Source organism: Coregonus lavaretus, assembly GCF_964263955.1.
Source record: "Coregonus lavaretus genome assembly, chromosome: 3".
Classification (NCBI taxonomy): domain Eukaryota; kingdom Metazoa; phylum Chordata; class Actinopteri; order Salmoniformes; family Salmonidae; genus Coregonus; species Coregonus lavaretus.
Genome location: NC_139990.1, coordinates 60,862,137 through 60,934,225, shown reverse-complemented (window position 1 = coordinate 60,934,225; position 72,089 = coordinate 60,862,137). Strand labels below are relative to the sequence as shown.

Sequence of the window (72,089 nt, the reverse complement as noted above, 5' to 3'; positions counted from 1 at the left end):
CACCAATTGTGCAAGTTCTCCCACTTAAAAAGATGAGAGAGGCCTGTAATTTTCATCATAGGTACACGTCAACTATGACAGACAAAATGAGGAAAAAAAATCCAGAAAATCACATTGTAGGATTTTTAATGAATTTATTTGCAAATTATGGTGGAAAATAAGTATTTGGTCACCTACAAACAAGCAAGATTTCTGGCTCTCACAGACCTGTAACTTCTTCTTTAAGAGGCTCCTCTGTCCTCCACTCGTTACCTGTATTAATGGCACCTGTTTGAACTTGTTATCAGTATAAAAGACACCTGTCCACAACCTCAAACAGTCACACTCCAAACTCCACTATGGCCAAGACCAAAGAGCTGTCAAAGGACACCAGAAACAAAATTGTAGACCTGCACCAGGCTGGGAAGACTGAATCTGCAATAGGTAAGCAGCTTGGTTTGAAGAAATCAACTGTGGGAGCAATTATTAGGAAATGGAAAACATACAAGACCACTGATAATCTCCCTCGATCTGGGGCTCCACGCAAGATCTCACCCTGTGGGGTCAAAATGATCACAAGAACGGTGAGCAAAAATCCCAGAACCACACGGGGGGACCTAGTGAATGACCTGCAGAGAGCTGGGACCAAAGTAACAAAGCCTACCATCAGTAACACACTACGCTGCCAGGGACTCAAATCCTGCAGTACAGATGTGTCCCCCTGCTTAAGCCAGTACATGTCCAGGCCCGTCTGAAGTTTGCTAGAGTGCATTTGGATGATCCAGAAGAGGATTGGGAGAATGTCAGATGAAACCAAAATATAACTTTTTGGTAAAAACTCAACTCGTCGTGTTTGGAGGACAAAGAATGCTGAGTTGCATCCAAAGAACACCATACCTACTGTGAAGCATGGGGGTGGAAACATCATGCTTTGGGGCTGTTTTTCTGCAAAGGGACCAGGACGACTGATCCGTGTAAAGGAAAGAATGAATGGGGCCATGTATCATGAGATTTTGAGTGAAAACCTCCTTCCATCAGCAAGGGCATTGAAGATGAAACGTGGCTGGGTCTTTCAGCATGACAATGATCCCAAACACACCGCCCGGGCAACGAAGGAGTGGCTTCGTAAGAAGCATTTCAAGGTCCTGGAGTGGCCTAGCCAGTCTCCAGATCTCAACCCCATAGAAAATCTTTGGCGGGAGTTGAAAGTCCGTATTGCCCAGCGACAGCCCCAAAACATCACTGCTCTAGAGGAGATCTGCATGGAGGAATGGGCCAAAATACCAGCAACAGTGTGTGAAAACCTTGTGAAGACTTACAGAAAACGTTTGACCTGTGTCATTGCCAACAAAGGGTATATAACAAAGTATTAAGAAACTTTTGTTATTGACCAAATACTTATTTTCCACCATAATTTGCAAATAAATTCATTAAAAATCCTACAATGTGAATTTCTGGATTTTTTTTCCTCATTTTCTCTGTCATAGTTGACGTGTACCTATGATGAAAATTACAGGCCTCTCTCATATTTTTAAGTGGGAGAACTTGCACAATAATGTGGCTGACTAAATACTTTTTTTCCCCACTGTATAAGAGGTCAGACGCAAGTCTTGTTTTCACCGTTTGGGTTTTCCAGACAAAGTCACTTCTCAACAACCCCACAAAGGACAAACACTCCACTATTTCCTGATATCTCTGACTTACCAACTGCCCAATATCATTTCACCACTATCAGCAAAACTGCTGTTGATATAATTACCCTGTTGACATTATCAGGATAATAGAAGACCATGTACAGCAGGGTAAGCTGAAGAGTATGTTTAACAAATAGGTTTTATTGTCATGGGTTTTAATTAAACTAGTCTAACTTTATGAGTACAAAATGTTGTGGACGGTGTAAATTGCAATAAATGTTCACATAGTCAAGTAACAACATTGTAAATGTGTACACGTAGATTGAGCACGTCTTGAATTGTGTCTATCCTGACCTTGCAAGTCTGCCATTTTTTCTGTTCTTGGCACTCACAATTCAGTGTTTATTCCAGACTTCAAGGCTTCCCTGATGTCCTCAATGTGTGTGTGTGCGTGTGTTGTGTATGTGTGTGTCATTCTTGATATCCTGTTTTGACTGAGATTGTATTATTCAAATTCTGTTTGTTTTTTGCAATGTGTTGTAATTTCAGGAGGGGGGATGAGTTAGTTATAAACTTTGTCTCATAAAATGATGTTATAAAAGGAGTATATAGTTGGTGTTAATCACCAGTTGAGTAGCTTTGTATTCTTGAAATCACTATTCCTGCATTGTAGCTTTAGTTTTACTGAACTCAGAATTACGAAATCTGTTTCAGTGCTGTTCACAAATAACACCTACAGTTGAAGTCGGAGGTTTACATACACCTTAGCCAAATACATTTAAACTCAGTTTTTCACAATTCCTGACATTTAATCCTAGTAAAAATTCCCTGTTTTAGATCAGTTAGGATCACCACTTTATTTTAAGAATGTGAAATGTCAGAATAATAGTAGAGAGAATGATTTATTTCAGCTTTTGTTTCATTCTGAGGTAGCTCAGTTGGTAGAGCATGGCGTTTGCAACGCCAGGGTTGTGGGTTCGATTCCCATGGGGTATGAAAAAAAAAAAAAAAAAAAGAATAATGTATGCACTAACTGTAAGTCGCTCTGGATAAGAGCGTCTGCTAAATGACGTAAATGTAAATGTAAATGTTTCTGTCACGGATTCTGCCGAGGCTGCTCCTCCTCCTTGCTCGGGCAGGCTTCGGCGTTCGTCGTCCCCGGAGTACTAGCTACCACCGTTGGATGTTTCGATGTTTGTTTGGTTTGGTCTGTCTGTTGCACCTGTGTCCGTTTGTGTCTAATTATGTGTCCTATAAGTTTTCTGCTTTGTGTATGTGAGTTTGTGTGTTGTTGTCCGCCTGTCCGTTGATGTCAGAGTTTTGTGCTCATTTAGTTAGTGTTTTACGCACTGCTTGCGTAATCGCTCGCCTCCAGTGTTTGAGGCCCGTTTATTTTTGTATTGTATATTTGACTAGTAAAGTCTGTTTGACTGAGCTTCTGTGTCCTGCGCCTGACTCCGACACCGCATCCACATCAGCCCTATTGACACTTTCATCACATTCCCAGTGGGTCAGAAGTTTACATATACTCAATTAGTATTTGGTAGCATTGCCTTTAAATTGTTTAACTTGGGTCAAACGTTTCAGGTAGCCTTCCACAAGCTTCCCACAATAAGTTGGGCCCATTCCTCCTGACAGAGCTGGTGTAACTGAGTCAGGTTTGTAGGCCTTCTTGCTCGCACAAGCTTTTTTAGTTCTGCCCACAAATTTTCTATAGGATTGAGGTCAGGGCTTTGTGATGGCCACTCCAATACCTTGACTTTGTTGTCCTTAAGCGATTTTGCCACAACTTTGGAAGTATGCTTGGGGTCATTGTCCATTTGGAAGACCCATTTGCGACCAAGCTTTAACTTCCTGACTGATGTCTTGAGATGTTGCTTCAATATATCCACATCATTTTCCTTCCTCATGATGTCATCTATTTTGTGAAGTGCACCAGTCCCTCCTGCAGCAAAGCACCCCCACAGCATGATGCTGCCACCCCCGTGCTTCACGGTTGGGATGGTGTTCTTTGGCTTGCAAGCTATCCCCTTTTTCCTCCAAACATAACGATGGTCATTATGGCCAAACAGTTCTATTTTTGTTTCTCCAAAAAGTACGATCTTTGTCCCCATTTGCAGATCCAAACCGTAGTCTGGCTTTTTTATGGCGGTTTTGGAGCAGTGGCTTCTTCCTTGCTGAGCGGCCTTTCAGGTTATGTCGATATAGAACTCGTTTTACTGTGGATATAGATACTTTTGTATCCGTTTCCTCCAGCATCTTCACAAGGTCCTTTGCTGTTGTTCTGGGATTGATTTGCACTTTTCACACCAAAGTACGTTCATCTCTAGGAAACAGAACACGTCTCCTTCCTGAGCGGTATGACGGCTGCGTGGTCCCATGGTGTTTATACTTGCGTACTATTGTTTGTACAGATGAACGTGGTACCTTCAGGCGTTTGGAAATTGCTCCCAAGGATGAACCAGACTTGTGGAGGTCTACAATATTTTTTCTGAGGTCTTGGCTGATTTCTTTAGATTTTCCCATGATGTCAAGCAGAGGCACTGAGTTTGAAGGTAGGCCTTGAAATACATCCACAGGTACACCTCCAATTGACTCAAATGATGTCAATTAGCCTATCAGAAGCTTCTAAAGCCATGACATCATTTTCTGGAATTTTCCAAGCTGTTTAAAAATCACAGTCAACTTAGTGTATGTAAACTTCTGACCCACTGGAATTGTGATGAAGTGAATTAGAAGTTAAATAATCTGTCTGTAAGCAATTGTTGGAAAAATTACTTGTGTCATGCACAAAGTAGATGTCCTAACCGACTTGCCAAAACTATAGTTTGTTAACAAGACATTTGTGGAGTGGTTGAAAAACAAGTTTTAATGACTCCATCCTAAGTGTATGTAAACTTCCGACTTCAACTGTAGGTCATAGCCATTCTGAGGTACCACCCTTATGCATATTACATGTTTTTCCTCTGGTGTTGAATTCAAGCTGAGTAAATCGGGGCTCAGGAAGGACTGGTGGTGCGGGATAGACAGCGACCCCCAACATGGATAGGTAGATAGTCACTTTCAAATGTCACCAGCCCAAGATATTAGTGACTTTAAACAAACAACTACATAAATCAGTCGCTAACTGGATGGCCAAGAGAAACAACCTTCGTAGAACCTTTTGTCATAAATGACTACATGAGGATTATGTCATAGCTGAACATTGTAATGTCTCAATAACCAAATAAATATGTGCTTTGCAATTCAGTAATATATAATTCAGTGACGATTGCATCACTTCATTATAAGTGAGATTGCAAATCTATTATAGTTGACAGTATATTTAATTCATCTACAGTATATAGCTCCATTGATGATGTTGTGACTTGCAATGGTTGTGGTAAGTGGTTGTTTCACTGTCCATTCTGCTAAATTACTCAAATGTCAAATTTTTGTAAGAGAAACCAGGGGCTATGTAATATTTGCTAATGGTACATACCTTTCTTGCTCTTATCAAAAGTAATGCTAAAAAAGCAAGCAGGTACATTATTACAGTAATGTCTGTGAAAATGCATATATATATATATATATATATATATATTGTAATTTGAAACCTACCATAATGCACTGTTGTTTCATCCACCTTCAGTTGAGGGTTGATGAAACAGCAGTGCATTATGGTAGGTTTCAAATTACAATATATATATATATATATATATATATATATATATATATATATCCATTTTCACAATCAATCACAATGTGAGGTCATGAACTCCAGCAGGTCCAGGACCAGCGTTTTATTGGCTTCTGCCCCCAAACTCTGCCCTTTCTGCAACACCCACATGCCAGGGATCAGAAAGAAGCAGACAGAATGAGTCAGCATTCTCTGGAGAGTCTTATTACACCCAGTGAAGCCATGACACCCTCTTCAGATTCCAAAGATGACACGAAGATCACCATAAAGTCTCGATTCAATTATTCTAGAACTGCATCTGTTATATAAATGCTAGATAGATAGCTGGTTATTAAATGCATTGAAGCGTTTTCTCTCACTTTTACATTTTAGTCATTTAGCAGACGCTCTTATCCAGAGCAACTTACAGTTAGTGAGTGCATACATTATTTTATTTTTTTTCATACTGCCCCCCCGTGGGAATCGAACCCAAAACCCTGGCGTTGCAAACGCCATGCTCTACCAACTGAGCTACACCCCTGCCGGCCATTCCCTCCCCTACCCTGGACGACACTGGGCCAATTGTGCACCGCCCCATGGGTCTCCCGGTCGCGGCCGGCTACGACAGAGCCTGGATTCGAACCAGGATCTCTAGTGGCACAGTGCCTTAGACCACTGTGCCACTCGGGAGCTGAGCTCTTTTACCATTATGAAATAAAAATGTATGACATCACCTTTGACCGGGGAAAGCCAATTAAATTGCCCTGAAGTGAGAGAAAGAGAGAGAGAAATGCTAAAATCTCTTCCAAAAAAGCTTAAGGGATTCAAACCAGCCACTTTTCACTTACTGTCCCAACACACTAACTGCTAGGCTATCCACCACCCTATATATTAATGATATATTAATGGGTTGATATTAGATGTACATTTGCTGAATGTTGAAAATAAAATCTAATTAATTGGGAATGAGAAATGCAAAATTAATCTGCTGACTGTTTTATTGCTTTTGTGTATGTTTATTGATAACATGTAGACCTGGCCCCTTATTCACAGTCACAGAGTAGGAGTGATCTAGGATCACGTTCCCCTCTGTCCATATAATCTTGTTTATGATTATGATCTAAAAGGTTAAACTGATCCTAGATCAGTACTCCTACTCTGAGACGCTTTATGAATACGGGCCCTGGTCTTCATCTGGTCTCAGAGTTGAGTGTCAGTGTCAAGATACATTTGTATTTTTATTTTTATCACTTTGGTACTATTCTCACAAGTATTTGGTACATTTTAACAACTCTTAGTACAAAACTCCAAACTGGTCACACTTGTAAAGCAGCCAGTCTCATTCAAAACCTGTCATTGTGCATTCATTTGGATTGTAAACATCTCTCACCACACAACCATTGATTCAAAATAAGTTTATTGTGAAATGAAATGAGAACATTGGTTTAATCACCAAAACACAACATAATGATATATTTTCAATTTAGTCGTTTTAACTACCAGTTAATCCAATAGCAAACAATGCAAGATATGCGTTTCAAATCGCCCTTTGAAGTGCTGAAAGTAATATGCTACAGTACTGTAAATTACACAGTTTTCACATTAGGCAGTACGCTTACATTACCCAACAAAATTAACATAACATCTGTAATATCTATCCAATGTGTAATTAAAGGTGTGATTAATGAAGACATCCTCTACAATCATTCATGCAAAAAATTATAATTGCAACATAGGTGTACTGTCTGTAATTAAATGTAAGAAATTAAACAAATAAAATGAATGAAAATAAAACATTTAGCACGCATTAATTTGCATCAAGCATGTCTTGAGCATTTGGCCATAAATTCTCATCCACATCACAGTGAATGTCCTCATTGTTCATGCACCGCGGGAAAAACCTTTTGGCATGGTGAATCCAAGCTTGACATTGGTCTGCATTTATGTCATCGCATGCCTCATCCATGGCCAGAAGGAGGGTCGCACGCTCATGTGGATGGCGATCGTACACCTTCCATCTCTATGTTGTAAAAAATTCCTCAAAAGGGTTGAGGAAAGGAGAGTTGGGGGCAGATATAGGGTCACGCTTCGGGGATGGGCCCGAAAAAATGCTTGAGTGGCGCAGCGGTCTAAGGCACTGCATCTCAGTGCTAGACACATCACTACAGACCCTGGTTCGATTCCAGGCTGTATCACAACCGGGCCGTGATTGGAAGTCCCATAGGGCGGCGCACAATTGGCCCAGCGTCATCCGGGTTTCACCGGGGTAGTCCTTCATCTTCCATACACAAAAAAAAAATGTATGCACGCATGACTGTAAGTCGCTTTGGATAAAAGCGTCTGCTAAATGGCATATTATTATTATTATTATTATTGTAAATAAGAATTTGTTATTGACTGACCTGCCTAGTTAAATAAAGGTTAAATAATTATATATTTTTTAAACAATGACATACAGTGCCTTGCAAAAGTATTCATCCCCTTGGAGTTTTTCCTATTTTGTTGCATTACAACCTGTAATTTAAATTGGATTTCATGTAATGGACATACACAAAATAGCCCAAAAAATTAGAACAAATAAATAACGGAAAAGTGGTGTGTGCATATGTATTCACCCCCCTTTGCTATGAAGCCCCTAAATAAGATCTGGTGCAACCAATTACCTTCAGAAGTCACATAATTAGTTAAATAAAGTCCACCTGTGTGCAATCTAAGTGTCACATGATCTGTCACATGATCTTAGTATATATACACCTGTTCTGAAAGGCCCCAGAGTCTGCAACACCACTAAGCAAGGGGCACCACCAAGCAAGCGGCACCATGAAGACCAAGGAGCTCTCCAAACAGGTCAGGGACAAAGTTGTGGAGAAGTACAGATCAGGGTTGGGTTATAAAAAAATATCAGAAACTTTGAACATCCCACGGAGCACCATTAAATCCATTATTAAAAAATTGAAAGAATATGGCACCACAACAAACCTGCCAAGAGAGGGCTGCCCACCAAAACTCACAGACCAGGCAAGGAGGGCATTAATCAGAGAGGCAACAAAGAGACCAAAGATAACCCTGAAGGAGCTGCAAAGCTCCACAGCAGAGATCTGTTCATAGGACCACTTTAAGCCATACACTCCACAGAGCTGGGCTTTACGGAAGAGTGGCCAGAAAAAAGCCATTGCTTAAAGAAAAAAATAAGCAAACTTGTTTGGTGTTCGCCAAAAGGCATGGGGGAGACTCCCCAAACATATGGAAGAAGGTACTCTGGTCAGATGAGACAAAAATTTTGCTTTTTGGTCATCAAGGAAAACGCTATGTCTGGCGCAAACCCAACACCTCTCATCACCCCGAGAACACCATCCCCACAGTGAAGCATGGTGGTGGCAGCATCATGCTGTGGGGATGTTTTTCATCGGCAGAGACTGGGAAACTGGTCAGAATTGAAGGAATGAGGGATGGATGGCGCTAAATACAGGGAAATTCTTGAGGAAAACCGGTTTCAGTTTTTCCGAGATTTGAGACTGGGACGGAGGTTCACCTTCCAGCAGGACAATGACCCTAAGCATACTGCTAAAGCAACACTCAAGTGGTTTAAGGGGAAACATTTAAATGCCTTGGAATGGCCTAGTCAAAGTCCAGACCTCAATCCAATTGAGAATCTGTGGTATGACTTAAAGATTGCTGTACACCAGCGGAAGCCATCCAACTTGAAGGAGCTGGAGCAGTTTTGCCTTGAAGAATGGGCATAAATCCCAGTGGGCAGATGTGCCAAGCTTATAGAGACATACCCCAAGAGACTTGCAGCTGTAATTGCTGCAAAAGGTGGGTCTACAAAGTATTGACTTTGGGGGGGGGGGGGGGGGGGGGTGAATAGTTATGCATGCTCAAGTTTTCTGTTTTTTTTTGTCTTATTTTGCATCTTCAATTGCATGTTGTGTAAATCAAATGATACAAACCCCCCAAAAAATCTATTTTAATTCCAGGTTGTAAGGCAACAAAATAGGAAAAATGCCAAGGGGGGTGAATACTTTCGCAAGCCACTGTAGGTGACCCCTTCACCTTGGCAGGCCTGCTCAATTTAATTGAGAAACACAATGAGATGTGCAGCGTTGTAGGATCCAAGTACTGGCCTATGTCCTACCACACCATCTTCAGAGATAACTGCGCACATGGAGATGTTTCCCCCATGTTGTCCAGGCACTTGGACGGTTGCCCATTGGCCGATGAGTTTCTGCCCACGGCACCGAGTTTTGGCAGGGTTGAAGCCCGCTTCATCAACAAAGATATACTTGTTCACAGCAGCATCAAGCACCTTCACCCTCTAAAAATATATTTTGGTTAGTTATTTTTACAGTATAGTTCCAATAAGATATTGTGAAGTAGCATGTGCATCAAATAGTACCAGTAATAGGTGTCATTGTTCTCCTCAATGGCCTGCTTTATTTCAGACAGCCGTATGTAATTCCTGGCCCTCACCATTTCCACCACTGCCCACTCCTTCTGGTCGGTCAGCACACGATGACCACCATGGGGTCTTCTGTCAATTCTGAAGGTAGAACAGAGTATTCTGTCACTAGATCATACTGTAACAACACTCTAACATGTTTTGTGAATTCACATACATTACAATATGTAATTTACTGTAAATAATGGTAAAGCATAGTGCATATCCTGCAGACTTAACGGTTTTCATGATCATTGCAACTCCACGAGGTAAGATCTTGCATGGAGCCCCAGGCCAAGGGAGATTGACAGTTATTTTGTGTTTCTTCCATTTGCGAATAATCGCACCAACTGTTGTCACCTTCTCACCAAGCTGCTTGGCGATGGTCTTGTAGCCCATTCCAGCCTTGTGTAGGTCTACAATCTTGTCCCTGACATCCTTGGAGAGCTCTTTGGTCTTGGCCATGGTGGAGAGAATCTGATTGATTGATTGCTTCTGTGGACAGGTGTCTTTTATACAGGTAACAAACTGAGATTAGGAGCACTCCCTTTAGTGTGCTCCTAATCTCAGCTCGTTACCTAAATAAAAGACACCTGGAAGCCAGAAATCTTTCTGATTGAGAGGGGGTCAAATACTTATTTCCCTCATTAAAATGCAAATCAATTTATAACATTTTTGACAAGCTTTTTTCTGGATTGTTTTGTTGTTATTCTGTCTCTCACTGTTCAAATAAACCTACCATTAAAATTATAGACTGATCATTTCTTTGTTAGTGGGCAAACGTACAAAATCAGCATGGGATCAAATACTTTTTTCCCTCACTGTATAGTAGACAAACCAGTTTAAAATCTATAGGTTTATCAAACGTTTAAGTGATTAACCATTAAGCGCATTGGATTAAGTGATGGTCAAATGTATTTAAACAAATGAGAACAGAATCATATGACAAGTATTGTGAGCATTGCATTGTGAAAGACAATTATATGAAAGGTATTTCTAGATGAAACACTGATTAGGTTTGGTGAAAAAGTTACTGTATGGTTTTGTATGTTGTACTAAGTCAATTGAAAATGTGCTTAAAGTTGAGAAATAACAGCCTTTTTGATGATCTGTTTTGAGTTTTGTACTAAGAGTTGTGAAATGTTACCACATACAGTGCATTCGGAAAGTATTCAGACCCATTGACTTTTTCCACATTTTGTTACGTTACAGCCTTATTCTAAAATTGATTTAATTGTTTTTTCCCCCCTCATCAATCTACACACAATACCCCACAACGTCAAAGCAAAAACAGGTTTTTAGACATTTTTGCAAATGTATTAAAAATAAAAACTGAAACATCACATTTACATAAGTATTCAGACCCTTTACTCTGTGCTTTTTTTATTTTTTTTATTTTTATTTTTTATTTTTTTTATTACTTTTCAACCCCACCATCCTTTCCCTACTTGGAGTAAATTAGTGAACAACAACGCCCAGGCCTCTACTTCCGGTCTATACTTACTATCTACACCTTATGGACAGAGTTAATTTTACAATAATTCTATATCTATATCTATATATATATATATATATATATATATATATATATATATATATATTATTTATTTTTTTGCTCCTGAACTTCTTCTACTCTCAACCTCTCCGATCATTTTCATGATGTCCATCCGGTTTGCTTCTAAATGCCATATCTTTCTAACTGTGCTCTTTCCCAAAAGCTCCCAACATACAACCTATATACTTATTATGGACACAGTATGCTTACATTATTAGCTATCTTTGTTATTATTTGTTGTTATTTGTTATTAGTCCCATCCTTCAACTCTATTCAATACCTCCCATCTATCTCTTAACACCATCCATATAGGATTTCTATTTGCCATATATATTTCAACCATACTGTGATGTTTTACAAAAGTTCTGAACCTTTCTATTCTCATTGCTTCTACAGATTGTGAATTAAAAATAAACATTTTTGCTAAAAGTATTATTATATTATTGATTGATTGACTATGACTTTTCAGATCACCCAGTAATGCTATCTGCAAGGTTAGTTCCAGGTAAATATTGCAATCCTTTAGCCATTCCTGGACCTGTGTCCAAAAACAAGCTACAAATGGACAGAACCAAAACAAATGATCTAATGATTCTATCTCTTCACAGCAAAATCTGCAGAGCTGGGAAGATTGTATCCCCCATATAAATAACATTCTATTGGTAGCAAGAATTTTATATAATAATTTAAATTGAAAGATTCTAATTTTTGAATCCGGTGTCGTTTTGCGTGTCAGTTCATAAACACTATGCCATGGGATCGGTACGTCAAAGATCTCTTCCCAACTATTTTGCAATCTATATGGGACTGCTGTCAATCCTTTGGTCCTTAAGTGAAACTGATATACTTTTTTATTTATCACAGTTTTCCTTAACCAATTATGTTCTTTAATGCAAGGCCGACAGACAAGTTCCTTACTTTCTCCCCCTTCAACTTTCCTCTTCCACTTTTGCGGTAAGGCTGCAATTATTTGGTTGTAATTTTGGGTAGAGCAGACATTTCCATATGTTTTTGTTAGCTGCATGTGCGACATAACTCCACCAGTCCTACCGATGATATCATTTACGAAGATTATACCTTTTTTAAACATTCTGTCAAAAAATAAAGGTTTTTTGTCAATTAGTATATTTGAATTTAACCACAATATTTGTTGCATTATTTGTTCTGTCGTTTCTGGAGGATTAAATTGAAATTGCAACCAACTTTCTATGGCTTGTTTTAGAAATAGTGACATTTGGGAGATTATTTCCTTTTCAAATAACTGAAAGTGAAAGGTTGTAATCTGAATAAAGGGAAAAAGGCCTTTCTTGAACAGTGGGTGAGACAATCTTACTAATTTGCTTGAGAACCAGTTCGGATTTAAGTATAACTTTTGGATGACTGAAGATTTTAGTGATAGGTCTAATGCTTTAATATTTAATAATTTCTGTCCTCCGAATTCATATTCATTATATAAATATGCTCTTTTAATTTTGTCTGGCTTGCCGTTCCAAATAAAATTGAATATTTTTTTCTCATATAATTTAAAAAACTGTTTGCTAGGCGTAGGCAAGACCATAAGCAAATAGGTAAACTGGGATAATACTAAAGAGTTAATCAGGGTGATTTTTCCACAAATTGACAGGTATTTTCCTTTCCATGGTAGTAAGATCTTATCTATTTTTGCTAACTTTCTATTAAAATTTATTGAAGTGAGATCATTTATTTCCTTTGGGATATGTATTCCGAGTATATCCACATCACCATCAGACCATTTTATTGGTAAACTACATGGTAATGTAAAAATTGTATTTTTTAGTGATCCAATACGTAATATAGTACATTTGTCATAATTTGGTTTTAATCCAGAGAGGTTAGAAAATGTATCTAGATCCTCTATGAGGCTGTGGAGGGATTCTAGTTGTGGATCTAAAAGAAAACATGAATCATCTGTGTACAATGACACCTTTGTTTTTAAGCCCTGTATTTCTAATCCTCTGATATTATTATTGGATCTGATTTTAATAGCTAACATCTCGATGGCCACAATAAATAGATATGCCGATAGTGGACAACCTTGTTTCACTCCTCTTGACAGTTTGAAACTTTCTGAGAAATAGCCATTATTTACTATTTTACACCTAGGGTTACTATACATGATTTTGACCCATTTTATAAGAGATTCTCCAAAATTGAAATGCTCCAGGCATTTATATATAAATTCCAGTCGAACTTTATCAAATGCCTTTTCGAAGTCTGCTATGAATAGCAGGCCTGGTTTCCCATATTTTCCATAGTGTTCTATTGTTTCCAATACTTGCCTTATATTATCTCCAATGTATCTTCCATGTAAAAAACCTGTCTGATTAGAATGAATAATATCCGACAATACCTTTTTAATTCTATGCGCTATACATTTTGCTAGGATTTTTGCATCACAACACTGAAGTGTAAGGGGCCTCCAATTTTGTAAATGGACTGGATCTTTATATTTTCCACTTGTATCCTGTTTCAGTAATAATGAGATCAGACCTTCTTCTTGAGTGTCAGATAATCTACCATTTACATAGGAGTGGTTAAAACATGCTAATAACGGTCCTCTTAGTATATCAAAAAAGGTTTGGTATACCTCGATTGGTATGCCATCCAACCCTGGAGTTTTCCTGGACTTAAAGTCTTTAATTGCATCCAGAAGTTCCTCCTCTGTAATTTCACCTTCACATGAGTCTTTCTGTGTGGCTGTTAATTTGACATTATCAATAGGAAAAAAATATCTACAATTAGCTTCAGTTAGAGGAGATGGAGGCGACTGAAAAGAAAACATATGCTTAAAATACTTTGTTTCTTCCTTCAAAATATCATTAGGTGAATTATGGGTGACTCCGTCAATTGTAACCAGTTTCATTAAGTTCTTTTTGGTAGCATTCCTATGTTGAAGATTAAAAAAGAATTTTGTGCATTTTTCCCCATATTCCATCCAGTTTGCTTTATTTTTATAATATATTACACTTGATCTTTCTTGAATAAGTTTTTCCATTTCTTTTTGTTTTTCCTCTAATTTATTCTGAGCCTCTATGTTACAGTTTTTATTGCCATCTATCTGTTCTGTTAGACTTTCTATTTCCTTTCTTAGTATAAACTCTTTTGACCTAAATTGCTTTTGTTTTCGAGATGAGTACTGAATTGCATGGCCTCTAAAGGCACATTTAAAGGTGTCCCATACAATAAGGGGATTCGCTGTACCTATGTTATGTTGGAAAAAGTCAGTTATAAATTCCTTTGTTCTAATTATAAATAAATTATCATCTAATAGGCTTTGATTAAATTTCCAATATCCTCGCCCACGTGGAAATTCAGTCAGAGTAATGTATATGCCTATTATTTACTCTGTGCTTTGTTGAAGCACCTTTGGCAGCGATTACAGCCTCAAGTCTTCTTGGGTATGACCCTACAAACTTGGCACACCTGTATTTGGGGAATTTCTCCCTGCAGATCCTCTCAAGCTCTGTCGGGTTAGATGGGGAGCGTCGCTGCACAGCTATTTTCAGGTCTCTCCAGAGATGTTCGATCGGGTTCAAGTCTGGGCTCTGGCTGGGCCACTCAAGGACATTCAGAGACTTGTCCCAAAGCCACTCCTGCGTTGTCTTGGCTGTGTGCTTAGGGTCGTTGTCCTGTTGAAAGGTGAACCTTCGCCCCAGTCTGAGGTCCTGAGCGCTCTGGAGCAGGTTTTCATCAAGGATCTCTCTGTACTTTGCTCTGTTAATCTTTGCCATGATCCTGACTAGTCTCCCAGTCCCTGCCGCTAAAAAACATCCCCACAGCATGATGCTGCCACCACCATGCTTCACGGTAGGGATGGTGCCAGGTTTCCTCATGATGTGACACTTGGCATTCAGGCCAAAGAGTTCAATCTTGTTTTCATCAGACCAGAGAATCTTGTTTCTCATGGTATGATAGTCCTTTAGGTGCCTTTGGCAAACACCAAGTGGGCTGTCATGTGCCTTTTACTGAGGAGTGGCTTCCATCTGGCCACTCTACCATAAAGGCCTGATTGGTGGAGTGCTGCAGAGATGGTTGTCCTCCTGGAAGGTTCTCCCATCTCCACAGAGGAACTCTGGAGCTCTGTCAGAGTGACCATCGGGTTCTTGGTCACCTCCTTGACCAAGGCCCTTCTCTCCCAATTGCTCAGTTTGGCTGGGCGGCCAGCTCTAGGGAGAGTCTTGGTGTTTCCAAACTTCTTCCAATTAATAATGATGGAGGCCATTGTGTTCCTGGGGACCTTCATGCTGCAGACATTTTTTGGTACCATTCCCCAGATCTGTGCCTCCACAATCCTGTCTCGAAGTTCTACGGACAATTCCTTCGACCTCATGGCTTGGATTTTGCTCTGACATGCACTGTCAACTGTGGGACCTTATATAGACAGGTGTGTGGCTTTCCAAATCATGTCCAAGCAATTGAATTTACCACAGGTGGACTCCAATCAAATTGTAGAAACATCTCAAGGATGATCAATGGAAACAGGATGCACCTGAGCTCAATTTCGAGTCTCATAGCAAAGGGTCTGAATACTTATGTAAATAAGGTATTTCTGTTTTGTTTTTTAAATAAATTTGCAAACATTTCTAAAACCCTTTTTTATTTTTGTCATTATGTGGTATTGTGTGTAGATTGATGAGGAAAATGTTTTATTTAATCAATTTTAGAATAATGCTGTAACGTAACAAAATGTGGAAAAAGTCAAGGGGTCTGAATACTTTCCGAATGCACTGTACTTGTGAAAATAGTACCAAAGCGATTTTTAAAAAACTGTAAAAGCCCTGACCTCTAATACACATGGCATGTCATCATCATCACACACTGAATTAATGTAAGTTAGATGTCCACCAATCATACACTACGTGACTGACACGTATTGGCCGACAGGGTAGTGATGATGGCTCATGATCACAGAAAGGAGATGTCATGGGTGAGTGGGGAGGGCCATTGTACGAACAGAAAGTCAGGTCAAAGCAAAATCAACCCAGCTCTCTCAAAGGGAAGCTGAATGAAATGGTTGGCCTTTGAAAAGTCGTTGCTTTTCTTGAAGTTTAACCTTTGGACGTAGTTGCAGCAGTTAGCCTATATTTAGTTTGTTGACCATCTCTTTCTTTTCTTCATTTCCTTTGCTGCCGGATTTGCTTTCAGGGTAGCTGAAATAGAGGTACGATAGAGTGCATGCACACTGTCCTATATCTGTAACAAGCCAAAACCTTTCAATCATATAGGGCTGATGCTAAGTGTGGAGTGTGAGTGAATAAGTCAAACCCACTTAAAATTCAAGTCAAACCCACTTAAAATAGAAAATGGATGGAAGGTTGTTTATCGGCCATATAGACTGCAACAATACTGAAGGACAATTGATACAAGATATATGTGAGATTAATAGCACACAAATTAAAGCGTTTCAACAAACTGTCTTTCTCAGAGCAACTGATTTTCATTGTGCTGCACAGTACAGCTATGATTGAGCAGTGGTTCAAATGGGCAACATGGACGAGCCGGGAGACCTCAGTCACAATCTCGAGGCAAGTTAGGGCGCTGTTCAAAGCTTAGCTGGTTATATAAACACATATGGTTGAAACACACTGTCCAATGGACCCCAGAGGACTTTTTCACCATGGGACCAAATGTTTAGCATGATATTATTAGACCCCAACTCAGTTTGATCTTCTGTGCTTGTGCTATATATCGAGAGGTGTCAGCTTATAATTTTATCTGTCACGCCCTGGCTCTGGGACTCTTATATGTTGAGCCAGGGTGTGTAGATTCTATGTGTTTGTGTTTCTATGTAGGATCTAGTTCATGTGTATCTATGTTGGCCGGGGTGGTTCTCAATCAGAGGCAACGAGAATCAGCTGTTGCTTGTTGTCTCTGATTGGGAACCATACTTAGGCAGCCTGTTTGCCACAGTGTATTGTGGGATCTTGTTCCGTGTATGGTTTGTGTTTTGTTACCAAGGACTTCACGTATCGTTTTGGTCGTGTGGTGAATAATTAATAAAGTATGTTCGCATTCCACGCTGCGCATTGGTCCAATCCTTTCGACGATCGTGACATTATCACAGTGGGATGTACTCGTTGATGTGAGAAGTGTGTCATTACACTGCAACTCTTACTAACAGTTCTAGGGATATGAAGTGTTGGGTTATTTTTTGGTATTTATGTGTGTCTCGCTGTGTGTAATATAATAGTTTTGATGCATACAGGTTTCCAAAAAATAATGTAGTTCTATGTTTGGTGAAAAGGCGGCTGGTGCCAAATCATGCCTTGAGATTCCTAGTTGGGTAAGGTTTAGGTTGGCATCAGCCATGCTCCAGGAGTAGATGGGGTGTCGTGACAACGACCTACTTGGCAAGATCCTGTGGGATAACATTGAGTTGGTGGGCCCTCAACAGACAGCTGGGAGGGAGAGAGGGAGAGAGAGAGAGAGAGAGAGAGAGAGAGAGAGAGAGACACAGATGCTTTTTTGAGAGGGATTGCTCTTTGCGAACAGCTGTAGAAGTGAGTAAACAACAGCATAGGGTTTCTGGTGGCTTGTTGCCGGCTACCCAACTTGGTGTGGTTGTCATTAACCACCACCCCAGCCCTCTGCTCTTCAGGCTAACGCATGCATAGAGAGTGCTACATGAATGCCACTTTACAATCCTGTATGTAATGGGAGCAGCGAAAGCCTTGATGGGAGGGGGGGAGTGAGCCGGCAACCTACTGCTGATATTCCCTTTAGCAAGGAACTTAACCCCCTAACCTGCTCATTGGGAACTGCACTGCGGCTGTCCTCTGTTCCAGCCTCTCCAACCTGATGTGTGTTTCTGTGTGTCTGTGTGTGTGTGTGTGTATATCGGGGGTGGGGAGGATAAAATCAGAAGACAGATGTCCATCTCGTGTGGACTAATAAACTATATGTTATCTTATGTTAGGCCTACTGAGTATTGTTTCCAGATTACCCATAAGTATCCATATGTTTTCCCTGCTTGTCATAACCCTGGCTTATAGTGTACACAGCCTGTCTGGTTGTCATGTTTGTCCTGCCCAGTTAGGGTGTGTGTCACCTCAATGCCATCCACAACCTAGCTAATCCCTAAGAGTACCACTGGATCTTCTGTGCCACATGAAGTCAACTCACATAGGGTTGGTCCCACATTTTTTCCAGCTAATCAGAAACTGTAAATAAAAACATGTCAGCCATGGCAACAGGTGTGTGTGTGTGTGCGTGAGAGAGAGAGAGAGTGAGAGAGAGAGAGAGAGAGAGAGAGAGAGAGAGAGAGAGAGAGAGAGAGAGAGAGAGACAGATTGATGCACTGGGTTATTTTGGTCAGCCTATCTGTTCATTTCCATCACTCTCCTTTATATACTGTACATATCTGCTGATCAACCTTTCCCCTAGTTCTTCTTGAGATCTTTATTTTCAAACATTATATATACAAAAGTATGTGGACACCCCTTCAAATGAGTGGATTCGGCTATTTCATCCACACCCATTGCTGACAGGTGTATAAAATCAAGCACACTGCCATGCAATCTCCATAGACAAACATTGGCAGTAGAATGGCCTTACTGAAGAGTTCAGTGGCTTTCAATGTGGCACCGTCATAGGATGTCACCTTTCCAATAAGCCAGTTTGTCAAATTTCTGCCCTGCTAGAGCTGCCCTGGTCAACTGTAAGTGCTGTTATTGTGAAGTGGAAACGTCTAGGAGCAACAACGGCTCAGCCGCGAAGTGGTAGGCCACACAAGCTCACAGAACAGGACTGCTGAGTGCTGAAGCGCGTAGCGCGTAAAAATCATTTGTCCTTGGTTGCAACACTCACTTCCAAGTTCCAAACTGCCTCTGGAAGCAAGAACTGTTCATCGGGATCATTATAGCAGCAAATGGGGGATCAACTCCATATTGCATTACCCATGATTTTGGAATGAGATGTTTGACGAGTAGGTGTCCACATACTTTTGGTAATGTAGTGTACTTATACTTCCCTAGGATATTCTGGGTTATTTGAATAAGCCTAATTTATATCCTCTTGCTCTTTGATATTTACAGAAAAACAATATTGTTCCTCAACTGTGTAAACAACTTCATGGCAATAAAAAGTGTTCTATCATTTGAATGTTTTTCTATGTAGCCAATAGTATAAAGGCGTGTTTGTTTTCTATGTGAACAACATCTGAGCAGTTTGAATTTATGACATTTATTTGGTACCTAAGTCTGTAATTTGGTCATGAGTTATAATTCATGGTCAGTGAACAACAACAATAACATCTCTTCAACATTTCATTCTGCTGATGAACTGTGGTTCACCTAACCTAACCTAAAAGGTCATTTACAGCAGGTATGTTTGTTTCATCAGATTCCCTGCTGTCAGCTGGATAATTATATAATTTCCCATGAGTTACTGTTAGTATGGATGAATAAGTGACTTAATTACTAAAGAGTTGCTCTACACTTCCCATTGTTTCAATGACAGTGTCAATATGCAGCCCCTCCGCTGAGAGGTCATTTATGAAGGGCCATTGGTCAAATGCAGTGGCATTGTGGTTAGAGTGTCCACCCTGATATTGGAAGGGTGTGGGTTTGATTCCATATGGAGTCATACCAAAGACGCCAAATATGGGACCTAATGCTTCCCTGATTGGCACTCAGCATTAAGGAGATGGATTTGGGGTAAGGCCCTGCAACAGACTAGTGTCCTGTCCGAGAGATGTACTTGTACATCAAGCTGCCTCATGCTACAGAAACAGGAGATAGGCTCCTGCCATTCTGGCATGGACAAGGCTTACTTACTGGTCAAATGCATTGACGACCTTGCTGGAAGAGAATAGAACCAGAACACATTCCAAACTGTTCATTTACCTAAGGTCAAATCTAGAATCTTTGGAGATGTATATTTTTCAGTCCTTGAAAATAAGCAAATACAAGAGAGGCAAACAAACAATTCAGAATGTCATATTTATTTTTTCTTTGCATAGAAAACCAACCCATAGGGTCTCCTTATATAAAATACTTCTCGCATTTTCACATACCCAAATTCAAAACATAATGTAGATCTCCCATTTAGTCATTCCCATTCGACAAGCTTGGTCTTTACCATGAAATGTCTCTCTCTTCTACCATAAACCATTGAGTTAACATTATTGTAAAATTACCTAGTATGATCTGGGACTACTATGAATACAAAAATATGTAATTTTTCATTATCTAATTACAGAGCCATTTATATTCATATAAAGTGCAATAGAATATACAAATTGAAACACTTCCTATCCCTTCATTACTTTTGCATGGTCACTGCATCGTATCTGTCTGACCTAAAATGATAGCTGTGCACACAATGTATGGATGTGAATTCTAACATTGTTTCATTCCTCTGAGAGAATATGGCAACTGTCAAAATGCTGAAACACATTGAAGTACAGAACTACCATGGAATGACTAGAGGGTTACAGACAGACATAGAACGATCAGTTTCTGAAGACTGCAATTGTGATAGTGAACGTGGACACCAACATCTACAAGCCATACTCATTCAGCCTGAATATTTTCACTTCAACTTGACTCTCAAGTCCACATCTCAGTTCTGTTCCTTGAAAGAGTCTTCAGGGCTAGGGTCCCCCACTCTCTCTGCTTCACAGCTGTGCTGCTCTTTAACCAGTCACCAGTCCGTTCCTTGATCTCACTAGTGCAGGGTTCTTCAATTCCGGTCCTGGAGGGCCGAAACACTTCTGTTTTTTATTTCTACCTGGTAGTTAATTGCACTCACCTGGTGTCCCAGGTCTGAATTAGCCCCTGATTAGAAGGAGAGGATGAAAAACAGAGGTGTTTCGGCCCTCCAGGACCAGAATTGAAGAACCCTGCACTAGTGCTTAGACTACAACAGGGGTTAACTGCAACTCTTACTCGTGGTTCAGCAGACCTGAAGAACATGGCCCTTGCTGTTTGAGATCCTCGTCGACCTGAAAGAAAGTTGGAAAGAAAGAGAGAAACAGTTGGAAATAAAATAATTAGACCACATTTGCAACGGTGCCAATTCAGTGCTATCTACTTAACTTTTCACTAGTAAGTGACTATATCTGTTAAATGTCAATCTTCTATTCTCCATCTCCTTACCTCAGAGTAGGCAGGGGGAGGAGGGTACCAAAGCTCGGGGGCGTGCATGAACAGTCCTTCATCATCTGCGTCGTAGTCGACCAGCAGCGGTGTGAGGGGGGAGTCGATACGGCAGTCGCGGGAGATGTTGCTGTAGCTGGGTGGTTGTGACGGGAGGCGCAGGGATGCAAAACTACTGGAGGGGGTGTTAAGGGACTCTGCCTGGCTGCTCATGCTGTTGGTGCGGCTGCCAAAGCCATTGAAGGGGATGGTCCCGATGACCAGGGGCAACTCTAGGACCACCTTGTCACTGCCGGGAATGTGGACATAGATCTGATAGATAGATAGATAGATAGATAGATAGATAGATAGATAGATAGATAGATAGATAGATAGATAGATGTCATTCCTAGGTCACAAGTCCTTTCAATCATTTTCAATGTGAGGTTTATGGTATTAGCCTATATCAAGCAACAAGTTGTCTCAAGTTTATGACTCACCCTGAGGGCATAGTCCACGTGAATGATGTCGCACCCCAGGAGTGAGGGCTTGAGCCTGGGCACTCGGATGGTCTTTCCCTGCCACATGTCACACATGCCCGAGATGATATGGTTGCCCCTCACGACTGAGAGCTTCTCCCCCAGGACCTTGGTCCTGCCATTGGCCTGGTAGGTGTGCTTGACCATGATGGCTGCCTTGGGCACCACGATGCGTGAGCAGGTGTTTTCAAACTTGGCATTGATGCAGATGTACTCGCCCTCGCAGAAGCCCTTGCGGTCGATCTTGGCGCTAATGGACACATGTCCATCTGGGATGAACATGCAGGTGAGCTTCTTCTCCTTCGTACCTGCAGCTGGAGCCTGGATGAGAAACAATGAGAAACATTAGCATGAGTTAAGCATAAATCACCAAGCATGTTGATTGCAAGTCAACCATCAAGCCTAACACCATCCACCCAGGCCTTAAAATATCTCATGTATAGCTAGTTATGGCAAAGTTATTAACATTATTAAGCCAAGCATCATCATTACATGGCTCATTCAAGAGAACAAGGTGTATAATACAATCAATGTCAAGTAGCAAGGTGTATAATGTAATCACTATCAAGTGGCATATATTCCTTGTGGTGATAATTATGATGATGTGAATGAGCTGTTATGTACCAGGAGGTCAGGGGTGTTAACGTCCAAGGGCTCCTCCACCTCAAAGGGTTTCTCGCACTGCAAGGCAGGCTGGGAAGGCCTCTCCATCACAGCCCTGACATAATACTGGACACAGCCAAACTTCCCTTTGTAGGAAGACACCAGTTGCCTGTGACAAAAGCAGGTGGAATTTTAATTGTGGGATGCTGTCATTATTACATAATGCTTTGCCTTTATAGATAACAAACAACAACAAGGTTTTTACAGTCCTTGATGCTTACCCAGGATGTGGCAGCTCGAAGCCAAACATGTACTCATATCTGTTCCCTGGTCTGAGAGTGACAGAGCCATTGGAGTCTGACGATGAGAGAAAGACATTATGGTCCATTCATTAAACTATGAACTTAGACAATCTCTCTTAGGTAAATATATTTGGGTCTATTTGTGCAATCCACTGCAGACCACAGGACACCCTTGGTCCACTTCTAGTGCTTATGGGCCAATAGAAATTCCCTCTGGCGCATTTGATCATTCATAAATATAGACGTATGAAAATAAAACATATAGCTTGTCTATAAAGCACAATTTCTCATGCTCCATCTTTGCGCAGTGTACTGTACTCGCAGACTGCAGTAGCCAACTAGTGGCAGTGCGTAAACCCTGAATGACCCCGGGTGTAGCCTGCCGACTGCAGTGAATAGCTATATTCACATTCGAGACATAAGTAAATGCCTTTTTCTTTATATTTTAGTTTGTAATATTACCTCTAGGCTGGTGTTCCAGATAAACGGTATCTTCGTATTTCAGATATTCAATGTCTTCACGGCATCTGTGCTTTCCTTTCGCGTACTCTACTTTTGCGCATCCAATTCCAAACACTCTCATAGCCGACACCTTGGTCACCTCCGACACCTCAACCACAATACTCCCGGCTACCTTGTCGCCACTGCAGTAGAAAGCCTTAGTAGGATCATGGAAAACGACCTCAAAGGTCTTCAATTTCTTTGTAATGATGACCATTTTAATATTCGTTCAGTGTCCCAGTGGGTAAGAAAATATAAGTGGAAAATTGCCGACCGCTATATTAGCTAGATAAACCAATTGAATTCCACTGATGAACAAATGTCCAACAGTCTGATTGCAATCCAATCACTATACTGTCACAATGTTAGCTACTTATTGTCATCAACCGTACAATTTGGAGCTGACTGTAAACAGCAAGTCTCCGCATAGGTTTTATATGGATGGCGAGAACACTTCCCAACCCAGTCTCGCCCGCCGCAAACTCACTATCCCGTTACGGGACTGTGCATGCAGTCGGTGAATGCACCGTTTGAACTGCTGCATGTACAGCGCTCTCATTGGTAAAAATATATTGTTTGTGCCCCTCCTTGCCAATCAGCACACAGAAAGACCGCGTGGACACCTCATGGTAAAGTAACGAAGAGGAGTAGATCTTACGCATGTTTAAACGTGGTTCAGGGGTTATATCCATCTATACCTTGTCCCCCAAATTGAGTCAACCAATCATTATACCCAACATACATGTGTTAACAGCAAATGTTCAATCTCTAATAATAAAATGTTGATTAGACGCAAGCATGAACAACTTTGTTACTTCCAACAAACACCTTACATTTGGGTAGGTAGCCTAATTGTATCGCTGATGGTAGGCTATGCTTGCTGACTGTCGACAACACTTAAAAGGGTAGGTAGCCTATAGGGTAGAGAATCAGGTTCAAATCCCAAATCTGGGGGGAAGATCTGGTGAGATTATTCTGTAAATGTATCTAGACACTCCATTTAGTATGATATGTTACATTTCGTATGGTATGTATTCATTTCTGGATGTCCATCATCCATTTCGTATGATATGTTACGAATTACAGTTCGTATGATATGCTACAAATTGCAATTTGTACAATATGTTACATATTTGCAAAACATGTTAGGAATTCAAGTAGTAATTTGTTGTGGCTAACGTTAGCTAGGTAGCCAACGGTAACGCTAGCTAGCTCAGGGGTTAGGAGTTAAGGTTAGGAGTTAGGTTAAAAGGTTAGGGTTAGCTAAAAAAAAAAGGGTTTGGGGTTAGCTAACATGCTAAGCAGTTGCAAAGTAGCTGAAAAGTAGTAAGTAGTTGCAAATTAGCTGAAATTGTCCGTGATGAGACTCCAACAACTAACGTGTAGGTTGCTAGACTTTCTTGTTATACGCCCACCCAGACCAACCACCCCTCCTGTTGTATTTGCCTTAAGTAACTTTCTAGTTTATGTAACCATACCAAACCAAACGTAATATATCATACTAATTTGAGTGTCCCGGATTTACATGTACTATGTTACATCTAGTCTATAAAACCAGTCTGGATAATGAGGGGGTTGTTGTTGGTTTAAATCTTAAACGCATTCATAAAGCTCCTGTGGTGCCCTTTGCATGCATGGTCATAAAGCCTGGTTGCTCCCACTTGAGAGGTATTATAACTGTTAACCAAAGGTGTTATTCCTCAGCCAGATGGAGCTCGTACATTGCATGGCGAATAAAAAGTATTCTATCTGGAACCGTGAAATAACATTTTTCTCGACACAATCTGAGGTTAAACATAGACCTCGTCATAATCATTGTACTGCGCTGGGGTAACAAGTAACAACATTTAAAGTCACGGACACACTTGTAGCGTTTGCCGGCAGTGTACTTCGCAGGGAGTTGGCTACTTAGAACCTTTTGAACAGAGTGCAGGCTGTAATTTGTAAACCGAGAGCAAACTCCACTGTACATTTAGAAACGGGCAAAAATGTCGGCAGTCAGACACCTACCTAGATTTGTTTAAGGAGAAAACACATCGCACCGAATGACGGTCTGCCTTACCTAAAACGTTGGTAAACCTGACTACGGACATTTTCGTTTGAATCCCTTTACGACAAAATTGCAGTCATAGTGCAGTATAACTGCAGTATGCTGCAATTACTGCGTCCAAAATACCAGTCGACAGCAGTTACTGCACTTTTACTGCAGTTTCAAAAAATGCAATATTTTTTGTAAGGGTCGGGTTTGCAATTTACAGCACTCTGTTCTGATGTGCTAAGTACTCTCGGCCGGCAAACACTACTGCTGAGTCCGTGCCTTTAGTAATGCCATCCCAATGGGCACAGACGTCAGTTCAGCGTCTAGTTTTGATTTACATTTGGTTGAGTTGTCAACTAACGTGAATGCAACGTGAAATGCAAATACAATCAGTTTCACTTTGATTCAACGTCATCACATACATTTTTGGGGGTTGAAATGGAGTGGAAACAACGTTGATTCAACCAGTTTGTGCCCAGTGGGATGGCTCCTGTGCAAATTCCTGCCAATTAACAGTCAACCAAAACTTGCCAGTGGCTAACTATGGCCCAGTCCTTTCTATGGTTTTTGAGAGTAGCCTACTGGAGAGTGGTGGTCTCTGGATGTATAATGTCCTGAAACCACTTGTGTCTGCTGCATAGCATTTGTCAGACCAAGTAACGTTTGATGAGTGACTGCTGTGGTAGAAGAAATGGGCTTGTTAAGGTATGGTTCCATCTAGTGGTTATATTAATGGTGGTTTGGTGTTCAGAATGAAAGTTCAGAGCTCGACTTGTCAGTTTAAGCAGCCACACAATAACCACAACAACTGTCTGTGCACTTACTGCAGTTATTTTTTAAATCTGATATTGCTCAGAATAAACATGGATTCAAATACTAGTACTTTGGCTATCAGTCCTAAAAACAGACACCCGAGGGCAGGGCATCCTCATCATGAGACCATAAGCCCGAATCATGTCCGCTACATTCACCCCCCCTTGTACCTCCTCCCCACGTCAGGTGCCATTGTAACGGGCAGGATCTAAACCCTTGTCTCCCATGGGAAAAACTAACATCCGTGTAGCTCAGTTGGTAGAGCATGGCGTTTGCAACGTCAGGGTTGTGGGTTCGATTCCCACGGGGGGCCAGTATGAAAAAATGTATGCACTCACTAACTGTAAATCGCTCTGGATAAGAGCATATGCTAAATGACGTAAATGTAAATTAGACCAAGAGGAGATTCCTTTTGGGCTGAGGGTGACACTGATTTTGAAGTCGCAGGCAGGGCTACCTCATTACTAGACCATGACCCTGACTCATGTCCACTACATAGACATTTTGTACACATACATGTTGGTTGGTGTAATACCGGTAAAAATCAATAAAGATTAAAACAAATTGGATTGGTGACATCAGAGACTCTGACCATGAAGGGTATTGCCTGGGTCACACACATCAGCTGGGCCAAAACATGTAACCCCCTCAAGGAAGGCCCCAGCGATAATTGAACAAGCGAACCCTGATTAACAAGACCAGTGCTCTAACCCTGCTCATCTTCTAGGCGCTGCCCGTGTTGCCAACTCCTCAGTAAGGAAAGTAGCTATTGGCTGTCCTAAAAGCCGCTAGAAGTCGCTGAATGACGTTATCACCTAATTTGCATAATTGGCAATGTGCACGTAATTGTGATGGACGCTGTAGGAGAGAGGAATAACGTCGTGGGAGAGACAAAAAGTGAGTAAAAAACACCCTACATTTACATCCCGAACTGAATGTAAGCCAGGGCGGGATCAGCCAGCGGCGGCTTCCCGCATGCGCGATTCATTTGCAGTCTGGACGCGGAGGGGTGAACATCTCCTGCTCTGACTGCAGCTGGAAGTGACTGCTGCTCGAGGACTGGGCCGCCTGTGAGTGTTTTGGGACGGGGGTAACAAAGCACCCGCTGCTCATTGAGAAGAGTAAGAACGATACGTGCTTCCACGTCAGTCTCCAAAAGTCTCCAATAACACCAGAAAAAGTCGCTAGATTTGTCGCTAGTCGCTTTTTTGAAAATGTGTCGCTAGAGGGGTCTGAATACTCGCTAAATATAGCGACAAAGTCGCTAAATTGGCAACACTGAACGCCGTTGCAAACTAATCGATAAGGCCACCCCTCATGACACCCACTCAGCTGGTTAGTGCAGTCTGGCCCAAGCGGCTAAACAGGCTGCTAGCATATGAAGCAAAGTCAACTACTCTAGGCTTGAGTGTCTGCTGGTTTTCATTCTTTCCATTACATCCAAATGTGATTCAGACCTAAGAAAAATACACATTTTTACATGGCAATTTGATCTGAAAACACAAACGTGGTACTGCCAGAACTCGCCACTAGAGAGCAGCAACAGACCATAAAATGCAGAGCCATTGATATACAGAAAACAAACACCTACAGGTGATGGGTCCATACCTACGACATCTGTCTATACTGCCATCTGACAGTTGCCCTCCAGCGGCCGTCAATAACAAGTCCTTTGTAACCTGGAATCAGGTAGAGGATTTAGGACAACACCGCACGATTTGACGGACAGACAGCACATCATTGAAATTCGCAAGAGTACTGTTCCCGTACCACCTCTGGGTAGATGAGAAAACCATATGGGTTTGTTGGGAATACAGGGTGGCAGGTATCCTAGCGGTTAGAGAGGCGAGCCAGCAACTGGAAAAATGTTAATCTTTTATATGTGTCTTTTTGGAGGGGTTGGGTTAAAAGCGGAAATCAAATTTCGTTTGCGTAATTGACCTATAAAGTGATCTTAATCTTAATAATTGCTATGAGTGTCGGCGGAGTGTACCATCGAGTCCCTATCAGTCGATTGTTGAAACATGTCCATTCGTTAATGCCTACCTTGTACCTATGTTTGTCCTGTGTAACTGCGTTTTTTTCTTTGGGTGCTGCAATCAGTAGTTTTAGTGAAACACTTAATTCTACACACATTTGTTCGGTGCTGCAATCCGTAGTGTTTGTTAAAAACTTCATTCTACACACGGTTGTTTAGCAATCGGGAAACGGCGTCCAGAGTTTGGTCACACAGGCACTTCGTTTTTTCTACACAGAGAGGAGATCCACTGGAGTTGGTTGGACGAGCGGGTAGCGAGAATGGGCGGAGTAATCTCACCGGCGCCACCTTAAAAAAAACAACAGCCGCACAGACCTGTCAATCAACAAGCAACCCAGACAGACATCAGCCCGGGGTGGCTGACTGTGAGCTGTGAGAGAGCAGCGTCATAGTTGGCCGAGAGCCCCACCGTCTGGAATGAAACGGGCGCAGCGATTGGCTCGACTTTTTGCCCGAGACAACTCTTTCTACCCCCTTTTGTTATTGCAAGCAAACTAGAGAAGAGCAGAGGGAGCAGCAGGATGAACGAAGGGAGCGAGAGAGGCTGATAGACTGATAACAGTCGAGACAGACAGCTCCACAGAGAGAGGGGTAAAGGGGGAAATACATTTGGAATACTGCTTCAGATCTCCCTCTACTTATTTGTCCAGTTCTCCTGTTGATTTGTAAGTAAACTACATTTTGGTATTGATTATTCCCATAGGGATTTTGTAGCTGACCAAACCAGTCTGAGTCACATGGATTGTTGACAGACCTATAGCCTACAGTTAGGTCAGCATAGTGAGACAGACAGACAGCAAAGTACTGTGTACACTGTAGCCTACACATAACGTTGCTTTGCTTGTAGAGGTGATTATATTTTTTCACCAGTAGGCCTACATGCTTTTGTAAACATGTAAACAAGTTACTTTTTACATCCAAAATGCTCTTACAATTTCTTCAGTGGAGCATTTCTGTTTATTATACTTTATTACAGTTATTATCTTTATCAAAATGGGTTGTTATATAGCCTACTTTAGGAAATCACACATTTTCTGCATTATAGTTTTTTTCTGACTAGTTGTGCAAAGCAAAAAACAACAACATACTACTTCACCACTAGTATGACACACGGAGGGATATTTGTAAACAAAATATGGCACCCTCAGACGCTCTTATCCAGAGTGACTTACAACAGCAATTAGGGTTAAGTGCCTTGCTGAAGGGCACATCGACAGATTTTTCACCTGGTCGGCTTGGGGATTCGATCCAGTGACCTTTCGTTTACTGGCCCAATGCTCTTAACTGCTAGGCTACATGCCGCCCTACACTTCACATGCATCATAAGAATGTCAATTTTCTTTAGGTTAATGTAATGTATTTTCAGATAAGCAGTAAATACCTATTTAACCATAAAGTACTTTTGGCCTACTCAATTCTGTGTTTACATGGCCTGCTTTGTATCTTCTGCTCTGTAAAAGCCCCACACGTGTTGTGTTGTTAATATTGGTAAAGTTGTTATTGGATTGTTATAGGGACCTTGGTTGCTGATAGCCTATGACTTGAACCTTGACCTAAAGTACCATCTCAGCTTCAGACTTCAGTGTTGTGTCAGTGATCAAACAACAATCAAATCAATTTATAAATCAATTGTATTTGGTTGCTTCATCATAATGGTCTCTCACCTCCCCCTCTACAACCCCCCTCAACCCAGGGAGATGTCAGTGAACCCCCCCAACAGCAACGATGCCTGTCTGAGCATCGTGCACAGCCTCATGTGCCACCGACAGGGCGGTGAGAACGAGGGCTTTGCCAAGCGTGCCATAGAGAGCCTGGTGAAGAAGCTGAAGGAGAAGAAGGATGAGCTGGACTCGCTCATCACCGCCATCACCACCAACGGAGTTCATCCCAGCAAGTGTGTCACTATCCAGAGGACGCTTGATGGACGCCTGCAGGTAGACTACTGTTATGTTGGGTTGAATGAGGCCTAGGCCAGTACAGTATCACTGATTATAGAGGGACTGTAGAGGGACTATCGAGGGACTGTTTATGAAATCAGTGGATCTCATTAATTAATTATTCACTGATGAATTGTTATTGGTGGTATGGCACAAAGATGCTGTCAACTCATTGACCAATAGCTGGTTGCTTTTGATGACTGACTAATACACCTTTCAAACCAATATGTTTTGCCGCCAACTTTAGCATGTCGCCAACTTTTTGCAGACTTTTCTTTATATCTGCAAGGTACTGCCAGCAACAAAGCCTGTACTTGTATTTATGCCAGTCATTATTGCGGTAATACACTACATAACCAAAAGTATGTGGACACCTGCTTATCGAACATCTCATTCCAAAATCATGGTCATTAATATGGAGTTGGTCCCCCCTTTGCTGCTATAACAGCCTCCACTCTTCTGGGAAGGCTTTCAACTAGATGTTGGAACATTGCTGCGGGGACTTACTTCCATTCAGCCTCGAGCATTAGTGAGGTCGGGCACTGATGTTGGGCCATTAGGCCTGGCTCGCAGTCGGCGTTCCAATTCATCCCAAAGGTGTTAGACGGGGTTGAGGTCAGGGCTCTGTGCAGGCCAGTCAAGTTCTTCCACACCGATTTCGACAAACCATTTCTGTATGGACCTCGCTTTGTGCACGGGTGCATTGTCATGCTGAAACAGGAAAGGGCCTTCCCCAAACTGTTACCACAAAGTTGGGAGCACAGAACCGTCTAGAATGTCATTGTATGCTGTAGAATTAAGATTACCCTTCACTGGAACTAAGGGGCCTAGCCCGAACCATGAATAACAGCCCCAGACCATCATTCCTCCTCCACCAAACTTTACCGTTGGCACTATGCAACGGCTGGCCGTTGTTGCGCCTAGACGTTTCCACTTCACAATAACAGCACTTACAGTTGACCGGGACAGCTCTAGGAGGGCAGACTTGTTGGAAAGGTGCCACGTTGAAAAGTCACTGAGTTCTTCAGTAAGGGCATTCTACTGCCAATGTTTGTCTATAGAGATTGCATGGCTGTGTGCTCGATTTTATACACCTGTCAGCAACGGGTGTGGCTGAAATAGCCGAACACTAATTTTAAGGGGTGTCCACATACTTTTGTATATATAGTGTATGTTTAAATGTCCCGCCAACCCCTCAGTAAACATCCCTTATCATCTTACCGGTTTTGACACGCATTAAATCATGAACATTCTATTGTTGTTCTCTGACATCAAACTTGTCCTTGTCATTATGAAAAAGTATAAACAAAACAGGAGTCTGCATGCAGCAACCAAATAGCAACGTTACCTGCTCTTATTTTTTGCACCAAAAAACCCATCCATTAAAACATGTATTGAGGATATGTAAATCTAGCAAGCCAGGCACCTAAAAGCAACTTTCTAGACAATGTTTTGGTTTGTTGCTAGCTTTTTAGCTAGCTAACTTAGCTAGCTAGCTATCATTCTGGCTAGCCAGCTCATATAATTTATGGTGTCCACCCACTCTTTGGTGATGAAATTCACTTCCTTATGTTATAAAATACATTTTACCAAGACAAATATGATTATTCATGTTCTGAATCGTTCAGTGGGGTCTTTCTCTAACATATCATTAACAGTAACCTAATACATCCGATAATAAGCACTGAGCTTTGTTGACATAGCGGTGCATGTTTCTCGTAACAACTTTTGAGGATTTTACATTTTGTGGTGGTCGTCGCAAAAAGCAAAGTTATCATGACACGAGCTGAATTAAATGTAAAAGGCTTTGAAAATAAAAAGCTTGGTGCTCCAGTGCTCCGTTGACATTTCACAGAGAAACGCTTGTTTTTGCAAAAATTCTGTGTTTCTATGTCAAACGGTTTTGTTATATTTCAGTCTTCTGTGATGTATATAAAGTGTAATATTGTGATGCAAACTCAAAACTGAATACATTTCAACTCTATATCTGACATGGTACAGGTGTCTTCATTTTTTAAAAGCCCATACTATGTGTGCGCATCCTGGTGTGAGAGCATTTCATATTATTCTGTATCTAAATCCGGGACACTCCATTTAGTATGATATGTTACGTTTCATATGGTATGTATTAATTTGTGGATGTCCATCAGCCATTCCCTATGATATGTTACGAATTACAATTCGTATGATATGTTGTGAATTTGCAAAATGTACAATATGTTCAGAATTTGCAAAACGTATGATATGTTACGAATTCTACCTAAGTGGCTAACATTAGCTAGGCTAGGGGTTAGGGTTAATGTTAGGGTTAAGTTTAGGGGAAGGGTTAGCTAACATGCTATGTAGTTGTAAAGTAGAAAAAAAGTAGTAAGTAGTTGAACAGTTGCTAATCAGCTAAGTTGTCCTTGATGAGATTCGAACTCAACAAGTGAATCATTCAACACATGAGTTACTTACACACTTCAGGGAGGAGAAACAGGAGAAAAAAGTCAAGGGGTTTAGGTCTCCCTATAGGCTAACTTCTAGAGAATGAACGTAGCATCGAATACGTAGAAGTGTAACCCACGAGTTGCTTACAGAGAGAGTGAGGGAATGAGAGAGAAGGAGACAGAGGGAGTTCCCCTCCCCCAGCTCTTGCAAGGGACAGAGAGGGAGGGAGTATTGGAGGGGTAGTGCCGGTTGTTTTGTCTGAGACACAGGAAAGGGGCAGGGTTAAGTTAAGCCTGTCTGTCTCTGGTGTGTGTGTGCGTGTGTGTCTGTTTGTGTCTGGAGTTTTTCAGTGTTAAAGTTTGTGGAAGTATATTTGTAATCTCGTACATACATTATTTTGTGTGTGTGTGTGAGAGAGTGTGATAATGAGAGAGAGAGATAGAGAGGGAGAAAGATGAAAAGTGTGTATTATTGTATGCATATTTTGACATACATCAACTGTTTCTACATTTGAGATTGCCTGTGGATATGCGGCTGTTAGTGAAACATGTATTAATGTGGTGTGTGAGAACTAGATATGAGAATGAGTGTGTACTGTATTATTCTCTGTTCAGGACTGTAGGCTGTGTGTGTGTGTGTTTGTCAGTCTGCTGGCTGTAATTGGGCTGGCACTCTGCCAGCTCTGACTCTTTGTCTGTGGAAGGTCACTTGGGTGGGAGTTTTCAAGAAGCACGAATAATAGAAAAGAAAAGAAGTTAAAAGTTTACAGAGTCCATTCTGGTTTTCTCTTTCTTTTAGTGCAGAAAGGGTATGTTGATCCCAAAATACTGATCTCTCTCTGGCTGACACACACACACACACACACACACACACACACAGCAAAGGTGAGACATGATGCCATTCCTCTCCAGCTCAGCTTGTTGAGTTAACCCTATACCAGCTCTCTCTTTTGTCACACTCACAATCTTCCTCAATAGCAAATACTCAGACCAACTCAGACCCACTTGAGGACATTCAGCACAATACAAGGACAGAGTAACATTGGTTCCACAAGAACCTGGGAATAAGCCTGAAACACCATTGATGACTCGGATAGTCACTATTTGTGCTATTCAGCTCTGTCTGAGATGTTTTAATGGCTCCAAGGCTATTCCTCCCCCACCCAGAGTGTGTGCCTGGAGAGTGTGTGTGTCTGTGAGTGTGTTTAACATTGATGTAAATTTCCATTCATGACCTGTTTCCTCGACCACTCCCTGTCTACCAACTCCCTCTTGCTCTCCTCCTTCTCCCTCTCCCATCTTTTCTCTGAGTTTCTTTCCTTTTTTCCGTCCACTTAGATTCCCCACAGTTCCACTCGCTCCATCATCAAATTTCAACCCCATCATAGCCCCCATACTCTCCCCCGTTACCTTTCCGAGACCCACCATCCTACTGTAAATAATCACCCTGAATGCCCTGAATGGATGTTGGAAAGGAAGACCTCCATGCCCTCATTCTCCATTGTCTCTCCTCTCTCCCTCCAGGTAGCTGGGAGGAAAGGGTTCCCCCATGTGATCTACGCTAGGCTCTGGCGCTGGCCAGACCTCCACAAGAATGAACTGAAGCATGTCAAGTTCTGCCAGTTCGCCTTTGACCTCAAGTATGACAACGTGTGTGTCAACCCCTACCACTATGAGAGAGTGGTATCGCCAGGCATCGGTGCGTCTGTTCACAATTTAACTTCCTCTAAGGAAACAGAAGCACAAATGGGGAAAGAGAATATGAAGTTGTTAACAGGCTCTTTGGGTCATAGGCTTTTTCAGAACTACCGTGCTGTTTCTAACTTTGTTTCCCTTTTTGTCCCTCTCCTCAAGTTGGTCTCAGCATTCAAAATGCAGGTGAGGAGGAAAACACTATTTTCAGCATCGTCAAACATCATCAAAATGGTAATAAGCAATAGCGAGTCATTATAACAAATCCGTTTTTATCACATTTCCCAAAGTGCACAGGAAATACTACTGTTTTGATACAGATATACTGTAGATGTACTCTTGGCAATCTGACGTAAAATATGGAATGCAGAGCTTCCAAACCAGCCAGATTCATACCTGTCTGAGCTAGTCTACACTACAAGTAGGACACCTAAATCAAACTGCAACAAGGTGTCACAGGCTGCATGACAGGGCAAAAATCACTCCCACATAGAGGCAACAATTTGATCTAAAATGTATCCATTCATGAATCAAAAATCTAATAATAACATGACATGATTCATGCCTGATTTCTGCCTCTCTCTCTCTCTCTCTCTCTCTCTCTCTCTTGCTCTCTGTTTCTCTCTCGGTTTTTCTCCCTCCATCTCCCTCCCTCTCTCTCTCTCCCTCCCACTCTCTCTCTCTCTCTTCCCCCTCCCTTCATTACATGGTCCTCCAGGTCGGCTGATCAAAGAGGAGTACATCCATGACTGTTTTGAGATGGACCTCCCCTCCAGGATGCCCCCCCAGCCCGAGCGCTACAACCAGCCCCTCCCCCCTCTGCAGATGCCCCCTGAGTCGCCCCGCGCCCCATCCTCCGTCACCCTCTACCCCAGCATGCCTCTCTCTCCGCAAGGTGAGATAGACTAAAGCTGAACCTGGTAATAAGAAGTACTACCGTACAAGCATTTCAGCTGGGAAGAACTAGACTCTTCTGCTTTCATGTCTAACTCTATCCCTTACAATCTCCCTCCTCCAGTGAGCAGCTCCATGATGGGGCCCATGTCTGGGTGCCACGGCGAGGGCTTGCTCCAGATCGCCTCTCCCCAGAGCCAGGGCATGCCCCAGACGCCGCCCCCCACCACCCCCACACATGGACCACCCCCCCTGCCCCGTACCCCTCACAGCCAGAGTGACTACAGCAGCAGCTCCAAACACACACAGACACAGAGCTCTTATCACAGTGAGTTACTAACAAACCAGGTTGGCAGTGTCACAGAGATGGTGTCAATTCCATGGTGTCAGTTTCAACTATGTCTGTTCTCTTCCTTCACAATCTTCTAGCGACCTGGACAGGCACCAGCACGGCCTCCTATACCCCTGTAGGACCCCAGCAGAATGGGCGAGGCCATCAGCAACCACCACTGCACCACCCCAACCACTTCTGTATGTCAATCACATGTCAATCAATCTTTCTGTCAGAAATGCAGGACTGGTACTATATGTATATGTATTTGCTCATTCATTTATCTTAAAAGGGTCTCAGCAACATCACAGCGCACCCGCCTTTCCTCAGCCAGTCTCCAACCATCCAGGTACACACACAGCGTACACCCCACAGCGTACAACTCACCCCATCCACCACCAATGTACGGTACCCACATGAGGGACACATGGCAGCCATTTTGCAGTATTTCATATTATATTTCATGTTGTGTGTGCTGTGTGTTACCAGGTCCAGAGTTCTGGTGCTCCATCTCCTACTTTGAGATGGACATCCAGGTGGGGGAGATGTTCAAGGTCCTGGCTAACTGCCCCGTGGTGACAGTGGACGGATACGTGGACCCCTCGGGGGGCGACCGCTTCTGTCTGGGCCAGCTCAGCAACGTGCACCGCACCGACGCCAGCGAGAGAGCCAGGTCTATTAGCGTGCCCCTAATATACCCACCTAGTCTAACTGCTAGCTATTGGAGAACTTTGTTGGGGTGCAGAAAACACCGGGCGAACATGTATTTATTGCCTGTATAGCAATAAATACAATCCCCTGTGTCTGTGTTTTTCTCTTCACCAGTGTGAACTACTATCTCCGTTTCCCAGGTTGCACATTGGGAAGGGGGTGCAGTTGGAGTGTCGTGGTGAGGGGGATGTGTGGATGCGTTGCCTTAGCGACCATGCAGTGTTCGTACAGAGCTACTACCTGGACCGGGAGGCGGGGCGAGCCCCGGGAGACGCAGTTCACAAGATCTACCCCGGGGCCTACATGAAAGTGTTTGACCTGCGTCAGTGCCACAGGCAGATGCAGCAGCAGGCAGCCACGGCACAGGCTGCAGCAGCAGCTCAGGCTGCAGCAGTGGCAGGCAACATCCCAGGGCCTGGCAGTGTGGGGGGAATCGCCCCGGCAGTCAGTGAGTACCTCTGTCCTCTCTCACTCTCTTTTTCTTTCTCTCTCTCTCTCTCTCTCTCTCTCTCTCTCTCTCTCTCTCTCTCTCTCTCTCTCTCTCTCTCTCTCTCTCTCTCTCTCTCTCTCTCTCTCTCTCTCTCTCTCTCTCTCTCTCTCTCTCTCTCTCGCTTAATCAGTCAGTAAATCTCTCTTCTCTCAGGTCTGTCGGCAGCAGCCGGGATAGGTGTGGATGACCTGCGGCGACTGTGTATCCTGCGGCTCAGCTTTGTGAAGGGCTGGGGGCCCGACTACCCCCGGCAGAGCATCAAGCACACCCCCTGCTGGGTGGAGGTCCACCTGCACCGCGCCCTGCAGCTGCTGGATGAGGTGCTGCACACCATGCCTCTGGCCGACCTAGGAGGACACGGACATGTCAACTAAGCAATGTGGGTGTGTGTGAGAGAGAGGTGGCGGTGTCTCAGTTGCTCGGTTTGGATGATAACAGCCCTTCATGAACACTACAGTACGTTTTGGATTGAATACCTTTTTTCCTCGCCACCTGAAAAGAAGACTGTAGGCTTTAATAGAAACTTGTATCGAACTTCTATCAAAAAGGTATTTTCATGGTTTTATATATTTTCCTGTTTGAATCGCCAGATTTTCCTGAAGCAGTTTAGGCTGCAAAATGTACTTGCTCAACAGCCAATCTTTTCACAGAGACTGGAACTTGCACTAAAGGCATCAATGCTTTCTAGTAGTGGTAGAGACTGTAAGGGATGGACTGTGTCACAACAATGGAAACTGGCCTCGCACCGCCAATTACCTGGTAATCTGCCTGGATAAAAACACTTTGGGAACTGTTCAGAAAGTCAGAATGATAGCACATGTGCTGCAGTGGATTCTCACTTAAGCAGTGTTGGAATGATGCCTTGATTACAGGGCAGCAGACTCAGACAGGTATATTGCATCTGGAGAATGCTGCTGTCCTTTAACTGCCTTCAGTAGGGTCTGTTTGTTCTTAAGGGAGAAATTGAAATAATAGTCGCCACAATCTCCATCAACCTTTTCTCTTATCAGTCTTTTTCATCAACCTGCATCATGTGACTCAGTTATATTTATAGTGAACAAAAATATAAACGCAATATGTTAAGTGTTGGTCCCATGTTTCATGAGGTGAAATAAAAGATCCCAGAAATATTCCATATGCACAAAAAGCTTATTTCTCTCTAATTTGTGCACAAATTTGTTTACATCCCTGTTAGTGGGGATTTTAGCCTTTGTCAAGATAATCCATCCACCTGACAGGTGTGGCATATCAAGAAGCTGATTAAACTGCATGATCATTACACAGGTGCAACTTCTGACTTCTGCTAGGGACAATGAAAGGACACTCTAAAATGTGCAGTTTTGTAACGAAACACAATGCCACAGATGTCTGAAGTTTTGATGGAGCGTGCAATTGTCATGATGACTGTGTGTGGTGGTGGTGCTGAGGAGTATTTCTGTCTGTAATAAAGCCCTTTTTGTGGGGAAAAACTCATTCTGATTGGCTGGGCCTGGCTTCCCATTGGTTGGGTCTGGCTCCTAAGGGGGTGGGCCTATGTCCTCCCAGGCTCACCCATGGCTGCACCCCTGCCCAGTCATGTGATATCCATAGATTAGGGCCTAATGAATTTATTTCAATTGACTGATTTCCTTATATGAACTGTAGCTCAGCAAAATCTTTGAAATGGTTGCATGTTGCGTTTATATTTGTGTTCAGTATAGTTACCAAAAACAACAAATGGAATATCAAGAATCTCATTGATGATATTTATTGATGCAAGGTTCTACACAGTATTTGTAACGTTTTTTTCATTCAGATAAACAGACCAAAGTTGTCAGAAAGGGAACGATTTTTCACAGCTTTTTTATGGCCAAAAAACCTTTGCTGTATGTGCCTCTTCGTTTTGTGTCCTGCCGTTGTTCAACCAAAGCTTGTATTTGTGTTGATGTATGCCAAGATACGCCCTTAACTAAAGTCCCGCTAGGCCTAATTAAAGACAAGTTAATGAAGTTTATTAATTAATTTGGTGCCTTAATTTTGAAATACAAAAGACTACAAACCCCACAGATAAAAACGGCCTTAATTTGTTGGTTTTCTCAGTACATTCCTGCTTCAATGCTCCTCTTGTCAGCCAAAGTGATGTATCTACTGCAACTAAAGATTGTGTGTTAGTAATGTGAGAACACCAATAGGGCGGCAGGTAGTTTAGTGGGTAAGAGCTTTGTGCCAGTAACCGAAAGGTCGCTGGTTCTAATCCCCGAGCCGACTAGGTGAAAAGTCTGTCGATGTGCCCTTAAGCAAGGCACTTAACCCTAGGCCTAATTATACATACATTCTGGATATATCATTTGGTGAAGTGAACCAGTCACAGGCGCTCTGGTCGCTCTGGATAAGAGCGTCTGCTAAATGACTAAAATGTAAATGTAAATGTAATAGCCTCATGCTGTACGTAGAGTATGAGTTAATTGGTTGTATTACATGTGTCTGGTAGGACACCTAGTGAACCTTCTGGGTACTACGTGCATTTGCAGTCCATCCATGTTGATGTAGGGCCTGTGACTGGTTCACTTCACCAAATGATATATCCAGAATATAGTTTGTAAAAAAATGTATTGTTTTATATGTTTATTTATGTCTAATTTGGGACACTTATAAAGCACACATGAGGGCCTCTGCTTCTCTTCAAGCTCCTAATGATAATCATGTGAGGGTCGACGATGGGCAAATTTGTATAATATTAAATTATTTGTTATGTATTTTCCCTGTGCCTACAATTGCAGTGCAGGCATACTATTCTTGTAAATCATAATATTAGCAGCAATCATTGTTTTTTACAGTATACTTTCAGCTGTCAGTAGTCAGCTTGTTTCTGTCTCTTTGTTAGAGATCAATATGATGTATGAGTTAGAATTGACCAAAATCTGCTATTTTTGCATTAGTCTTGAACATAGGCTTATAATGGTTGTTTTATTGTTTTTTTTAAATGTAAAATTAATTGCTTTCCAAATGCTGTGTGTAGGTTATAACTATTCCAAAGTTTACTAAGAATTAAACTGTTTGGTTCTTAGTCCTATTGTGTAATGTTGCCAAGCAACTAACTGAACGAAGGCGTGCTCCCCATCCACCAGCAATTGGTCATTTACATACATACACAGTATCATACATGAAACAATGACATTCTGACGCCACACGGGGGCGGGACTAAACCCTCCAGGGAGTCCGCGAGTACCAGTCTCGAGCCCCACGCAGCCTCCGCATCCGAGATATAATAATAGCATCATTGAGTTTGGTGTAGAGACAGCGAATAGACCGTATGAAAAGAGGAAGACGAGCATTATTTATTAACCTGTGAGCTCATTTACTGGAATATTTCGTTGATGTATCGTTATTCATTCTTTATGGATATAAAATAGGGACAAACCATCTTTATATTCTTTAATTTTCCCTTTTTATCTGGGCGGCCAGTAAAGCGTCCTGCGCTTTCCAAAATGGCTGAGATTACAGAATTACGACCTGCATATGGTAAGTAGCAGGCCTTTTTCTGATTTATTTGGCATTTTGTTTATTGTGTCGTCAGATGTTATATGATGTCTTATATTGACATTGCGCAAAATGTTAAAATAATGCCCATTCTTTTTAGAAATAAAGCCATATGAGATTGAACACACCCTAATAGCATGATTACGTGTATTACTATAGTCAACGATTGCCAAATGTCAACTGGACATTTATTAATTTCCATGGCCTATGTTAATGTAAATAGCATCGAATGTCATTTGGAAATTGAACGAAACTGATTACACAGGCCTATTCAACAGAGATAGGATCATCACTAGGCACAGACGTCAGTCAATTCAACGTCTATTCCATGTTGGTTCAACTTAATTTCGTTGAAATGACGTGGAAACAACGTTGATTCAACCAGTGTGTGCCCAGTGGGAGCCTATTATTACAGTATTTACTATTATACAATTATTTGTTTTTATTCAGTGAATAATTTGGTCCAACAACATAATATCGAGGCCATTCAATTGTAGGCCTATTCTATCCAAAAATATTGAATACCATTCGCAACATTGTCACTTCTCCCCATGGTCTTCAATTTGCGCGTAGGATGGGGTGGATAGGGATGACGTGATGTCTATTCCCGCATAAGCATCGCCAGCCCCCGCTCCTTTGTTTTTGTTAAAGCAAGCATCCCGGAACTAGGAGCTTGGCCAAATGGACACATTTTAATTTGATCAGACGAGCTTTAAATTAAGATCCCTGAACAGTAGTTTAATGCCACATTGCCATAATATGAAGTGTAGTGCTCTGAAGGCAGGGGGTGTTGGTGACCCAAACAGTACCGGACCCTCTCAGCAAGTGACATGAATAGGTGATGGGGCATGGGGAGGGCTATGGATATTATATCATCAGAAGAATAGAATAGGACAACCCAAGAGCAGAAACAAAACGGATTGTTCTAAACCCTGAAAACCAAGAAAATATAAACCGATGAGCATATTAACACTGTGTCAGGAATGGGCCTGTAACCTATTGGAGTTGATTATTTGCCATGCAGAATAGGAGGCTTTTGTTAATAAATGCACTCTCACATTTCTTGGTTGATTTAATATTAAACCATCAAGAGCATCTAGACATTGAACTGCTTGAAGACCTCATTACAACAAGCAGTTGGCCTTTCGTCTCAAACAGGCTCAAGATAAACAGTTGTGCAATCAAGGCTTGAGTGTTAGAGATATGTTATTGCAAACATAATATTGGCCCTGAGCCTGCTGGATGCAGCAGAACATTTCATAGCAGCAAAGAAACAAGAGAGTACTGGAGTTGGATATCTGCAATTCAACCCAACAGACTCCAGAAACCCAGATTACAGCCAGTGATTTCCCAACCATCATCTAATCTGGGTCACTCATCAGGATTAAGACACATCTGGTCCACATCACAATCGGAGTTCTGCAAATGAACTGAATCTTGTGTTCACAGGCAGCATACAATAAGACACGTTGCCAATGCAGACAGATTGCCTCTCAGTGCTCCATGGTCACTCAGCACTGTTTCCCAGGCTGGTGGATGATGGGGTTTATGCTGTACCAACCGGTGCCAGGCAGGAAAACAGACAGGCAGATAGTCAGAAGTAGGAGAATTTTGCATTCTTCAAACACCTGAAACAGCTTTTTCCTGCAATCCTAGAGCCATAATCATTATCCCTAATTCTATGTAAAAACTACAGTGCCTTCGGAAAGTATTCAGACCCTTTGACTTTTTCCAAATGTTGTTACGTTACAGCCATATTCTAAAATGGATGAAATAAAACAATTTCCTCAGCAATCTACACACGATACCCCATAATGACAAAGCGAAAACAGGTTTTTAGAAATGTTAGAACATTTATTAAACCCAAAAACCCAAAATACCTTATTTACATAAGTATTCAGACCCTTTGCTACGAGACTCGAAATTGAGCTCAGGTGCATCCTGTTCCATTGATCATCCTTGAGATGTTTCTACAACTTGATTGGAGTCCACCTGTGGTAAATTCAATTGATTGGGCAAGATTTGGAAAGGCTCACACCTGACTATATAAGGTCCCACAGTTGACAGTGCATGTCAGAGCAAACACCAAGCCTTGAGGTCAAAGGAATTGTCAGTTGAGCTCCGAGACAGGATTGTGTCGAGGCACAGATCTGGGGAAGAGTACCAAAACATTCCTGCAGCATTGAAGGTCCCGAAGAACACAGTGGCCTCCAATATTCTTAAATGGAAGAAGTTTGGAACCACTAAGACTCTTCCTAGAGCTGGCCGCCCGGCCAAACTGTGGGTGCAATCGGGGAAGAAGGACCTTGGTCAGGGAGGTGACCAAGAACCTGATGGTCACTCTGACAGAGCTCTAGAGTTCCTCTGTGGAGATGGGAGAACCTTCCAGAAGGACAACCATCTCTGCAGCACTCCACCAATTAAGCCTTTATGGTAGAGTGGCCAGACGGAAGCCACTCCTCAGTAAAAGGCACATGACAGCCCGCTTGGAGTTTGCCAAAAGGCACCTAAAGACTCTCAGACCATGAGAAACAAGATTCTCTGATCTGATGAAACCAAGATTGAACTCTTTGGTCTGAATGCCAAGAGTCACGTCTGGAGGAAACCTGGCACCATCCCTACGGTGAAGCATGGTTGTGGCAGCATCATGCTGTGGGGATGTTTTTCAGCGGCAGGGACTGGGAGACTAGTCAGGATCGAGGCAAAGATGAACGGAGCAAAGCACAGAGAGATCCTTGATGAAAACCTGCTCCAGAGTGCTCAGGACCTCAGACTGGGGTGAAGGTTAACCTTCCAACAGGACAACGACCCTAAGCACACAGCCAAGACAACGCAGGAGTGGCTTCGGGACAAGTCTCTGAAAGTCCTTGAGGGGCCCAGCTAGAGCCCGGACTTGAACCCGATCGAACATCTCTGGAGAGACCTGAAAATAGCTGTGCAGCATCGCACCCCATCCAACCTGACATAGCTTGAGAGGATCTGCAGAGAAGAATGGGAGAAACTCCCCAAATAGAGATGTGCCAAGCTTGTAGCGTCTTACACAAGAAGACTCGAGGCTGTAATCGCTGCCAAAAGTGCATCAACAAAGTAAAGGGTCTGAATACTTATGTAATTATGATTTTTCAGTTTTCAGTTTTTAATAAATTAGCAAACATTTCTAAAAAACTGTTTTTGATTTGTCATTATGGGGTATTGTGTATAGATTGATGAGTGGTAAAAAAACACACACATTTAATCAATTTTAGAATAAGGCTGTAACCTAACAAAATCTGGAAAAAGTCAAGGGGTCTGAATACTTTCCGAAGGCACTGTATGTCTATTATTCTGCATAAGTTATCTAAGCATACAGTGGGGAAAAAAAGTATTTAGTCAGCCACCAATTGTGCAAGTTCTCCCACTTAAAAAGATGAGAGAGGCCTGTAATTTTCATCATAGGTACACGTCAACTATGACAGACAAATTGAGAAAAAAAAATCCAGAAAATCACATTGTAGGATTTTTAATGAATTTATTTGCAAATTATGGTGGAAAATAAGTATTTGGTCACCTACAAACAAGCAAGATTTCTGGCTCTCACAGACCAGTAACTTCTTCTTTAAGAGGCTCCTCTGTCCTCCACTCGTTACCTGTATTAATGGCACCTGTTTGAACTTGTTATCAGTATAAAAGACACCTGTCCACAACCTCAAACAGTCACACTCCAAACTCCACTATGGCCAAGACCAAAGAGCTGTCAAAGGACACCAGAAACAAAATTGTAGACCTGCACCAGGCTGGGAAGACTGAATCTGCAATAGGTAAGCAGCTTGGTTTGAAGAAATCAACTGTGGGAGCAATTATTAGGAAATGGAAGACATACAAGACCACTGATAATCTCCCTCGATCTGGGGCTCCACGCAAGATCTCACCCCGTGGGATCAAAATGATCACAAGAACGGTGAGCAAAAATCCCAGAACCACACGGGGGGACCTAGTGAATGACCTGCAGAGAGCTGGGACCAAAGTAACAAAGCCTACCATCAGTAACACACTACGCCGCCAGGGACTCAAATCCTGCAGTGCCAGACGTGTCCCCCTGCTTAAGCCAGTACATGTCCAGGCCCGTCTGAAGTTTGCTAGAGTGCATTTGGATGATCCAGAAGAGGATTGGGAGAATGTCATATGGTCAGATGAAACCAAAATATAACTTTTTGGTAAAAACTCAACTCGTCGTGTTTGGAGGACAAAGAATGCTGAGTTGCATCCAAAGAACACCATACCTACTGTGAAGCATGGGGGTGGAAACATCATGCTTTGGGGCTGTTTTTCTGCAAAGGGACCAGGACGACTGATCCGTGTAAAGGAAAGAATGAATGGGGCCATGTATCGTGAGATTTTGAGTGAAAACCTCCTTCCATCAGCAAGGGCATTGAAGATGAAACGTGGCTGGGTCTTTCAGCATGACAATGATCCCAAACACACCGCCCGGGCAACGAAGGAGTGGCTTCGTAAGAAGCATTTCAAGGTCCTGGAGTGGCCTAGCCAGTCTCCAGATCTCAACCCCATAGAAAATATTTGGAGGGAGTTGAAAGTCCTCTGTAGCTCAGCTGGTAGAGCACGGCGCTTGTAACGCCAGGGTAGTGGGTTCAATCCCCGGGACCACCCATACACAAAAATGTATGCACGCATGACTTGTAAGTCGCTTTGGATAAAAGCGTCTGCTAAATGGCATATTAAAAGTCTGTGTTGCCCAGCGACAGCCCCAAAACATCACTGCTCTAGAGGAGATCTGCATGGGCCAAAATACCAGCAACAGTGTGTGAAAACCTTGTGAAGACTTACAGAAAACCTGTGTCATTGCCAACAAAGGGTATATAACAAAGTATTGAGAAACTTTTGTTATTGACCAAATACTTATTTTCCACCATCATTTGCAAATAAATTCATTAAAAATCCTACAATGTGATTTTCTGGACAAAAAAAATCTTATTTTGTCTGTCATAGTTGACGTGTACCTATGATGAAAATTACAGGCCTCTCTCATCTTTGTAAGTGGGAGAACTTGCACAATTGGTGGCTGACTAAATACTTTTTTCCCCCACTGTATCTCTTTACCTGTTCAATTGTCATTTTAATTAATGATGCACACTGATTATTTAAGAACCTTTTTACTTTAGGAGTTTAGTACAACTGCTACACTGGTATATAGTATATAATTAAAAGCAATAATAATTAAAGCAATTTTAGTCAATTATGTATCTATTTATTGTAATTTGAGTTTTGAAAAGAACAATCAAAATGTCTGTCAATCTTTGCATGCATAGCTCTGTCTATGAATTTCGCAGTGGTTACTACCAATATAGTAGTGTGGTCTGATCTGTAATCTATGGTTAGATATAATTGCATAGTTCCTTGCAAATCAACCTGAGCTCTTTTTCTTGATGAAGGATCTGAAATCGGTTATGCAGGCTAACAGATGGAACCCACAGAAAAAAAACTTAACTGAGGAGATTGGCATTGTGTCTAATTAAATAAAAATTGTAGGGTGTATTTTTGGTTCTGTTAATCAGCACACTCAATTTATGCTTTTACTTAACACATTTTGTGGACAATGCCTGGAGCCACTGAAACGCTAGATTTGAGAGCTCACTACTGCTTTCCCTCTGGGGTATGTTTCCAGGGCAACGGGCTTAGCTGGCATTAAGCTCCTTCCAAAATCTGACATCATCATCCTGGTATCCCTACCCAGAATGCCAATGAACAACAACAGGAAGGAAGGGCACAGTATTTTGTTGAAAGACAGAGTTGAAGGAGGGAGAGGAGAGACAGACAAAGACAGATGAAAATGGAGACGGGAGAGAGATAGAGAAAAACAGACGTAATATAAATATAGTTAGAAAGCTGAGGTAAAGAGGGGGAAAGAGAGTATGCATGTGTGTGTGTGTGTATGTGTGTGTGTGCATGCATGTGTGCCTGTGTGGGTGTGTCACATATGTGCATGCTCATGCCCATTCACTGTATAGACTGACAAGTGTACCAATTGGAGTATGATGACATGCTCAGAAGGCCAGTGCAGCTAGGGAAATGTTCCCTGTGGTGGGGGGGGGCGAGAAAGGCAACAATGTGTCTCTTTTCAAGGGCTTGACCAAACAAAGGGTGCTCGCCCGCCCGGCTGCAGCAGGCTCTGTCCACTGGGTCCCATTATAGCTGGGATCAGCACAATCAGCCTTCCCATGGGCGCACAGCACACAGTCACAATCTCTTACTCACCAGCAGCAGCAAATTAGTGGGTGGGGGCTCACACACACAGTCACACATACAGTCACCTAGATCTGTCGGCTAGATAAAGCACACCGTCACTGGGATCAATTAAGGGAGGCAAATGACTAATGACTTTAAGAAAGAGGTGGACTGTGTCACAGTCACTGTGTGTGTGTGTGTGTGTGTGTGTGTAGCCTGACTGTGTGTGTTTGCACTGACTGTTCCTCATGCTCCTTTTTACCCTCCATAGTTGCACTTGCATGCAGTGCATGTGTGTGTGTCTGTGTGTGTGGTGTGGGGGGCTGACATTTAAGCAGCCTGTTGACACCTGGTTGAATGACGTCCATATTGCTCATGTCTTTCTCGCTCACTCCTTGCCTCGTGCTCTGTGACGCTGTAGTGAAGTCACCACTGCTGTATGCCACAGTCACAGTGTTGAGTCACAGTGGAGTGGAGTCATTCACCCTGGGTGGTGTGGTCACACGACTTACAGTATTTAGCCTACCTGACAATAATGAGCCACTGGAGGGCAGTTGCATTATATCCTATTTGATGTTCAGTACTGCATCACTTGGTGCAGCTTAAAGAGTTGCATTTAAAAAAATCTGAGTCAGTTCCAGTTCCTGGCAAAACTAAATGCAATCGACAGTTTGACTATCTACTTCATTTAGAGACTCCAGTCTTTTATTGTTGATGTTTTCCTGAGTAAACATTTCCCCCAGCTTTAGAAACACCCTCCTTATGATGAAACTGTATTTCCAAGATAAATATTTCCTAGACCAGACATTGCGAACACATCCCAGTCTAGACTGTGCAAAGGCGTTAACTCATTCTATGTTCCCCTCTCTTTTAGACATGTCACCGGTGCTGGCCGGATTTATCGGTGCGGCGGCTCTGGTGGTTGCTGTGGTGATCCTGGTTCTCCTGTGGTCCTTCTGCCAGCGTCGCCACCTCCTGGTGACGGGCCGCTACAAGCTCCATGGCGACCAGTACTGTGATTCGGCTGAAGACCCGCCCTACAAGTTCATCCACATGCTGAAGGGCATCAGTATCTACCCAGAGTCCCTCAGCAGCAGCAAGAGGATAGTACGGGTGGCCAGGCGCGCTGGGTGGCAAGGGGAGAGTGACAGAGAGAGGGGTGGCGGCCGCGGGATGGTCCTGGTGGATGCTGAGAACAACATCCTGGATGCTCCTACCCATCTCCAGATGAGCCACCTGGTGCCCCCTGCTGGTCAGCCCAGGATGGAGCGGGCATTGCCCGTCAGGGCCGACTACTGCTGCCTGGATAGCTCAGCTACCAGTAGCGAGAACAGCAGCAAGACCGTTTCACCTTTCACCCCAGCATCCTCCGACCCAGAATCAGAGCCTGAAGCCAGCCTGGGCTCCCTCAGCCTGGCTGTAGACTACAACTTCCCCAAGAAGGCCTTGGTGGTGACCATCGTTGGAGCCCATGGCCTGCCTGCAGTAGATGAACAGGGGAACAGCTCCGACCCCTACGTGAAGATGACCATCCTCCCTGAGAAGAAGCACCGGGTGAAGACCAGGGTCCTGAGGAAGACGCTGGAGCCGGTGTTTGACGAGACGTTCACGTTCTACGGCGTGGCCTACAGCTCGCTGCCCGAGCTCACGCTGCACTTCCTGGTGCTTAGCTTCGACCGCTTTGCCCGCGATGATGTCATAGGGGAGGTGGTGGTGCCGCTGACAGAGTTGGAGCCCAGCACGGGGCGGGTGCACATCACCCAGCAGATCAGCAAGCGGAACATGCAGGTGAGGAGGGGGGGGTGACCTATACATGTTTCAAAGCATGAACAGACAATTCCGACATAACAATTATTATTGGAAGTAGGGGCTGGCTCACACACACACACACACACACACACACACACACACACACACACACACACACACACACACACACACACGGGCTTGAGCGCAGTGCAGTACACAGAGGGGATTGTCTGACAGGAAGGTCAATGTGTCTCTATTGATTGGGTCCCCATTCAAGTCTTAACTGCAGCCAGACTGAGTAGCCTGAGGAAACAAAGCCTCCATGTAATCTCTCAATGCAGCCAGCCATCCATCAGGTTCCCATTATCATCACAGCCACACGTGTATGCATGTGAGTGTGTACCCAACTCTGACTCACCAAGAATTTGTTTTGTATTTTGTCCCACATGTACCTGTGGTATTAGTCATCACTGTGTGGTCATTGTGTACAACCCATCTGCTGTTCAATATAAGAAGGGATGGATATGTTTTTTTATGGATGCATTGCAGGGGTTATTACTTCCTCATTGAAAGAAAATGTCTGATCGTAAAAAAAGGTAGTGTTCCTCAGTACTCATTGTGGAGGGCAAGGTTTTGCAGTAGCATGTGGGAGGTCCATACACCATGCATGGGAATCAACCACATACCTGACTAGGATACTAAGTTCCAGGAATATTAAAACTACACTAGAATGAGAAGAGAACTTCAGCTTACTGTAGTGGTATCAGGGCAAATTTCTGTTCATTGTGGCTAAGCTTTCGGTCAAACAATCTTCATCAAAGCAATGTCAATATTTTCAAAACAATGTCATCGTCTTGCTTATTGAAACATCCATCATAAGCATACAAATCACCAGGACACTCACCTATGGATGTTTCTCAGCAAATCCACATTTTATAATCATTAGATTAGAAAATGCCCTTTTAGTGATGGGTTGGAATAATATTAAATCAATTGCAAGTCAGGGAATATGAGAAAGTGTGTGTGTGCTGGTCTGTAGCATCATACATCATATCTACCTACTGTCATCTGTATTGATATATACAGTACCATTATCTGATTTACATTTATATGGATATACAGTGTAAAGGCCATGCATGACAGATTTTTTCACAGTTTATCTGATTCATTGCTCTTACTATGCAGAACACCTAGATTATACAAACCGCAATACTGTATGCGTTGTGATGTTTTTCACAGAAACAATAAAATAATCACACTAGTCTGTTTCCACACACATATATGTATGGTATATTTAAGGAATAAGGCCAGAGTGGGTGTGGTATATGGCCAATATACCATGGCTAAGGGCTGTTCTTAGGCATTATAAACTGGTTACCAATGTAATTAGAGCAGTAAAAATATATTTTTTGTCATACAGCCAATCATCATTCAGGGCTTGAACCACCAAGTTTATAATTGTTCATGTAGAACATGGTTGGCAAACAGATAATTCCAAAGACTGCTGAGTTGTATTGTCTTGGCAGTTGGTGCCCCATAACTCTTTTAATCTATGACTATACGATTATGGCTGTTTGATTGTTGCATTGTATCTTAAAGGCTCAGTAGGTGGGTTTGATTATTGTTCCCTTTGAATGAATCAATAGTTCAATCCTCTATGTGTCTGTCTCTTCCTGTAGTGTGAGAGCCGTGGGGAGCTGTTGGTGTCTCTGTCCTACCAGCCGGTCTCCCACCGCCTCAGTGTGGTGGTGCTGAAGGCCAAACACCTGCCCAAGATGGACATCTCTGGCCTGTCTGGAAGTGAGTTCAACCACTGTGTTTGTCTGTGTGTCTGTGTGTGCATGTGTGCCTGTGGACAATTCAAAAAGGCGGAGCTTGTGTAGATGTTCCCTTTACATATGACAATATTCCAAAATGTCCTTCTCTCCCTTAGACCCATATGTGAAGGTCAATGTGTTCTACGGACGCAAGCGCATTGCCAAGAAAAAGACACACGTGAAGAAGTGCACGCTCAACCCTGTCTTCAACGAGTCCTTCATCTACGACGTGCCCCCCGAGCTGCTCCCTGAGATCTCCGTAGAGTTTGTGGTGGTCGACTTTGACCGTACCACTAAGAACGAGGTGGTGGGGCGTCTGCCCCTCGGCCTGGACAGCCCCTGTCCCTCTGGCTCCGCCCACTGGCGGGAGGTCTGCGAAAACCCCCGTCGGCAGATCTCAAAGTGGCACAACCTCAGTGAATACTAGCTCCTCACACCACCTAATGCATATAGTTATACCTGTGTGTATAGGGGGAGGTGGAGGAGGGGAAGAGAGGGACTTCTTGCCGAGTGAGTGGCTTTTCCTCATGCCATACTTTCTCTTGTGAATAATACCAACAAAAAATGAACAACATTCCTGGTGGGACTTGTACAGTGGACTTTACAGTGGTTAAGGTTCAACTACAGGATCGAATCAAAGTAACAAACATGCATACAGATAAACATACACATATATAACCCACACCTCTACAGAATTATAGAGACACTCAGTCTCAGTATTAGGTTAAGAGTAATGAAAATAAAAAAGTTGTTTGTTAATCAAAATATGACCATGATCACACATTCAAGGCTGTTATGAATTATTGTCTGGCCATGTTGTATGAAGTTTAGGCGACGGGAGGATACATGCAAATGCACCCAAAAAAAAGAATTGTCAGACTTCAAAATCCTCCCCTTGCCATTATTGTACTTCAATTCATCGCATGTCTGAATTAAACATAAATATCATCAAATCAAATGTACTAAGGAAACAGAAGTATTGCTTATATTGATAGTGAGAATTTTTTTCTCTCTCTTAAAATGAGAAAACCTCATGCAACCGACTCTCTGTTGCAGTTTCTCTAAAGGAAGGACCAAATAGGACAGCTAGACATTTCTACCCATGAAATACTTGTTGAAAAAATTATATAATGTTTTGGGGCCTAACTGTTGTCGTTTAGTGGCATTACCATGTTTGATGACAAGCTATGTATCTAACATGAAAACCATCAAGGTTTCAAACAAATTGATGCTTTGTTGTAAAGACAAATGTGATTTCACTGCAAGATTTTTTATTTTTAGTCAATTTTTTGAACTAATTCAGACTGAAAAGATTAATGTAATAAACAACCACAACATCATTACATGGATACGTGATCACAAGAAATATGACAATGTCTCATACTGTGGCATTAAAAAAGCATTCACCACAGTGTAAGCGAATTACTGAAATATCACTGCAGCAGGTTAGTCTTAATACTGTAATAACCAGGTAATAACACATGCTAGTTAGCAGCTTGTAGTGCCAGAAGATGTTCTTTGAAAGTCACTGATATTATTGTGAAAAATGGTTTTGACATGAAGATTTGTAAAGGGTAATGTTTTGCTGAGTGGTTTCCAAAAGGTTCATACAGTATGTTGTACTATTTTGGCCTTTGCTGACATGCTCATCTTTTAGGGCTCGATTCAATCTGAATCACTGAAGTTCTGCGCTATAGCGCACTTGAAATGTGAAGGTAATTTCCGATTGAGCTGACAAATGCAGCGATTACCGTGAATGCAGTCTCCGCGAAATTGGGAACATTACCTTTAAATTTCAATCGCGCTATAGCGCTGAACTCTGAATTGTGGTCCTCTGTAGCTCAATTGGTAGAGCATGGCGCTTGTAATGCCAGGGTAGTGGGTTCGATCCCCGGGATCACCCATACGTAAAAATGTATGCACACATGACTGTAAGTCGCTTTGGATAAAAGCGTCTGCTAAATGGCATATTATCATATTATATTATAACTCGAGCGATACGGATTGAATCGAGCCCTTCATGTATTTTTGTTCTCTTTCATTTGCCTAATTTCAAGAATATATTGTATAAAAGGACGGTACTTTATATCTTGACAGCAACAATTTTCTATAGTGAATAGCCTCACAGGTTGAAGCTCCTGTATGTTGTTGGTGATACACTGTGTGTGTGTGGAGACTGCAGAGCCCAGGTGTACTGTTTAGAATAATGTAAGTGGTGATGGGGTTCAGAGCAGGACATGGCAGTGGGGTGGCTACTGCTCGCTTCTGGCTTGGCTAGGCTTTTGACCAGAAGGACGAGACACAGGTGGGCAAACCCCCATGCCTCCGCTGTCACTAACCGCTCCATCCTCTCTTCCTCCTCTTTTTCTCTCACTCGCTCACTCTCTCACCCTCCTTCACTCTCTTTCTTTCTAGCTCTCTCTTTACAGTCCCTTATTCCCTCAATCTCCTTCGTTCTCCCCTGTCTCTCTCTCTCTCTCTCTCTCTCTCTCTCTCTCTCTCTCTCTCCTTGCACCTTCTTTCTTTGTCTTTTTATTTGGATCAGTAATATCTCAAATTCTTTTTAATGCTTAATTCCTCATAATGAGAGAAGTCACAGTATTTTACAGATTAGTGAACCCGTCACAACACCTATCACACCCTGTGAGGATTTAGCTGTATGACTGTGATGCTCTGCCATCATTGTGCCCTGTAGGCCAGGGGTGTCAAACTCATTCCATGGAGGGCCAAGTGTCTGCAGGTTTCTGGTTTTTCCTTTCAATGAAGCCCTAGACAACAAGTTGTGGGGAGTTCTTTACTAATTAGTGACCTTAATTCATCAATCAAGTACAAGGGAGGAGCGAAAAACCGCAGACACTCGGCCCTCCGTGGAATGGGTTTGACACCTGTGCTGTAGGCCTACTCAGTGGAGGCATGGGGAGCTGTAAGCTGCAATGGCTTTACATCACACTGTGTAACATTTACTGCAGTGCAGTCTGGAAAATTGACTGTGGGAAACTCTGGGAGGACAATAATCTCAGTGAAGCCAAGGTGAAAATACTTAAGAATGCAGGTTTGTGTCTTGACAGGGCAAGGGGAAGGCAGAAAATTGTGTTGCTGCCTTGTTTTGCTTTTGGCAGCAAAGTTATGCTCCTGCTATCAGATCCACCACCATTTTGACTGTCTATAGCCCCGTTTATACCTGGTGCTAACATGAGTCCTTTGTCCTGATCTTGTCTACATTCTGATTGTGCCCACATTTCCAGAAGTGTGTCTACACATGGTATTAAAATGAGTCTGTTATCCATCCACTGTGTCTGCATTGTGACCAGAGTTCCTGGTCCCTTCCTTTATGCAAATTATTTCACTGCTATTCTTTCAAAATAATATTTATTTATGTATTTACTGTAAGACACATATTGATGTAATCAGCCATGATTTTGGAGGGCGGAATAATTATTATTTAAATGGTTTCTCTGTCCAGATCTCTCTACACTTGTAGACAGACACAATGAGAACACAATCAGATCACAATGTGTATTTTGATTGTCTACACCTGTCAAAAAATGTTGGCACAATCAGAATGTGGACAAGATCAGGACAAAGGACGCAAGTTAGAACAAGGTATAAACAGGGCTTACTTCACCTCGTCTCCCCACCTTTGACCTTCAGTGTAGCTATCTCCTTTGTTGAAATATCCTTGTTAACTCATTTGGAATAAAATATGAAACGTAATGTAAACAAACTGTAATAATGACTGATCGTGGATTGGCACAAATTATTATTTCAAGGTATCTTCTGTCCAAATACATGGAGTTACACTATGTAATGAAAGACTTGTCAGTAATGCAAACGGTGTCTAAAACTTTCATTTTCCTATATGCTGAGTATATTACACGGATGCTAACTTGTATGTTTGTTTCATTAACAGTCATTCAACGTGCAAATAAAAAGTTATACTCCAGTGTTTGCAGCAATTTTTTAAAACAGCTTTACATCACCAGAATCTTGACACACATGCATGCAGGCATGCGCGCACACAGGCTTGTACGCATGTACACACACTCACACACTCCTCATAACTGAGCTATAGTAAGCACAATATGCAACATTCATATATTGGAAATATCATGACAATCAACACCCTCTTGTGATGTAATCTAGTTCTAAACCCTGTGACTGAAGCAGCACTAGTCATCTGTAATTTAAGAAAGTTGTCACATAGATCAGTGGTATAAAATTGTTGATCATCGGTCAGTCACAATTTTTTTTGTAATAGAGTAGCAATGAGGATAACTTCAATAATCATAGAAGCAGACATCAAGGTCAAATTTAACAACAAAATAATCATGCAGCAACAGGATGTGAATTATTTTGTGGATTATAATCAAGGGGTTATTACATTTTTCATTAGTGTAAATCAAGTCTGAAATTTTAAAGCTAATTTAGCCACACCTGTTGCTGACAGGTGTATAAAAACGAGCAGACAGCCATGCAATCTCCATAGACAAACACTGGCAGTAGAATGGCCTTACTGAAGAGCTCAGTGACTTTCAACGTGGCACCGTCTGTTAGGCCTACTGCTGCTAGGTAGCTCTCTCCCTCTGCTCTCCCCCTCCCCTCTGTCTGTTCTTAATTGCAGGAGTGAAGTCTGGTGTGCGGGAGTCAGGGTTCCAGCTGCAGCTCATTCACCATAATCACCTCAGCCTTAAAGACCCGGTCAAACTTGCCACTCATCGTCAGATCATAGTCAAGACGACCATGTTAGTCTCGCTGCTGACTCAACCTGCTTGTTTTCGCTCTTTGTGTTTTTGGCCTGTTCTATTTATATTTCTCCTGTGCCACAGATTATTGGAACCTGACTCCTGCCTCCGCTTCACTCCTGCCACCACCATCCTGCTTTCCACTACTGGACCTCACATTTGGACTCACCACGGATACTAGGACGTTACGGTACCACTCCTGCTCAGAACCCTGGATCTGTTACCCTCCCTGTAGACCTGGACTTGCTCTTCCCCTATTTTTGGAAACCTGGACAATTTAACTTTGAAATAAACCTGTTAAACCTTCTCTGGCTCGGTGTAGTTGTCTGCATTTGGGTTCATATTCAGTTTAAATCGTGACAGTATGATCTGACCTAACATGCAGACAGTAGCTCAGATACCACCCCAGAGTTCACTCAAATTCGGACTGCCATAGCCAATCAGGGCATTTTACTTGGCCAACATGATACTTTGTTTAAGACTATTTCTGAGAACAGTCAGATGCTGCTTAATCAGGTTCAATTACTCACCAATCAAGTGTCTGCCCTTACTACCCAAGTTAATACTGCACCCCTCGTTCATGGCATACAAACTGCTCCTTCTCCCGCTCTGCCTGTTTTTCCTGCTCCTCCAGCCCAGATCAGAGAGCCTTTTGTTCCTGCTCCAGAGCGCTATGACGGGAACATGGGAACCTGTGGTGATTTTTTGACTCGACGCTCGTTAGTGTTTGAACAATAGCCACTCACCTACGCCTCAAAGATCCCGTATTGCCTACCTTATCAACTCTACTAGCGGTTCCGCTCGTTCTTGGGGATCAGCGGTCTGGGAGAGTCAGTCGGACGTTTGCAACTCTTACGTTGCCTTCACCACTGAGATAAGGAAGGTTTTCGACCACCCCGTACGGGGCAAGGAGGCTGCTAAATGGTTGATTTCTCTTCGGCAGGGGTCTCGCAGTGTGGCGGAGATGGCAGTGGAGTTTCGGACTTTAGCGGCAGTGAGTGGTTGGAATGACAAGGCATTACAAGGAGTGTTCATTAATCCTTTGTCTGAGACTTTGAAAGATGAATTGGTGTCATATGCTGAATCGCCTACGCTGGATAGTCTTATTTCACTCACCATCAGGTTGGATAATCGGATTCAGGAGCGCCGCCGTGAGAGGAGTGTTAGTTCCAAGCAACCTGTCTGTCGTCAACCAACTCCTCCCCGCCTCTTCCCTACGGAGAAGGCCGAGTCTTCCCGAGTCAATACTAGGAGCACTGAACCCGAAGCCATGGAGGTGGGTCATGCACGGTTGTCCTCAGAGGAGCGTGCACGTCGAATTCAGGCTCGTGTCTGCCTGTATTGTGGAGAAGCTGGTCATTTCGTTCCTTCCTGCCCAGTTCGTCCGGGAAAAGGGCCGGCTCCTCATTAATGGGAGAAGTTTTGGTGAGCCGAGCAGCGGATTCTTCCTCTTCTCCCTGCATTCTGCTCCAGGCATCCCTCCAGTGGCAGTCCCAGAATGTCCCTGTTAGTGCGCTGGTTGACTCTGGTGCCGATGAAATCTTTTTAGATCGAGAGTTGGCTCAACAAATGGATTTAGAGACTGTTCCTATGGACCGTCCGCTGCAGGCTAAGGGTCTAAATGGACAATTGTTGACCCGTATTACTCATCAGACTGTCCCTGTTTGTCTCAGAGTGTCGGGTAATCATCAGGAGAACATTCAATTTCACATAATTGACTGCCCACAGACCCCCCTGGTCCTTGGTATCCCCTGGCTCATAAGACACAATCCACACATTGATTGGGTGACAGGTAGAATTGTTTCATGGAGCACATTTTGTCATGTTAACTGTTTGTGTTCTGCTCAGACCCCTGCCAGCACTGTTCCTCAACCTCCACTGGAGTCCATGGATCTCTCTGCTGTCCCTGACGTGTATCATGACCTGGCATCCGTTTTCTGCAAACACAGAGCTACTTCTCTTCCTCCTCACCGGCCATACGACTGCGCCATTGACCTCCAGCCAGGAGCCCCTCTCCCTAATAGTCGCCTGTACAATCTCTCCCGCCCGGAGACGGAGGCTATGGAGAACTACATTCGGGACTCCTTGGCGGCAGGTATTATTCATCCTTCCTCGTCACCTGTAGGAGCGGGATTCTTTTTTGTTAGGAAAAAGGATAAGACCCTCAGACCCTGTATTGATTTCTGTGGACTTAACAACATCACCATTCAGAACAAATATTCTCTGCCTTTAATTCTGCTTTTCCCCTCCTTCATGGTGCAACTATCTTTACGAAACTGGATCTACGAAATGCGTATCACCTGGTGCGCATTCGTAAAGGCGATGAATGGAAGACTGCCTTCAACATACCCTTGGGACATTTTGAGTATCTGGTTATGCCTTTTGGTTTGTCTAATGCCCCTGCTGTTTTTCAGGCACTAGTGAATGATGTCCTTCGGGACATGTTGAATCGTTTTGTTTTTGTCTATCTGGATGATATCCTGATTTACTCAAAGTCCTCCCAGGAACATGAACTGCATGTGCGCCAGGTGTTGCAAAGGTTGTTGGAAAACAAACTATTTGTGAAGATGGAGAAATTTGAATTTCATGTGTCTGAAACCTCTTTTTTGGGTTACATAATAGCTCAGGGGGAGTTGCGGATGGACCCAGCTAAGATCTCTGCTGTCACGGACTGGCCAGCCCCCTCCACCCGCAAACAACTTCAACGATTCCTGGGGTTTGCAAACTTCTACAGGAGGTTCATCAAAGACTACAGCCGCATTGCTGCGCCACTCACCGCTCTCACCTCCATCTCACTACCGTTCGCTTGGAATGAAGGGGCCGAATCAGCGTTCAAAGAGCTGAAACATCGCTTTGCCTCGGCTCCCATTCTGATGCAGCCTGACCCCGACCGCCAGTTTGTCGTGGAGGTGGACGCCTCCGACACTGGGGTAGGTGCGGTGTTGTCACAACGTTCACCTGAAGATAACAAACTGCATCCCTGTGCTTTTCTTTCACGAAAACATTATCAGGCAGAGAGGAATTATGATGTTGGCAATCGTGAACTGCTCGCCGTTAAGCTGGCTCTCGAGGAGTGGCGGCATTGGTTGGAGGGGGCGGAACAACCCTTCATCGTTTGGACGGCTCATAAAAATCTTGCATACATCCAGTCAGCGAAGCAGCTCAATCCCCGTCAAGCCAGGTGGGCACTATTTTTTGGTAGATTCAATTTTTCCCTGTCTTACCGTCCTGGGTCACGCAACGTCAAGCCTGACGCCCTGTCTCGTGTTCATTCTGCCGTTGATACTGGTAGTAACCCTGAAACCATCTTGCCTCCTACCTGCAGTATTGCTGCCGTGACATCGAAGGGATTGTTAGACAGGCTCAACATCTACAAGCTGACCCTGGGAGCGGTCCTCCTAACCGGTTGTTTGTCCCTGAGTCTGTTCGCTCCCAGGTACTTCAGTGGGCTCACTCGTCTCCCCTTACCTGTCACCCTGGAGTTACTCGGACCCTTGACTTTTTGCGACGGAAGTTCTGGTGGCCCAGGATGGAGGCGGACACTCGAGCCTTCATTGCTGCTTGTACGGTATGTGCACGAAGTAAGAACTCCACCCAGGCCAGCGCTGGTCATCTATGACCTCTGCCAATACCCAGCCGTCCCTGGTCCCACATTGCATTGGATTTTGTCACTGGACTTCCCCCCTCGTCTGGAAAGACTGTCATTCTTACTGTAATTGATCGTTTTTCTAAGTTTGCTCATTTTTTGGCCCTACCTAAACTGCCCACTGCCAGAGAAACTGCTGATATTTTGGTTGAATATGTGTTCCGCTCTCATGGTCTACCCACTGATATTGTCTCTGACAGGGGTCCCCAGTTTGTCTCCCAGGTATGGAAAGCTTTCTGTAAAGCTTTGGGCATCACATCCAGCCTGTCCTCTGGATATCACCCCCAGACCAACGGGCAAGCCGAGAGAGCGAACCAGGAGATGGAGACCGCTCTCCGCTGTGTCACAGGGTCTAACCCTGGGTCATGGAGCTCCATGCTCCCCTGGGTGGAATATGCTCATAACACCTTGACTAACGCTTCCTCTGGTTTGTCTCCCTTTCTGTGTGCTCTTGGTTATCAACCTCCCCTGTTCCCTTCTCAAGAGAGGGAACTGGCGGTACCCTCGGTGCAGTCCCACATGCGCCGCTGCTTCAAGGTCTGGAGGAAGGCCAGGGTAGCTCTGTCCTGAGCTTCGTCGTACATGCAGAGGCAAGCCAACCGTCACCGGTCCCAGGCTCCCGGTTACTCTCCTGGTCAAGAGGTATGGCTTAAGTCACGTGATCTTCCATTAAAAGTGGAATCTAAGAAGATGGCGCCGCGTTTTATAGGACCGTTTAAAATACTGTCTATTGTTAACCCCTGCGCGGTTAAACTACAGCTTCCTGCCTCCCTACGGGTTCATTCCACTTTTCATGTGTCCCAGATTAAGCCTGTCTGTTAGCCCTCTGTGCCCGCCCTCTCGTCCCCCTCCTCCGCCCAGGGTCGTGGGTGGGGGTCCTGTCTACACTGTCCGGCGACTTCTGGATGTTCGCCGCCGGGGTCGTGGTTTCCAGTACCTGGTGGATTGGGAGGGTTATGGTCCTGAGGAACGTTCCTGGGTTCCCAGGAGCTTCATTGTGGATCCTGCTCTGGTCCGTGATTTTCATCGGTTACATCCTGATAAACCCTGTCGGCCGCCGGGTGGCGTCCGTAGAGGGGGGGGGGGGGTACTGTTAGGCCTACTGCTGCTAGGTATCTCTCTCTCTCTGCTCTCCCCCTCCCCTCTGTCTGTTCTTAATTGCAGGAGTGAAGTCTGGTGTGTGGGAGTCAGGGTTCCAGCTGCAGCTCATTCACCATAATCACCTCCGCCTTAAAGACCCGGTCAAACTTGCCACTCATCGTCAGATCATAGTCAAGACGACCATGTTAGTCTCGCTGCTGACTCAACCTGCTTGTTTTCGCTCTTTGTGTTTTTGGCCTGTTCTATTTATATTTCTCCTGTGCCACAGATTATTGGAACCTGACTCCTGCCTCCGCTTCACTCCTGCCACCACCATCCTGCTTTCCACTACTGGACCTCACATTTGGACTCACCACGGACACTAGGACGTTACGGTACCACTCCTGCTCAGAACCCTGGATCTGTTACCCTCCCTGTAGACCTGGACTTGCTCTTCCCCTCTTTTTGGAAACCTGGACAATTTAACTTTGAAATAAACCTGTTAAACCTTCTCTGGCTCGGTGTAGTTGTCTGCATTTGGGTTCATATTCAGTTTAAATCGTGACACCGTCATAGGATGCCACCTTTACAATAAGCCAGTTCGTCAAATTTCTGCCCTGCTAGAGCTGCCCCAGTCAAATGTAAATGCTGTTATTGTGAAGTGGAAACATCTAGGAGCAACAGCGGCTCAGCCGCGAAGTGGTAGGCCACACAAGCTCACAGAACGGGACCACTGAGTGCTGAAGTGCGTAGCGCGTAAAAATCGTCTGTCCTCGTTTGCAACACTCACTATAGAGTTCCAAACTGCCTCTCGAAGCAACAGCACAAGAACTGTTCGTCGGGGCTTCATGAAATGAGTTTCCATGGCTGAGCAGCCGTACACAAGCCTAAAATCTGCAATGCCAAGCGTCGTCTGGAGTGCTGTAAAGCTTGTTGCCATTGGACTCTGGAGCAGTGGAAATGCGTTCTGAGGAGTTGCATGGAGTATTGTCACAAGCCGTACCATCCTATCAGGCCCTAGAGCCTGAGAAGGGATATATGGAGATTGGAAGTGGGAGTTGTTTACTTTGATTTTTTTATGTACTATTTTTATTTGGAGTGATTAAGTTAGTTTTTCTTTTAAGTATGGATATTCTTTTTATCTTGTTTTTTCAACCCGTCCAGTTAGTGGCGGCAATACACCTTTTTGGGTTGTAGTCCGCCATAAAACCCACAGAAGAAGAAGAAGAAGAAGAAAAAGTAGAAGAGTCATGGGGTGTGAACAATGTTCCTTCTAGCGGCCATGCAGGTCCCCTCGGACTGCCACGCAGAATAAATATGAGCCCCCGCAGAGAAGCATGAGATTGAACTTCACTCAACTTTCTACAGTTTTCCCCTTTAGTTAACACTATCAACTTATGTGGGAATTGTGATCGAATCAATGCAATATTAGCCACTTTGAATGTAATATACCAAAACAAAACGAACTATGCAAGATTTAGCATGCAAAACTAACTGCAAGAGATTTTCCTGTAGGCAGAGCGCATTGGAGTAGGATTCTATTGCATTGACAGGCACGACTCAGGCCTGTACTTGACACAGACTGGTGCGCCTTAACCAATCAGAGCTGCAGTAGCCATCTTTGAAAAGTTAGTCAGGTAAAGAGCTTTTTTATGTCTTAAAGGGGAAGTGTTGTATTTTTTTACATGTCTTGAATAAACTAAGTAGCCAATAGGCACAGCGTAGCATAATTTGTCTGATTCTCTGTAATAATGGAATTGGAATAATGATGCATTTTCTTTTGTAAAGTAGTTTTTGCATCAAACACAACATATTCAGTCACCTCCTTGTCTGAAGGACAAGTGGATAAACAGGTTAATGTCAAGCCCTGCATTTTATTTTCTCCAAAAGTCTCATGGAACGTAGGCATTGAAGACCACACATTTGCTGCTACTGTAGGCTGAATGATAGAACAGATATTTCCAGGTTAAAATGTTATGGGATGCATTTTTCTCCATTGTTTTTGATGGTAGGCCACTCTGGTAGGCCTACGTTATGATCAAATAGCCACAGTAGCCTACTTGACCACTGTTAAAACTGTAACTTAAAGCAGGTACAGTGTCAGTGTTCACAGTAAACGTGCGCTGGAAGTTGCACAGAATTTTCAAACATTCAAGTTTGCGGTCAGCAGAGCTGAAATTTGCTAAGAGGGAACATTGTATGTGAGTAGCTCCGTTTTGTACAGACAAAACTGTGGTTATATGTAGAAACCAGACAACAAAGTTTAAATTAAGCCTCTAAAATCGATAAATCAACATACAGTATCCCCAAGCAACTAGGAGAGAATGAGCGGTCAGTTATTTACAACAGTGAACTAATCAGTTGGTAAAGTGGCGCGGTGACACAAGTCCAACAAGCCATGGTTTCCCCCAGAGGAAAAGACAAGGAGCAACTAGGAGATGCAAACAAGAGTAATGAATAATTAAACGATATCCAGTAAAACATAGCTAAAATTATCTCAATGCACACCAAAACAAACAAACTGCTACAATCTGTTGTTCAAAAAGTAGATTCGCTCAAAGAAAAAAAAAGTAGAGGCTATCGTGTCAGACACGAACAAACAAGACAAAAAAATTTGCCCTTTTGGAAACAAAGTTGCAAACTTTAGAAGATGAATTGGACCAGTAAGAAAACAGAAGCAGCATGAGAATATTGTCCTTACCAGAAGACGAGGATAAAGGAGACCTTTCCAGCTACGTGGTCAAGCTGATATCAAAGGAACTTGGCGTGGGTATATCACCAGACAATCTGGAACGATGCCATATGATCAGCGTGAAACAGAAGAACGCTAAATACCCTCTCATGGTAATCTTCAAACTGTGGAACTATCAGACCAAAATCAACATTCTGAAGGCACAACGGGGAAAGGAGATCAAAATCCACGGCCAATCCATTCAATTCTCACAGGACCTGTCTGCTAGGCAATAAAATGCAAGGAATACATTCCGATCAGACAATCACTGGAGGAAAAGGGGATCAAGTCTCAGCTCCGCTTCCTGGCAGTGCTGTGGGTGGTATGGAAGGAAATGCAGAGGATGGAATGCACAAGCGCTGATGAAGCCCTAGTCAAACTGCAAGAAACCTTTCCAGTTAAAAGAGGAGAGCCCCCCCCCATACTGAGGAGAGGACGAAGAGGGAAAAAGCGATAAACACACTAGTCTAAATACAGTGATGCCTAATACCAGCTTATCGTAAATTGAGACAATATTCTTTCCCCCTCCCTCCAATACAGTATACTCTACTTTCCCCAAGTAACTGTTCTTCTCTATGAAGTAACAATAGAAGTAGCCGATGCCAATATGGACACCGAAAATACAATAGAAAGAGGGAAATATCAACCAGCTCTCACAGTCTCACGTCAGAATTATACGTTCATACATGTTTGTCAAACGTCAAATTTCGAAGTGTTTAAGGTTAAGTTCAGGCATTTTTAAGGTTAGGGTTAGTTTAGGCATTAACTCTGAAATCTTAAGGTTAGGCATAAACTCTGAATGGGTAAGGTAAGGATTAAGGTTTGGGATAGGCTTAAAACAAAAATAATAGTCTATCGCTAGATTCAAACTTGCAACCTTTGGAATCAAAGGCAGATGCTTACGCCCATCCACCATCCCCGTTTACAACACGCTTGCAAAATCTAAACCTACTTGAAGGTAACAGCGCTCACTGTTGCTCCTAGCGGCAGGTTTCCACGTCATCTCCCGATGCCCTCAGACATGGATGGACGTCGAATATTGACTTGTATCACAGATTACCTGGATGGAAATACAGCATGTATGTCAATTTTTTTTATTTTTTTTTATTTCACCTTTATTTAACCAGGTAAACCAGTTGAGAACAAGTTCTCATTTACAACTGCGACCTGGCCAAGATAAAGCAAAGCAGTGCGATAAAAACAACAACACAGAGTTACATATGGGGTAAAACAAAACAAAGTCAAAAAAAATACAACAGAAATACATATATATACAGTGTGTGCAAATTTAGCAAGTTATGGAGGTAAGGCAATAAAATAGGCTATAGTGCAAAATAATTACAATTAGTATTAACACTGGAATGATAGATGTGCAAGAGATGATGTGCAAATAGAGATACTGGGGTACAAATGAGCAAAATAAATAACAATATAGGGATGAGGTAGTTGGGCGGGCTAATTTCAGATGGGCTGTGTACAGGTGCAGTGATCGGTAAGGTGCTCTGACAACTGATGCTTAAAGTTAGTGAGGGAGATAAGTGTCTCCAGCTTCAGAGATTTTTGCAATTTGTTCCAGTCATTGGCAGCAGAGAACTGGAAGGAATTGCGGCCAAAGGAGGTGTTGGCTTTGGGGATGACCAGTGAGATATACCCGCTGGAGCGCAGACTACGGGTGGGTGTTGCTATGGTGACCAATGAGCTAAGATAAGGCGGGGATTTGCCTAGCAGTGATTTATAGATGGCCTGGAGCCAGTGGGTTTGGCGACGAATATGTAGTGAGGACCAGCCAACAAGAGCGTACAGGTCACAGTGGTGGGTATTATATGGGGCTTTGGAGACAAAACGGATGGCACTGTGATAGACTACATCCAATTTGCTGAGTAGAGTGTTGGAGGCTATTTTGTAAATGACATCGCCGAAGTCAAGGATCGGTAGGATAGTCAGTTTTACGAGGGCATGTTTGGCAGCATGAGTGAAGGAGGCTTTGTTGCGAAATAGGAAACCGATTCTAGATTTAACTTTGGATTGGAGATTCTTAATGTGAGTCTGGAAGGAGAGTTTACAGTCTAACCAGACACCTAGATATTTGTAGTTGTCCACATACTCTAGGTCAGACCCGTCGAGAGTAGTGATTCTAGTCGGGTGGGCGGGTGCAAGCAGCGTTCGGTTGAAGAGCATGCATTTAGTTTTACTAGTGTTTAAGAGCAGTTGGAGGCTACTGAAGGAGTGTTGTATGGAATTGAAGCTCGTTTGGAGGTTTGTTAACACAGTGTCCAATGAAGGGCCAGATGTATACAAAATGGTGTCGTCTGCGTAGAGGTGGATCTGAGAGTCACCAGCAGCAGGAGCGACGTCATTGATATACACAGAGAAAAGAGTCGGCCCAAGAATTGAACCCTGTGGCACCCCCATAGAGACTGCCATAGGTCCAGACAACAGGCCCTCCGATTTGACACATTGAACTCTATCTGAGAAGTAGTTGGTGAACCAGGCGAGGCAGTCATTTGAGAAACCAAGGCTATTTAGTCTGCCAATAAGAATGCGGTGGTTGACAGAGTCGAAAGCCTTGGCCAGGTCAATGAAAACGGCTGCACAGTACTGTCTATTATCGATCGCGGTTATAATATCGTTTAGGACCTTGAGCGTGGCTGAAGTGCACCCATGACCAGCTCGGAAACCGGATTGCATAGCGGAGAAGGTACGGTGGGATTCGAAATGGTCGGTGATCTGTTTGTTGACTTGGCTTTCAAAAACTTTTGAAAGGCAGGGCAGGATGGATATGGGTCTGTAACAGTTTGGATCTAGAGTGTCACCCCCTTTGAAGAGGGGGATGACCGCGGCAGCTTTCCAATCTCTGGGGATCTCAGACGTTACGAAAGAGAGGTTGAACAGGCTGGTAATAGGGGTTGCGACAATTTCGGCGGCTAGTTTTAGAAAGAAAGGGTCCAGATTGTCTAGCCCAGATGATTTGTAGGGGTCCAGATTTTGCAGCTCTTTTCATCAGCTGTCTGGATTTGTGTGAAGGAGAAGCGGGGGGGGCATGGGCAAGTTGCAGCGGAGGGTGCAGAGCTGGTGGCCGGGGTAGTGGTAGCCAGGTGGAAAGCATGGCCAGCCGTAGCAAAATGCTTGTTGAAATTCTCGATTATTGTAGATTTATCGGTGGTGATAGTGTTTCCTAGCCTCAGTGCAGTGGGCAGCTGGGAGGAAGTGCTCTTATTTTCCATGGACTTTACAGTGTCCCAAAACTTTTTGGAGTTAGTGCTACAGGATGCAAATTTCTGTTTGAAAAAGTTAGCCTTTGCTTTCCTAACTGCTTGTGTATATTGGTTCCTAACTTCCCTGAAAAGTAGCATATCGCGGGGGCTATTTGATGCTAATGCAGTACGCCACAGGATGTTTTTGTGCTGGTCAAGGGCAGTCAAGTCTGAGGAGAACCAGGGGCTATATCTGTTCTTAGTTCTGTATTTTTTGAATGGGGCATGTCTATTTAAGATTGAGAGGAAAATACTTTTAAAGAACAACCAGGCATCCTCTACTGACGGAATGAGATCTATATCCATCCAGGATACCTGGGCCAGGTCAATTAGGAAGGCCTGCTCGCTGAAGTGTTTTTGGGAGCGTTTGACAGTGATGAGGGGTGGTCGTTTGACCGCGGACCCGTTACGGACGCAGGCAATAAGGCAGTGATCGCTGAGATCCTGGTTGAAGACAGCGGAGGTGTATTTAGAGGGTAAGTTAGTCAGGATGATATCTATGAGGGTACCCATGTTTACGGATTTAGGGTTGTACCTGGTAGGTTCGTTGATAATTTGTGTGAGATTGAGGGCATCTAGTTTAGATTGTAGGATGGCCGGGGTGTTAAGCATATCCCAATTTAGGTCACCAAGCAGTACGAACTCTGAGGATAGATGGGGGGCAATCAATTCACATATGGTGTCCAGGGCACAGCTGGGGGCTGAGGGGGGTCTGTAGCAAGCGGCAACAGTGAGAGATTTATTTCTGGAAAGGTGGATTTTTAGAAGTAGAAGCTCAAACTGTTTGGGCACAGACCTGGATAGTATGATAGAGCTCTGCAGGCTATCTCTACAGTAGATTGCAACTCCACCCCCTTTGGCAGTTCTATCTAGACGGAAAATGTTATAGTTGGGGATGGAAATTTCAGAATTTTTGGTGGCCTTCCTAAGCCAGGATTCAGACACTGCTAGAACATCAGGGTTGGTGGAGTGTGCTAACGCAGTGAATAACTCAAACTTAGGAAGGAGGCTTCTGATATTTATGTGCAGAAAACCAAGACTTTTACGGTTACAGAAGTCAACAAATGATAGCTCCTGGGGAGTAGGAGTGATACTGGGGGCTGCAGGGCCTGGGTTAGCCTCTACATCACCAGAGGAACAGAGGAGGACTAGAATAAGGATACGACTAAAGGCTTTAAGAACTGGTCTTCTAGTGTGTTGGGTACATAGAATAAAGGGGGCAGTTCTCCGGGCGTTGTAGAAAAGATTCAGGGCATTATGTACAGAAAAGGATATGGAAGGATATGAGTACAGTTCAGGTAACCCTAAGCGTTGGGTAACAATAACTCTTCTATGTGTGTATGTGTGTGTGGGTGTGAGTGTAGGTGTGTGTGGGTGTGAGCGTGTGTGTGTGCATAAATGGGAGTGTGAGGGATGGTGAATATGAATATGTGTAGGAGGGTGGGAGAGAATGGGTGTGTGGATGCATAGAGTATATGTTGTGTGGGAATGAATGAGAAGGGATGAGTTAGTAGATGGATGGATGGGTTTAAGTGTGTCTGAGAGGAAGGGAAGGTGGGAAAATATGGGAGGTTGGGACAAGCTTGGCTTGGTTGGGCAAGAGTGGGCAAAGATGGGAGGTTGGGACAAGCTGTGCTTGGGTGGGGTAAAGGGGGAGGAAAACTGGGAGGGAGAGGGGGAGAGGGATAAGTTTGGGTTGGGAGAGAGGGAAGGAAGAATTTATCTATACTGAAATGTATTTGTATTTATTTTTGTGACTTGAAAACCTGCTGTAAAATGAATAAGAGTTTTGGACAGATTAGGAGAGGATGTCGAGTCATTATTATTCCTTGTTTTGCCTTTTATAGCTAAGATTCAATGGTGGTTATTGGTTATTGAGTGGAGATGGGTTCTATCCAAGGGATTGGGACGGGGTGGCTGGGAGGGCATCAGACACTTCTTTGAAGTATGTGTGGTGCCGCCCTCCACTCATCTCACTTCGGTCTCTTGGTGGACTCACTCTCCCCAAGTAGAGCCCACCAGCCACTAAACTTTAATTTAATTCACAAGGTATTACAAACTGACCAAAGTACTTAAGTGGCAGTCTTTCTCCAATGTATTTACAATGACATAATTCACAGATTTTTGTTACATTAGGAGAGGAGTTCGAGCTTAAAGCTTAAATCTTTAAAGCCCTAAAAAGGCACAGCAGCTCAAAGTACAAAGAAGTACTTTGCTTTATGTTTTTTGTTTTTGTTTTGTGTGTTCTCGGTTAAATGTCTGCCCAGCCTATATGTTCACATGTTCTATATATGTAAAGTATACAATAACTATTCATTCATACTACACTACCAGTCAAAAGTTTGGACACACCTACTCATTCAAGGGTTTTTCTTTATTTTTACTATTTTTTACATTGTAGAATAATAGTGAAGACATCAAAACTATGAAATAATACATATGGAATCATGTAGTAACAAATCAAAATGTATTTGATATTTGATATTCTTCAAATAGCCACCCTTTGCCTTGATAACAGCTTTGCACACTCTTGGCATTCTCTCAACCAGCTTCATGAGGTAATCTCCTGGAATACATTTCAATTAACAGGTGTACCTTCTTAGAAGTTAATTTGTGGAATTCCTTTCCTTCTTAATGCGTTTGAGCCAATCAGTTGTGTTGTGACAAGGTAGGGGGATATACAGAAGATAGCCCTATTTGGTAAAAGACCAAGTCCATATTATGGCAAGAACAGCTCAAATAAGCAAAGAGAAACGACAGTCCATCATTACTTTAAGATGTGAAGGTTAGTCAATGCGGAACATTTCAAGAACTTTTAAAGTTTCTTCAAGTGCAGTTGCAAAAACCAACACGCACTATGATGAAACTGGCTCTCATGAGGAATAGAAGACCCAGAGTTACCTCTACTGCAGAGGATAAGTTCATTAGAGTTACCAGCTTCAGAAATTGCAGCCCAAATAAATGTTTCATAGAGTTCAAGTCACAGACACATCTCAACATCAACTGTTCAGAGGGGACTGTGTGAATCAGGCCTTCATGGTCGATTGCTGCAAAGAAACCACTACTAAAGGACACCAATAAGAAGAAGAGACCTGCTTGGGCCAAGAAACACGAGCAGTGGACATTCGACCGGTAGAAATGTGTCCTTTGGTCTGAAGTCCAAATTGGAGATTTTTGGTTCCAACCGCTGTGTAAGGGCTATTTTACCAAGAAGGAAAGTGATGGAGTGCTGCATCAGATGACCTGGCCTCCACAATCCCCCGACCTCAACCCAATTGAGATGGTTTGGGATGCGTTGAACGGCAGAGTGAAGGAAAAGCAGCCAACGAGTTCTCAGCATATGTGGGAACTCCTTCAAGACTGTTGGAAAAGCATTCCAGGTGAAGCTGGTTGAGAGAATGCCAAGAGTGTGCAAAGCTGTCATCAAGGCAAAGGGTGGCTATTTGAAGAATCTCAAATATAAAATATATTTTGATTTGTTTAACACTTTTTTGGTTACTACATGATTCCATATGTGTTATTTCATAGTTTTGATGTCTTCACTATTATTCTACAATGTAGAAAATAGTACAAATAAAGAAAAACCCTTGAATGAGTAGGTATGTCCAAACCTTTGACTGGTACTGTATGACTCTCCCATTCCATGGAATGTCCACCACCCTTATATGACATGTCTGCTAAAATGTTTTATCTGGTTTTTCAATGATAAATGGAACAGACAAGGTTAACTTTGATTCTATAGAAGTAAAGACAAACAAAATCCAACTTATTACATGGAATGTGCACAGGCTCTATGATTGCAAAAAAAAGCACAAGGTTCTTGAATATTTAAAGAGATTGTCAGCAGATGTGGTTTTCCTGCAAGAGTTACATAAAAAAGGAGAAATTGAAGATTTAAAGAGGAGCTGTGTTGGAGAGGCTTATGCTGCCTCCTACAGTAGTAACAGCAGAGGGGTAGGCATCCTGATAAATAACAATACACCTTTTTCCCTTATATCCCAGCACACGGATCAAGAAGGCCATTTTCTAATGTTGAATTGTACCTTACATAGTGAAAAAGACACATTGATTTCATTGTATATCCCCCCAGGGGCAAATCTGGTGTTTTTAGATAGAGTTCAAGCTATATTAGATCAAATCCAGACTGGAGCTATTATTTTATATGGAAACCTAAATCACACATTTGACCAGTTAAACCAACATAGCAATAAAAAAGGCAAATTCAAGGAGCCTCCAACAAGGCTGAAAAATGTAATATCTTCAAATAATTTACAGGACACCTGGAGAGTATTATTCCCAACTACAAAAGACTACTCCTCTTTAAGTAAGAAAAGATATTCAAGAATTGACTACATTATTTTTCTCAAAAAATGCACTCAACAATTTACTGGGTTAAAAATCCATGACATTGTGATATCAGATCATTCTCCTGTATCATGCTTAATTATACCAACAACAAAAAAAGACACTTAGCTACAGATTATGGAGAATGAACAGAGCACATCATCAAGACCCGAAATGTATTATATACAGTGGGGAGAACAAGTATTTGATACACTGCCGATTTTGCAGGTTTTCCTACTTACAAAGCATGTAGAGGTCTGTAATTTTTATCATAGGTACACTTCAACTGTGAGAGACGGAATCTACAACAAAAATCCAGAAAATCACATTGTATGATTTTTAAGTAATTAATTTGCATTTTATTGCATGACATAAGTATTTGATACATCAGAAAAGCAGAACTTAATATTTGGTACAGAAACCTTTGTTTGCAATTACAGAGATCATACGTTTCCTGTAGGTCTTGACCAGGTTTGCACACACTGCAGCAGGGATTTTGGCCCACTCCTCCATACAGATCTTCTTCCTCCAAACACGGCGAGTGGAGTTTAGACCAAAAAGCTCTATTTTTGTCTCATCAGACCACATGACCTTCTCCCATTCCTCCTCTGGATCATCCAGATGGTCATTGGCAAACTTCAGACGGGCCTGGACATGCGCTGGCTTGAGCAGGGGGACCTTGCGTGCGCTGCAGGATTTTAATCCATGACGGCGTAGTGTGTTACTAATGGTTTTCTTTGAGACTGTTGTCCCAGCTCTCTTCAGGTCATTGACCAGGTCCTGCCGTGTAGTTCTGGGCTGATCCCTCACCATCCTCATGATCATTGATGCCCCACAAGGTGAGATCTTGCATGGAGCCCCAGACCGAGGGTGATTGACCGTCATCTTGAACGTCTTCCATTTTCTAATAATTGCACCAACAGTTGTTGCCTTCTCACCAAGCTGCTTGCCTATTGTCCTGTAGCCCATCCCAGCCTTGTGCAGGTCTACAATTTTATCCCTGATGTCCTTACACAGCACTCTGGTCTTGGCCATTGTGGAGAGGTTGGAGTCTGTTTGATTGAGTGTGTGGACAGGTGTCTTTTATACAGGTAACGAGTTCAAACAGGTGCAGTTAATACAGGTAATGAGTGGAGAACAGGAGGGCTTCTTAAAGAAAAACTAACAGGTCTGTGAGAGCCGGAATTCTTACTGGTTGGTAGGTGATCAAATACTTATGTCATGCAATAAAATGCAAATTAATTACTTAAAAATCATACAATGTGATTTTCTGGATTTTTGTTTTAGATTCCGTCTCTCACAGTTGAAGTGTACCTATGATAAAAATGACAGACCTCTACATGCTTTGTAAGTAGGAAAACCTGCAAAATCGGCAGTGTATCAAATACTTGTTCTCCCCACTGTACATTTATACAAACCTTTACCATTACAAATATAGACATAGAGGACAGAGAAAAGCCCAACCCCAACATAATTTGGGAAGTTTTTAAGGTGTACATTAGGGGAATGATAATCTCATACAGCAAAAACTAAATCTGAAGTAGAAATTCAATAAAAATAAATATATATCACTATCTTATAATTTTTAAAGATAAGGATACAAATGCTTTAATTAGAAACAACAACACTATTAATAACAATTTTAAAAGCTTCTACGAAAATTTATACAAATCAGAATTAAACAATCGTTGGACTGATCCTACAGCCTTATTAGATTCAACAATCCTGAAGCAACTATAAGCAGACAAAAAATTTGCACAAAAAAATAGAAATCACCCAAAAAGAAATATTAGACACTGTTAAAACATTCGCATGGAGAAAAGAACCAGGTATGGACGGCTTTCCCATAGAATTATATTTAACATTCTGGGACAAAGTAGCGCCCCTATTTAAACAGTTATTTCAGCTATATTAAAACCAGGAAAGTCCACTGCAGACTACAAACCCATAAGTTTAATAAATTGCAACAATAAAATAATTACTAAAGCTTATAAGCAACCAAATGGCAAAAGTCTAACCAGACAATTATTTTCGGTAATACCAATTACCCCACCGAAGACTCGGCCAACAGACTTTACATTGGCAAATAAAATCTCCCAAAGTCTGAGGGTGGTTTTAACCTCCCAGACTTGGAATTGTATCAACTTGCCACCCAAGGCTTTTACTTGAGACATATTGTTAAATGCACTAAAGAGGACCAATGCGTAAATATTGAAGATTTGCATGCTCACCCCCAGAATCTTTTCACTTGTCTATTTTCAAATGATAAAGCTAAGAACATTAACAACTTCAAAGTTAAGAACACTATA

General features: G+C 42.8%; 3 protein-coding genes across 4 annotated transcripts; 2 read left to right on the top strand and 1 right to left on the bottom strand.

Moving 5' to 3' along the window:
* Positions 1-21,145: 21,145 nt before the first annotated feature.
* Positions 21,146-23,523, bottom strand: LOC311115848 (thioredoxin-interacting protein-like; the record flags this gene model as incomplete). The annotated part of the gene is made up of 6 exons (XM_084157347.1): positions 21,146-21,228; positions 21,383-21,694; positions 21,862-22,221; positions 22,525-22,672; positions 22,785-22,860; positions 23,268-23,523. 6 exons carry the CDS (start codon positions 23,521-23,523, stop codon positions 21,169-21,171), a joined length of 1,212 nt encoding a protein of 403 aa, XP_084013473.1. The 3' UTR covers positions 21,146-21,168.
* Positions 23,524-28,677: 5,154 nt separating this feature from the next.
* LOC311123466 (mothers against decapentaplegic homolog 4-like) lies at positions 28,678-38,677 on the top strand. 2 transcript variants are annotated; one of them, XM_084158184.1, is made up of 11 exons: positions 28,678-28,860; positions 29,889-30,129; positions 34,086-34,260; positions 34,416-34,439; positions 34,972-35,148; positions 35,272-35,475; positions 35,577-35,678; positions 35,771-35,827; positions 35,968-36,151; positions 36,330-36,637; positions 36,833-38,677. In XM_084158184.1, exons 2-11 carry the CDS (start codon positions 29,893-29,895, stop codon positions 37,051-37,053), a joined length of 1,689 nt encoding a protein of 562 aa, XP_084014310.1. In that variant the 5' UTR covers positions 28,678-28,860; positions 29,889-29,892; the 3' UTR covers positions 37,054-38,677. The 2 variants fall into 2 exon arrangements, with proteins under 2 accessions (XP_084014310.1, XP_084014309.1); XM_084158183.1 differs by having other exon boundaries at positions 34,416-34,487.
* Positions 38,678-39,456: 779 nt separating this feature from the next.
* On the top strand, positions 39,457-50,843 carry LOC311123483 (synaptotagmin-11-like). Its single transcript, XM_084158185.1, has 4 exons — positions 39,457-40,180; positions 47,292-48,205; positions 49,846-49,966; positions 50,100-50,843. The coding sequence occupies exons 1-4, from the start codon at positions 40,147-40,149 to the stop codon at positions 50,408-50,410; spliced, it is 1,380 nt and encodes a 459-aa protein (XP_084014311.1). The 5' UTR covers positions 39,457-40,146; the 3' UTR covers positions 50,411-50,843.
* The last annotated feature ends 21,246 nt before the right edge of the window (positions 50,844-72,089 follow it).

Bases quoted from the DNA above. Each gene is read 5' to 3' on its own strand.
- LOC311123466 (XM_084158183.1), top strand. From the start codon at position 29,893: ATGTCAGTGAACCCCCCCAACAGCAACGATGCCTGTCTGAGCATCGTG. The intron at 34,488-34,971 runs GTAATAAGCAAT...ATGGTCCTCCAG, and splicing joins CGTCAAACATCATCAAAATG to GTCGGCTGATCAAAGAGGAG. The intron at 35,149-35,271 runs GTGAGATAGACT...TCCCTCCTCCAG, and splicing joins CATGCCTCTCTCTCCGCAAG to TGAGCAGCTCCATGATGGGG.
- LOC311123483 (XM_084158185.1), top strand. From the start codon at position 40,147: ATGGCTGAGATTACAGAATTACGACCTGCATATG. The intron at 48,206-49,845 runs GTGAGGAGGGGG...CTCTTCCTGTAG, and splicing joins TCAGCAAGCGGAACATGCAG to TGTGAGAGCCGTGGGGAGCT. The intron at 49,967-50,099 runs GTGAGTTCAACC...TCTCTCCCTTAG, and splicing joins CATCTCTGGCCTGTCTGGAA to ACCCATATGTGAAGGTCAAT.